Source organism: Elephas maximus, chromosome 2, assembly GCF_024166365.1.
Source record: "Elephas maximus indicus isolate mEleMax1 chromosome 2, mEleMax1 primary haplotype, whole genome shotgun sequence".
Lineage (NCBI taxonomy): Eukaryota > Metazoa > Chordata > Mammalia > Proboscidea > Elephantidae > Elephas > Elephas maximus.
The window spans coordinates 82,397,930-82,470,018 of NC_064820.1; the positions used below are offsets into that span (position 1 = coordinate 82,397,930).

The 72,089-nt window shown below is 42.2% G+C and overlaps 1 protein-coding gene across 1 annotated transcript; it reads right to left on the minus strand.

Moving 5' to 3' along the window:
- Positions 1–5,883: 5,883 nt before the first annotated feature.
- OTP (orthopedia homeobox) lies at positions 5,884–13,968 on the minus strand. Its single transcript, XM_049866437.1, has 3 exons — positions 13,932–13,968; positions 12,244–12,653; positions 5,884–6,414 (listed from the first exon to the last, which is right to left on the minus strand). Exons 1-3 carry the CDS (start codon positions 13,966–13,968, stop codon positions 5,884–5,886), a joined length of 978 nt encoding a protein of 325 aa, XP_049722394.1.
- Between the last annotated feature and the right edge of the window lie 58,121 nt (positions 13,969–72,089).

Sequence of the window (72,089 nt, forward strand, 5' to 3'; positions counted from 1 at the left end):
TATTCCTGAAATCAATGTTGGAATACCTAATAGGCAGACTAAGCACGTGGTATCAACAAAGCAAGGGCAGGAAAAAGAGAGACTAGTTCAACTACACTGACCTCATTCAGAATTTTGCAATTAGAATATCTAATTTCAGCTTATCTATGTTTTATATTCACAATTTAGTGTTGTTTTCATTTTTAATTTCATATGAATTATTTATCACAGTAGTTTCCGTGCTAAGGACTTCTACAGTTTTTAATCTGACCTTGTTTGAGTTTTTCTTAAATAGATTCAATAAGGACTGTGTGCAAAAGAATACAAAACCTTAAGACATTTCAATGAAAGATATAAAGGATATATACTAATATGTTATGTGAGTTATTATACATTTTCTGGTACCTGTGAATTACTTCAACCAAGAACTGAGAGGGATTGTGGCAGCATGAGAAACTGCAACAAGTGTATCGCAAATAAAATATGGCTTTAAAGATGGAAACTTGAATATACGGGATATTTGATCATGTGAATGAAAGATGCAGTTTAACTACACAGCTAATTATGCCTACTTTAAAGACTGATTATGACGTCATCAAAATCAAGAGGGGGCCCCTCTGTGTAGCTCATGCTTGAAGTTCCTTAATAACACTTTGAAGTAATTCTTACATATCCAAGCCTTATTTTGATAGCGTATGCAAAAGAAAAAGCCAAAGGCATTGTTCTATTTCTCTCTGTAATGGCCACATGCTAAATAGTCCATGGTTCCTGTACCAAAAGCTCTGCACTGATGAGTTAGCAGAAAACCAAGCAGGGGGTGCCCCCCTTTGTCACTGCTTTCATTTTTAAAATGAATCATAATTTCTGCATTGGATACGAAGATGGGTTTACAGCTATTAGCCATCATATTAATAATTTAGAAAATACATGCCCTATCACTTGTGTTCTTTCAATTCTCTATGAACACAGCTGCAACCCACATTAGAATCGAGGGTAAAGGGATATTTTTCAGATGAGATATTTGGGCTGAATTATTAAGGTAGCCTGTACTACAATATTACTAATAAACATTGCTTCTGGCTCAATTTAGCCTGAACTCAGTGAACCTAGCCAATGGTGACAAATCAAAAACTCTGAAATGCCCAATGAATGAATCTAACTAATCAAGGAACCCTGTAGGAAGTAGATGTCAGGGTTAACGAGCCAGTAGTTTCACCATGCCATGCTGTGATTTCTTCACATAAATGCCCTCAGAAGAGATTACCTTTATGTCATGAAAAGGAGAAAAGGAAGGTTATATTCCTTCAATTGACAGGTTAACCACCACCATTACTAGAAGACTTATCTTTGTGGGCTAAGTTTTTCTTTATCCTAAAATTAAAATTTAAAATCCACAATACAAATTAAAAACACATTTTCATTTTCTAGGGAAGCAGTCAGTTGAGGACATCAAATATAAATTGCCCCAAAGTCAGAATTTCTTCTGTACTGTCCATTCACATCTCCTTGATTTACCCAAATTGCTCTGCATCCTATTTTGTATTCGATACACAACATCATCCCTAGTCAGCTGCATTCCTACATCATATTTCTTCTGCTATCAGCAAAAGGTAAGCTAAATGTTACATCATTGTTATACCATATGCCACTTGTAATATCGTGTATGATATTTAGGACCAGTATTGAGGAGAAAATAAAGATACAAGGATGAATATATGTATTCAAATAAATAAGTCATGGAGTTAATTATAATGGACTTTGACTTTTTCAAGCTAGCATGTAGTGACAGTATCCAACGCCAAACAGGCTTCTCAGCAAAAAGTACAATTCCTAAAGGCAGGACATCTAGCGTGTGGTAGTGATCTACCTTCTGTTCTGATATTACTCATCATTATTGTCTTTATTCCCTTATGAAATTTAACTAGTTATTTTTAAAACTTTAATAGTTTTGAGTCAGAACAGTTGCTTATAATGAGTAAAAAATAATACGAAGGGTTATTCTGTTGTTATATTTTTTTGCTGTTGTTGCTCAAAATGCAGAAATCTTGCAGGCTTGTGGTTGAGATTTTCACTCTCTGCTTTTTATCTTTACTAAAGTGTCAACCATAACAGTGTAGGCCAGGTTGTCTTTCCTTATGCTAATGGCATAAAAAAAAAAATACATGACTTTAAAATGTTCCAGATTCTTAATACAAAAATCTATTGCCATAGAAATAAATATTATTCCAGAGGCAAGTCAATTGAAAAACTCTGTACACTTTCATTATAATACTGATAAATAACCACTATATTATGAAATATAAGTATCTTTGAAAGCATCTATCACTTTAGTTGATTTGCAACTTCTCATCAGTGTTCTGAGTTGGCCCGTTTTTTTCAAATCAAAGATCCCATTTCCCCTGCCTTTGAGAAATACAATTTTTAAAGATTCCATTTAGCATCCTTTATTGCACTCCTACATCATAAAGTTATGCTTTATAGCAGCATAAAAAAGCTGTAAAATTAGCATCCTTGTAAACAACCTTCCATGCTCACTGGTGAAGCAATCTGTGATTTGTACTGATCTCTTAAATGTGACTTGAGATTACAGTACCCACAATTTCAAATTAAAAAAAAGAGAGAGAACACTAATATAAGGGAGAATATGATGAAATGTAAAAATGAGGAAGAGTATTTTTCATATATTGGTATTTTTGAAATTTGGTATTATGCTGCTAAATTCTAGTGTAAGTTCCAAAATACGGAAATGTTCTATTTTTATATGAAACCCCAAATGAGCATGTTTTCCTCTTCTTTAATGTTTAAATGTTATACCAAAAACACTCTAGAAAATGTAGAATTGAAACAGACTGTGAACACATTTACCAATTTTACCTCTAATTAAAATTCCTAAGGTAACATGATTTAAAAAGAAAACACGCGCGCCGTTTTATCTTCACCTACCTAAGGAGATTCCATCCTGTACTCTTAGTTGAGCAACAATTACAACTGTTCCTAAAACTCACTTGTAGCCCAAACCCGCTGCCGTCGAGTCGATTCCGACTCAAAGCGACCCTACAGGACAGAGCAGAACTGCCCCATAGAGTTTCCAAAGAGCGCCTGGTGGATTTGAACTGCTGACCTTTTGGTTAGCAGCCACAGCACTTCACCACTACACCACCAGGGTTTCCCATGTGGCCCTGTGGTTAGGAAATTGTTTTCTAGTGCAAGAATGTTTGAGGGATTTATACTCTGTGGCAACCAAATGAGAAATCTTCTTACGGGAAAAGGGGTGCGCTCTCAATGCCTCTAATGACCATTAAATTTCAAACCGCAAGACTGGCTTTGGTTAGTCTTCCAAAAGAAGTCTGTGATATCGATTTGCCTCAAGTTCAAAACACATCCACAACCTTCCCTTTGGACTACCCAAGAAACAGCAATTTTCAGTATTTGTCTGGGTACGTCGCCTGGACACGTGGCTAAACTCGAGGGTAGCTCACACCCAGCACAGACCCTGAAAGAAAATCTGAGCAGCCTCTCAGGGGACACCCAGAGAGGGGCGGGCCCTCAACGGATCGCCCCGGCCACACCTCCTCTACCGAGGAGCCCTTTGCCCCATTAGGGAGGTCCCAGGTACCTGAAGCCTAGTCTAGTTCTGGAGACACAAAGGGGTGGGGTAACCGCTCTTGGAAAGCAAAGGTGAGGCCTAGGCCCTAGGAAAGTAAAGAGCCGGGGCCTCTCACGTCCACCGTATACCTGGGCGAGCTCCGGCCTCTGAAGGCCAAGGGCGCCAACAGCGGTCCTTCTCCGGTCCCCAGTCCTCCTTCCCGTCCACAGTCCACAGCCTCCCTCTCACACACACTCAGCCCGGCGAGGGTCGCCCTCCACTCCTTTCTCCGAGGGAAACCGTTCGCCCGAGAAGCTTATCAACTCCCGGACCCCGCCGTTGGCGCCGGCAGCTGCGTCCCGAGGCCCACCTCAGACTCGGAAGCCTCGTGTGGGCGCAAAGCCTCGCGAGGCCCCGAGCTCAAGTGAGCCGCTCGCCGCCCGGCCGCCGCATTTCCGGTCTGCAGGGCCTTGGACTCCAGGTCTCACCTACACCTCGGGGCAATGTGGCTGACCACGCTGCCTCTGCTGCTAGAAGCCTCACGGAGCAACCCCAAAACCGAACCCAAGCCTATTTAAGACACGTCCCAGGCTCCAGAATCCCGCCAGCGAGAAACCCACGCCTCAGTGGGAGGGCGAATTAAGAACCCCCATGACAAGCCCTCATGCCCTCTCCCATAAGGCTCCTCCTACCACTTAAAGTCACGCCAAAACCCAACATCTCCGTATCACATACTGAAAATGTTTTATTTTATCCATTTACATTTAACTTGATATAAACTTGTCCGGAAAAGTCAAATAATATGCTTTATATTACCTCAAACATTTATTAAGAAAACCAAATTCCATAAATAAGCACAGACAGTAAGTTAAAACATATCACAAATTGACCAGTATGTAACAAGAATGCTTTATCTACACAAAACATCCTATTTCACATGTTTGTTCATTCTTAGAAAGCGCTTCTGTTCTCTGGGTTTGGATTTGACCAGCACATGCAGAAAGAGCTGATTGTTTCTCTGTACAAAGTTGCAGGGTTGTAGATGTTCAAGTGCACCCACCGGTGGCCGGCAGGGGCCAGGGAGGTGGCCGAGGGTCACCAGGGACGACAAGACGACCACAAAACAACCAAGGGCACAGAGAAGTGAGAAGAAAGAAATGCAAAAGGAAGCAAACAAACCCCAGTCCTGAAGGGTACAGAAAAGAGATGTGGTTTATTTTACTTTTCCTTATAAGGACTTTTCCAAATGGGTAAGATCACCTCTTCTTCAACACATGACTGGTTTAGTCTACTCCAGCCACCCAATTCACTGGTTTGTTCCTCGTGAGAAGCCTTCCTTCCCTTCAATATTCTCATAGAGTTGTGCTTAAGAAAATAAAAATAAGATAAAATAAAAGCGTTCTTTTGCAAGCCAATAGAGGGCCACATGGATGTGACTGGGTGGATGGGGCAAGGGTAGGGTGGTGGGAGAGGAAAGAAAGAGTTCAAAGGAAGAATACAAGGATAAATCAAATTGTATCAGTTGGGCCCTCAGACGAGGCGGCTGGTAGCAGATGCTTGTCCTACTTGAAGATAAAAATCCTTAACGTTGTGCTGTCCCTTGAACACGTCCGTGTGACCTAGGTGCACTGTGTGTGTGTGTGTGCGCGCGCGCGCGTGTGTGCACATGTCAGAGAGTGAGCGAGAGTGCGAGTGTGTGTGTTTCTGCCCACAAACCAGTCCATTGGTGTCTGATTTCAGATCCTGAGTCGACTCCCTGGTAAGTAAAATGGCAGGAAGGATGCTTTTGGCAGGGCACGAGAGGAGGGGCGTCAGTTGTGGGGAAAGAAGGGACAAGAGGGGAGGCAGCGGGCGAGAGGCCCGTGGGCGTCGTGTCTAAGATGTAGGTGGGAATCCGCCAGACAGAGGGCCGGGAGGAGGGCGCGGCAAGCGTGCGAGCACGACAAGCGCGAGCGAGGAGGCCGAGGTCGCGGGTAGGGGTGGAGTGAGGCTCTGGCGATGCGGCCGTGGGAGGAGCTGCGTGGGAAAGGAAAAGGAGTTTTCGAGGGTCTGGGGGCCGCGGGCGAGCGAAATCAGGCGGAGGGAGGCCTCGCGGGCTGGGTCTTAGGGCGAGCCCGGGCAAGTGAAGGCGAAAGGTGCGGACTAAACGAGACCGGGCAGGGGCAGGGAAGGGACAGGGCAGGGGGCCCGGGCGGGGATTTGGGGGGAGGGAGGACTGGAGGCCTGGGCAGGGCGTAGGGGCCGGGGCGCGCACCGGAAGGGCCTGTGGGCGGCCCTGAGGGCGCTCCCCAGGCGGAGCGGGCCGTGGCGCGGCGGCATTAAGTGAAGCTCATGGAGACTGTGTGCTCTAGCGCCTTGCGGCGGAGGGAGGCGATACTCGTGCCCCGCCACACGTCGCTGCTGTCCGGGGAGCTGCACAGCTGGGGCGAGCCGGAGACGTTACTGGGACCGGGGAGGGAGGCGGGCACCATGCCGGGGAAGGCAGGCTGGTAGAGGTGCGACTGCAGCCCGGCGCCGTTGGAGCCTGCCAGGCTGTTAGACAAGCCCATGGAGTTGGGCGGCGGCCCGGCCGCCAGGCTGCACTGGGACAGCGACTGAGCCATGGCCTGCTGCCTGCCCAGCGCCGGCGGCAGCGGCAGCTGTGACACGCCCGGCATAGCGGCCGCCGCCCAGCGGGTGTCGTTGGCGTGGAAAGAGCACAGGCTGTCACCCATGGCGGCCGCGGCGGCGGCCGCGGCTGATGGGAACTGAGGCAGGCCTGGCGTGGGCAGCAGCGTGCCCGGCGCGCGGAACACGTTGGTCGTCTTCTTGCGCTTCTTCCACTTGGCTCGCCGGTTCTGGAACCAAACCTGGAGCGGGCGAGAGCGAGAGACAGACAAGGCGCCGTTAAGCCAGCCGGGCCACTGGGAGGCGCGGGGTCTTGAACCCGAGAAACCTCCGTCAGATACACCCATTTGGCCTCCACGGTCCCGGGATAGGTCCTCACACCCAGAAGGAGACCCTGGTTCGTGCAACTGGCGCCAGGTGCACGAACAAGAGCAGACTCCCGCCACACTTCGCTACCGCGGTTTGGAGCGCTTACATACAGGCGAACTACTACCCTGCGCTGGGGTTCACCACGCCCCTGCGCGTTGGCATGCTCTGTGCACTACACAGATGCACAGGTCTGCAGGCAGGCATGTGTCAAAGCTCGACCCACAGGTGTACAAATGAAGATAAACATGTGTACCCATGTGGCTTAATAGCATGCCTTATCACACTGATGGGGTATAGAATTTTCAGAAACGCTGGAAATTTGGAAATTGATGAAGGGCCAGAGATGACACAGCCAGTTTCAAAATCGAAAGACAAAGGAAAGCCCCTAACGACGCGGTTGACAGAGCAGAAAGGTTAATATAGTGATCCGTGTGGGAAAGTGAGCTCTATTGAGCCAGTGTTCTTTGGGTCACCACCGTGTCTTCTGATTCCTCCGAGAGCGCTTGGTTCCACTACCACCAGTCTCCGTGTTTCATTCTCAAACTACTCCAAGAACACCTTTGTCTGGGCTGCGCGGGTGTGCTGAGACCCGCTGCTGCAGCCCTGAGCCCCAGGGCCTTCAAGTCTATTCTGTGCAGGAACTTAGTATCCCAAGCTCAAGGCCTTCAATTCCCTCAAAGCGCCCCCATTTCACCTATAGACTAAAATCAAATTCTCTGCCCACTACAAATCAAAAGAAGTCAAGTTTAAAGCTCACACTAGGTATGGCTCAAATTTAATTTTGCTTCAACAAACTCAGGTGGCTTTTTCAGTATATTTGATAAATTATACTCCAAATGAAAACGAGCCTCTTACTCTTTCTTAATCATGACCCAGGAATATCAGACCCTACCAGGCAAATTTGCCTATGGATGTCAAATTCACTACCACAGGAGAAGAGTTCTGTCTGAAATAAATCAAGTAAACTGCCTGACTGAGATAACCTCCCTTTTCCACACATTTGAATGTGGTATCTCTTCCTCTGTGTGTGTCTCTGTGTATGTCTCTCTCTAAATAATTGCCAGCATGCCTATTTGGCAGGCTTGCAGTTTAACATCTAGTCAGCTGGAGGTTTACTGTGCATAAACATAAATGATGTGGGACACAGCACAAGCACTGATTGAGTTTCCTCTTAGAATTTGGCTAACGCAATTGGACCACCATATTCATGGCCCAAAGGTTATTCATCCCTTAATTCAATCTATTTAGTGTTTACTCTGCAAGCTAGAGTATCATGAGTATGGACGTACCTGGCCCCAATCTCGGTAAACCAGCCATGCACAGCGGTGTTTTCATATCCCTGCAAGTGAAGAACACTCTTCGCTTACCATTGTGAACGGCATTGCAATCTAGAATTCTCGCCTGGCTTTGGGCCGGCCCTGGCCTTTCTGCCATACCTGCGCCGTCCCCACCACTTAATCTTTCTCTGGTTTCTACCCCATTTCCCACGTTGTCTGCCTACCCTAGCGTCTGCTCAGTCCCCGAGTTGGCGGCGCGGTGGATTAATGAAGCAGCAGAGGCCTTGATGGTGGACAAGATCAATGCGGCCCGCGGCGGATTGAGCTGTTAGCAGGGTTTGGCTACAAGCAATCTCAGGTCGCTTCGCAGGACCCCCCCAACTCTGGATTGGGGGGAGGTAAAATGGGATGGAGCCCTAGACAGGGACGGTATGTGTGTCCAAACCGTCCTCACACTTCACACGCGGCACCCAGATATATTTTGAGAGGTATCTATAAATTCAAGACCGGTTCTGACACCCCGCACATTATGCTAAGGCTTTAACCAGTGAACTCAGAAATGTTTGGTTGTTTGGGGCAGGGAGGTATGGGTGGGGGTAAGAGAAGCAAAAGAAAAGAAGAGGGGGGGGACCGCCCGGCCGCATTCTGATAGAAAATCCTACGGGCAGAAAGGTTTCTGACTCTAGGATCTGCTCATGCACAGGCGTAAAAGAACAGCAGAAAATATTAAATATTACAGAAATAATAAAAAAAGCGTGCTCAATTATGTTTGAGGGTTAGCAGTCAAATGGTGGCGGCAAATTTTTTATGTGTCATGGCTTACTTGGGTTAGGGGAAAATCTGCATAGGATCCAAGCACGTCCGTTCCAACCTATGATGCATATGTTTTTAAAATGTGAATGTTTCCACTTGAAAACTAGAGCATGACGGATTAAAATGCGGGCAAAACCTAAGGGAGATTTTGAGAATGCACAGATGACAACTCCAGGAAATATATTAACCACAGCCACAGGCCAACTTTGTACTCAGTTTGAAATGCAGCTCTTCTCTGAAAATGCTTAATACAACAGTGAGAATCTAATGGAGGTTGGAATCTAAAAATCTACTTTCGTGATATCTGCTGTTACAGTAATATAGACATACTGTAAATGTATTTTAAAATATATAGCCCATTTAATTCCCCAGCTATAAATGGCCCAGAAATAGAGAAAGAGGAGGAGAGGGAGAGGATATTACTTTTTTTCCCTCTTGAAGCAAACCCTTTATGAAGATCTCATTGGAATCCAGCAAATGATTAATGTGAAGATTTGGGAGGAAATCTGGGGAGCTGTATTAAAGCCTAGATCTCAGGTTCATTTCGATCAGCCAGCCGTGAACTCTGGGCCGAATTCATTACACTTTAATAGTGCTGGGAGAGGAAGAAAATGCAATTTCTCATTCCATTAGAAAACTAGAAAATACTCTCAGCTTGTCCCCCTATTAAGATGTGGCAGGTGACAGGGCCATTCTGGGGGACATGGTCAATGGAATTACAGCCCATTATTTTTGTTCATATAAAATATTGAAAGGCAAGCCTGACTGTGCAGAAGTTATTTCACTGATTTGGTTTTTATGTAAATAAAATATCGAAAGTTAATTAATCCGTGCTAGAGACTAATGATTATGCTTATTATATTGCATTTGATCACGTAATTTGCATGATTCTCACATTGCTGCTTAATAAGCCATTCCAGGTTATAAATAATTCTGAAATTGGTTTCTAATAATGGCATGCTATAAAAGGAATGGTTTTATTACACTAGCCAGAAAAGGGGAGCAATATCAGACATGGAATTGGCCTCCATATGAGTAGAGTTGCTTTAGCAAATACCTGAAGGTGTGATATATGCCAGATATAAATAGTAAATAAGTATGTTGTATAAGTTAGTCTAGAATCAATAGACATTTTTTAAAAAATACAATTGCAATAAATTAAATGTTTGGATCATTTTTAATCAGTGCAATGGCCCACATACTGAAAAGAATGTGTGGCAATCTGTTAACTATAAAGAAAACTATAAAGTACTCATCATATAAGAACATAAACCAATTACTATTTAATTTGAATTTGGTCAAGGAGCAATGGTACAGTGAATTGTGAAGTAAATACATTTTCCATAAATTATTTTTGCATTATATTACATAATGTTAATCATTTTGAAATGTTAATTAAGAAGGTTATGTTGATCTGATTACTTTTTAAACTATGGAACATTATTTTTAAAAATATTGAAATTGCCATTCTATTAAATTGTTTCTATCATCAGCCTCAAGCTATTATCTTTGGTTGAACATTATGCTAGAACAATTAAAGTACTTTGTCTCTTTCTTCTTGCAAATTCTGCATACTTTCTGAAAATAACTGCTTCTATTACATAGTTTATATTTTATTTCACTTATAACTTTTTCTATTAAAAAAATCATTGTCGTTAACCTTTGGTGGACCTAATAAAGTTTAACAGACCTCATTTTCTTTTTTCATATTATCAGTTGTACAATTATATCTTATTTGTGATTATGAGTTCTATTTTAATATAAACTAATTACCAGTATGGCTAGGTTAAGCAATAGTATTTTAATTTTTAAGACAAAAATTAATAGATGATATTTCTGTAAAAGAAAATTTATAAATTTTGAACCTGCAATATTTTAACATACCAGTGTTATCATCTGCATTAATGGGAGTATTGAAATTGTATTTATTTGTAAAGGCTTGGGCTCAACTTCAGATTTAGAAAGACTTGCAAGGTAAACATTTTTGAAGAGTATTAATAATATATCTGCACAATTAATTTGCACTCTTTTGTTGTGTAATTGCAATGGCCAGTGTTCAGGTCTTCTAGAGTTCACTAAGAAAACCACCCAGACTTATATTGGGTAAATATATTAATTATTATGTTATACAAAAAAAATTTTTTTTCTTTTACCCTGAATATTACCTTATTAATTTGAGCACTTTAAGTCCCCTATGACATTCATTTTCTGACTCTTAGAGTAGAAACATATGCTTCTTTTCAAGTTTACACTTTCTTTAAAAAGCCAAATACAGAAATATTCGACACTGGGGTTATGGACATCCTTATTGCTTACTTCTTAGTTCAAATGTAAAGTAACTGAGAAATTTAAAATGAATTTTAAAAAACAGCCGGTTCTGACTTAACAAGTTAGGTTGGCACTCAGGATATGGGACAGAAAATACACGCATCCAAGAGAGCAAAGGAAGATTTTCAGCACCCTGGATAGCTCAAGACTAGTGCAAGTCTTGGAATTTGACGCCAGCATCTGTCCATAAAATATTTGAAATATTGTTTTCATTCATTTAAAAAGGCAAAAAAAAAATCTTAGCTTCCACTGGGCTTATACTTTTATTCCCTAATTTTCAAGAAAGTTATAGTGTGATTTTCTAGGCTATTTATAATTTCCACTTTGGAGGGTGGTTGGAGGGGAACACTGAGGTCAGTAATGATTTCATCTGCCTGTCGACCTTTCCCGTTCTAAATGTCCTTTCTTCGGGTTGGGTATCTACAGCAGAAAGTCTTCTTTTTTCTTCTTCCTCCCTCCACCCTCCAATTTTCTTAAAAACCAAAAACCTTTGCCGTCGAGTCCATTCGGACTCATAGCGACCCTATAGGACAGAGTAGAATTGCCCCATAGGGTTTCCAAGGAGCAGCTGATGGATTCGAACTGCTGACCCTTTGGTTAGCAATCGATCTCTTAACCACTTCGCCATAGGGGACTCTTAAAAATCTAGGTCTCACAGGCTTTGGGGGACCGCTCCAGTTGCCGCCAGTACACTCGTAGGCCACCAAAGCAAACCCGTTGCAAACGTCAAAGCTAGGGGTTTTGCCTGCGAGTGTTGGAGAGAGATATTCAGGAGTATAAAGCCACACTGTGAAACTGGGTGTGGTTTCTTATTTAAAAAAAAAAAAAAGGCACCTATTCCGCCCTATTTCCTCCCTTTTCATGTTGGGTATATAATTGTTGTATCCCAGATTTATCCAGGCGCTTAGCGCAAACTCATTAGGGGTAATGAAATACTTGTCAATTAGGCGGGCTCAGTTGAGATGCGCGCTCCGCTTAGCCGCACGGGAGACAGCGGTTTCCTTCTAAGGAAGAAGGAGCAAACTCGGCAGCAGAATAATGCAGGGCTTCGCTTTTGAGAACTCTCTGCGGGGGATGTGGATATACTAGCGGGAGATGGGGACCCTGAGTGTCCACTGGAGATGGCGATCGGGAACAATCTCTGGGCAAAGAAGGCTCTAACTCGACCCAGAAACGCAGAGGTAGCTGACGCGCAGCCCAAGATTCAGAGGCGAGGAGGAAATACCCTCTCCCTTTGCTAAATCTTCCCGCGCCTTTCTGCCCGGGCACCCAAGCCCAGCGTACCTGCACTCGGGACTCAGTGAGCCCAATACGCAGTGCCAGCTCCTCGCGCATGAAGATGTCGGGGTAGTGTGTCTTGGCGAAGCTCCTCTCCAACTCATTGAGCTGTGCTGGGGTGAAGCGCGTCCGGTGGCGCTTCTGTTTCTGTTGGCCCTGCTGCTGGCCGGCTTGGTTGGGGTTGGGGCCGCCCTGGGGCCCCGGTTGCTTGTCCGGGTCCTTCGCACTCACCGCCAGCGAGGCTGGGGTAGAGCCCACTGTGGTGATGTCCTCTCCTGGCAGCAGCGTGGCTCCCTCGACCGGGTCGGAGTTGGGAGCCAGGTCTCCCGGATGGCCCCCGGGGTCGGAGCCCCCTACTCCCAGCCTACACTTCACCGCCTCCCGATGGCCCAGAAGCTCGGCGGCATCTTTCATACCTGAGGAGGAAATGGGGTCGTGGTCAGTACTTTCCTGGCTAGAGCAGGAGGGACTATCCTTCCGGCGCGGTCCTTCTCCATTCCCATTCTCTGTTCCTTTCGCGACCACGCTAGCCCTTTGGTCGAAACTCCTGGCGTGCTAAGCTGAGTTCCCCAGGATTCGGACAGCCAAGCTGGAATAACATCTCACAGCCCTTTCCCTTCTCTCCGAAGCCGGTTAGCGTAGTAAACAGCACCTGCTTTCGTCTCTCCCGCAATAAAAAAAACTCCCAGACCTGGCAATAAAACATGCTTCTGAGTTCCTTTAATAAACCGTACCCCCAGTGTCCCGGGAAACCAAGAGCAAATCCTTGGGCATGGAGGAGAAGGAGAAGAAGAAATAAAGGATTCTTTGGCGGCTGCCCACCTGCACTTTGGTAACCGGACGAACTCTACCTTTCTTGCCCTCTCTTGCCCTCAGCCTATCCCCTCTCACCTGCGGAAGATAAGTCTCCAAACCTTCTACCCTCCTGAAATCAACACAAATCAGCTCCGCCTCTCCCTCAAATCAGAGAAAATGTTTGGAAAATGGAGTCACATCCATCACCAAAGATTCCCAAACCGGAAACCCAGAGCCCAGCAACCCAGGCAGCATCAACTAAACTCTATAGACATAACAGTGAATCAAACTTTAGAAAATTCAACTTTTCTTTCCGGAGAAATAAAAGGCGCGTTCCTCTGAGCCATCGACTACGCAGAGTCCCTTGCAGAAGGCGGGATGCCTGTGAGGATGAATTTGGCTTTTTTCTTTTCTCAACAGCACACTTAGCAAATCCACCTCTATTGCAGTGGCTTCTTTTCGTGCCAGATTTTCCACAAACTTGACCATATTTAGACGAGGAGGAGGGAAAGAGATGCTGGGGGGTGGGGGGAGAAGGAAGAAAAAAAAGGACAGAGAAAGAGGAAGAAATACCAAATCAAAGCAAACAAGAGGGAGAGAGGAGAAACACCTCCAAACAAATTATCTTGGGGTAGATCGCCTTCCAAAAATATAAAGGGGTGGGGGAAAGAGAAAATAAGAAAAACGAAAACTAACAACATTCTCCAACTCCTTTTTAGGATCTACATATTCCATAGATTTTTTTAAAGACGATGTTAAATCAAATTAAACTTTAATGCAACACAATTACTTTTAAAGAAATTAGTCCATTTAGGGCGCATTAAGGTAAAATAAGGAACAAATTGACAATTTCCTGCCCCGGCTTCTCCTGGCTGCCAGGGCGAGAGGCGCGCACTCACCTAGCCTAGCGTCCAGGAGGTCGGCGTGAGACAGCATCGCGCACCGCTCCAGGGCGAAAGCTGTTCCCCCCCAAATTTTAGCGGCTTTAAGTTATTTAAAATAGATATAAGCTATAAGCTATACGATATAGATATATATAGATCACCTAAATGAAAGAAAATTCGGTTTGTGGTTAAAAAGGGGGCTTCTTGCATTATAATGTCCTTTAGAGAGACGGGGAGGTGCTTAACAGTTGAATGAACCCGTGAGCAGCTCGGCGAGGGGACCAATCAGGAGGGCAGCCTGCAAATGTCAGCGCCCGGAGGGTCCCCCACTCCGCCCGCCCGCGCCCGCCCGCCCGGAGGAGGCAGCAGTAGCCCTGGCGGCTCCAGCCTTCCAGCAGCAGCTAAAGCAGCGGCGGCCGCCGCGGCCTCACCCGGGGCCTCTGGGCCGGGCCTCCGCTAATTCTTCCTCCCAATTTTCTCCGGACATACCTTTCCTTCCCCTTGCCCCGCCCTGCACCCTTCAAAGGCGCCGCTCAGTCTTCTGGAGCTAGAATCTTCAGTCGGCAAAGGCAGGGCAGCCGCTACAGGATGGCATGACATCCGCGTGACCCGGGAGACGCCCCCACCCGCATGCTCTAGGCTACACCGGCCTGTGGCTGCTTTAGGCGAGCCTCCGGGACGCGGCGAGAGCACACAGCGGCTCTGGCACCGCGCCTCAACCTCGCTGCTAACCAGCTTGCCTGCGCCTGGGGCCTGGGGTCCAGGCGTCGTGGCTGGGCCAAGGGCCTACCAGGGCCGAGCCCAGCCGCAGACCTACAGCGGGTGCGCTGAGTTGGCCTCCCCGGCGCCGCCCCAGCCCGCGCTCAGGGTCGGTTTGTGCTCTATGCACGCTTTCCGCTGGCTCCCTCCGGAATCCTGTTCCTCCGTGCGGTCCACGCGCGCATCCCGGTCCCTAACCCGCTCTTTTGGTCAAAGTTTCTAAGTTCAGCCTGGCTCCCAACTCCATTTAAGGCTGTAAATAAAGTTTAATGCTCTTTATTTTCCTCTTGAATATGTTAAACTACTCGAACAATTTAAAGTGCTTTGCACAAGTGAAGCGAACCATTTCTAATGTTCTGATTTTTCAGAGCCAGCCAACAACAAAGTTTAGATTAGTAATATATTTCTAACCAGAGTAATTTTCAAGATCATTAGGCATTTATGTAATTAGTGCCAAATCTATAAGCTTTTATTACGATTATTAGAGTAAAATCAGTATAAATTTGTACTAATTTACTACTGTTTAGACTTGGCTGTCAAGCCCAGAGGTTCTTATTGTAAATGATAACTGAGGAAATTAAGTGCAAAATTCTGTACCATTTCTGATCTGCTCCTAAACAATCCGTTTCAATTGTATTTGTAACAGAACATAATGCCCTTTTAAAGTTATTTGACTTGTATTTTTAGTTGCAACACAAGAAAAATGCCCTCTGCCCAGGCGCAATGAAAACTGATATGTACTACTCCCAACTTGATTAACATTGATTTTTAATTCGAGAGTGATGCAATTAAGATTATTCATTTAGTGCAAATAAAGCTTCCACAAAAGGGTGGCCCTATGAAGTCTGTTTTAAATAATACCGAGCAAATGGCTTTTTTTTGTTCGCCGTCCAATTGACTTACACAAAACATTGCAAATGCTGCCTGAGAGCAGATGCGAGAGGAATTGTGCGCGCGTGTGTGTGTGTGTGTGTGTGTGTGTGTGTGGGTGTCCTTAGCTCTGTGTGTGTGTGACAGGGACCGAGCAAGGAGACAAAGGAGGCGGCAAAGCGGACTCTGGGGCAGTTTTGTTTCCTCCTCAACCTCGAGCAGCCGGTTCCCCTCCTCCCGGTACACGCGCGCGCGCACATACATACGCACACATGTGTGATTTCATGGCATCGGCCATACCGGTTCCTTCGGAGCTGTGGGGACCGCTTGCTTCCCCGGAAGCCTCGGGCCTGGCCGAGCTTCGGTGGCGGCTGCAGCGGCTGCCAACTCCGCCTATGTAGCGCTAAGGCGCCAGGGCCGCGCGCTCCGGTTTGGTGGAGCCCAGGAGGCGGTGGCGTGTCTGGGAGCCGCAAGGGCGTTCGGCTAGCTCCTGAAGTTCTTTCTAGAAAGGTTCTCCTTGGAAGAATACTAAGACCTAAAGCACACACTGTCCCTACAATGAATGTCCCTTCTCCCCAAACAAAACCGCAAATCTAGAAGTCAGAGCGCTGGGCGCGCGCAGCAGAGGGAGACAGTTCAGCCGCCCCGCGCGAGGCTGCATGCGCCCTGGAGGTGGCTCGAATGCGCACCTACCAGGAGCTCACTGAGGGGTTTCTGTCTGTCTGGATAGGACTTGTGGGGTATCCAAGACCAGAGTGCAGCGGGAGAGGTGGGAAAAAGGGGCTGAGGAACAGACATGGGGCCGGGCAGCGGCGCCCGGCTTCCTCAAATAGGCAGATTCGCCGAGGCTCACAATGCTGTGGCTCCGTACCCGGTCTGGAGGGGGGGAAGACAGGCTGCGGCCTGGGGAGAGAAGAAGGGCGCGGGGCCCCGAGTCTACTCGTTTGTGCACACAAGCGTTTATGTCCTCATCCCACAGCTGCCCAGAGCAGCCCAGGGCTGCTCCGCGTCCTCCCACATGCACTCGCTCGTATATTCTGTTTTGTTGTATCTTTCAGGTCGATAAATAAATGTGTAATAGTTAATGTGAAGACACATCAGAGTAATAACAATGGGACGAAATCAAAGGATTATCCATCTCTGTTAGTAACTGCTGAATAACAATGTTGCGGCGTGATTGATAGCCCGCTTCATTTTATGACTTTTCTATTGGTCTTGATTTTTATAGCAGTATAAACAAACTAAATCATTTCTTCCTAGACTTCAGAGCATAAGCATCTCAGAGAAGGGTTGGGGGGTAAAGGGAGAAAGGAAAGGAAAGGGGGGGGGAGGAAATCTGCAAAGTGGGAGGGGGCGAGGGCGTGGAGGGGGGGCGTTGTGGTGGGGAGGGCGCAAGCTGGAGCCCGGTGTCAGGAACCTGCTGCCAGCCGAATTCGCGAGGAAAACAATAGTCTGGATGTAAAATGCTCGCCCCGAACCCGGTTTCCTCCTGGCAACTCGTTTCGGCCAATGCCTGAATCCACCTGGGCAGCGCCTGAGATGTATTTACCAGAATTTTTATTCCCAGTCATCTTCCCACGTTCCAGGGGCAGCCGGGAAAGTGCCGGTCAGGCCCATTGCTGTTGATAATTTAAGGCATTTCCCATATGATCATGGGAGCTGAAGTCCCTAACAAGGCGAGGCTTTAGCGCAATGGCCCCCAAATCTTAGGAATGACAAGAATGTCTTCAGAAATCACTTCAAAGCAAAGTAAAAGGATTTTCTATGACGGATCCAGTGATTTTTCCTCAATAAATAGGTTTTAGATTGTTACACACACGTAGAGGTGAAACAAAGGGAACTACCAGAAAATATATTGGTTGCCCCTAATAAAATTTATTTAGACAGTTTACTTCTCATAAAAAATAGACATTGAATTTTGTATCAGAGCCTGCCAAGGGGCTATGCACAGGGAAATCATTTTTTCTTTCTCCCCCCCTCCGCCCCCCACTTTTTAACGACGCACAAGGAGCATTTAAAGGCCGGAGAAACCGTTTCTGCTTCCGCCGGGCCACGAGCCCAGATGGAACCAGGGAACTTTAAGAGAAACCGGATTTACAGGAGATACATATATTTTTAAAACAAAATCTTGATGACCAGTTATGTAAATTACAAGAACAGCGACTGCAAAATCTCTGTCTTCCCTGCTGCTCTGCTGTCCCATTCCAGAGTAACACTTAGAAATATGTGAGTGGGTTGGGAGATAGGATGGCCTGGGAGATCCGGGCACCGAATACCTTAAATACAGATTTATGCCGATTAGGTTTCTAATTTTGACGTCCTCTCTAATTGTATTAATGCGTTCATTGTGAATCCTTGTAAAGAGAGAAACAGAGAATAAAAAATATATACTGGGTGCTCTGGGAAGAATTGGGTAGTGTGCCCAGCGCCCTAATTGCTTTTTCCACTTACAGAAGCCTCGGGTGTTTATTAAATGTAACTTTCGGCTCCTTGACTTGTTTGTAAACTGCTCTCTTTGCAAACAGTGGGCTGAAATATGGCGCGTTATTATTCACATTCCTGCTATTAAATGCTGAATTGTAACATTGTTCCCTTTAATGAGGAGCGCCTCCCTCAATAATTAACGATCTCACATTTTCCTGTTTTCTTGCCTGATGAAAAGAATCAATTTTAATTCGTGGTAAATTACAGCCATGCTTTTGGGTATTATTTGCTTACAGAAAACAAATCAAGTGACTTGAACACTCCTGTTGACTTTTCCAGATATGCAATAACCCGAACTCAATGATAAATCAGATCGTGTTCCAGACCTACTTCAGAACCGGAAAAAGAATAAAGGATGGGGGGACAAGTACACAAGGAAAATAAAAGAAGCTCTTAAGTCCACTGCGTCTGTATTTTTATTTGGAACAATGGAGACTACTTCTCTCCCACGTCCTACCCCAGGTGCCAGACTGAAGCACCCCCCCCCCGCCCCAGCTTCCCCTCAACCCTCACCCTACCCGGTCACAGCAATGGGTGGCTGGTCCACATCTGGCCACATTGAAATTTGGGACTGCTCGGTATATGGCTTATTTGTGGGGAGTTCAATTTGAAGGCGGAGTGAGTGGAAGGGAGGAAATCTAGGACCGGGCAGCCAAAGTACTGGGAAGGGGTAACAAAAGGGCTGGAGGGCGCTCCCACACTTATCTGCATAAAAGAACTCTCTCGAGGTTCTGGACAGAGGCCACAGCCAAAAAGGCTTCGACTGAGAGCTGGGGCCAGGTCCCTGCGAGAGCGTCCACTGCTCTTCTTCTGCCTGGGGCTCTCGAAGGCAGAGAAAAGAGCCTTTAACCCCATTCAAACAGTCCTGGGCCCGGCCCAAACCGGCGTTCTCCAGGCCTCCCCCGGCCCGCCGGGAGAGCAGGAGATTCCGGGCGGCTTTCTGCAAGAGCTGTCAGGATAATGTTGCGCCAGGAGCCTGTGGCCACAAAAACTCCCTGCCTACAGGTCTCTTGCTCCCTAAACGCCTTGGAGCCAAAAGCCAAGGACCTGCACTCCGGCTTTTTTTTTTTTTTTTTTTTTTTTTAAGCGCAGGGAGCGGGGCGGCATATGCGTGACGCGTGTACTTGTGTGTGCACTTGTGTGAGCAGTGCGTGTTCACTTCTGCTCACTCGTGGCGCGGGAGCGCGCTGGGGGCAGCGGAGGAGCAGAAAATTCGCTAAAAAAGAGTCTGATTTCCTAGTGCTCCAGGAAAGCCTGTGACGATACATGAACTCGACATAATTTTTTTCTGCTGCAATACAGTTTCCCACACATTCAAATTTGCCAACTACTCTCAGCCGGCCCACCTGTGTGACTCTTACCGAGAGCTGGGTCTCTTGCCCCACTTACATCCTACCCCTATTTTTCCCTTCTAACAACGGGCACCTTGGCCCTCAACGCGAGTGCCCGCCACAAAACAAAGACGGATTAGTACCAGAATCTTGACTCCGTATCTCACTTCTCTTTTTTGCCTTTTGACGGGTCATTTTAACAGTCCCAATTAGCTATACGGAATATAATAAGTGACATAGAGATTTTGTTTGCATGTGTTAAGTTCGTTGCTTTTCTGATTTCTATTTACTCGGGATAAATAATCATATATCAGTTATTCAGTTAGGTGACAAGGCTAGTAATTGGAATAAAAAGAAAAACATCTCATCCTTATCTCTTCCTATAACTAGATATAGCGCTAATAAGACTGCATCAATCTTATCTAGCAAATAAATAAAATAGACAAACAAACAAATTCGCCTCCAACAAGTTAATGCGGTGTATCTGAGTGGAAAGTAGATATTTTCACGCATTCTGGAGATGAGGAGTGACTTTTAATAAAATCACAAGAAAAACAAATGTAATTCTGTAAGCCATTTCTTCAAGCCGCCGGCGCTCGCCGCCTCCCCTCGCCGCCTCCCCCTCTCTCCCCGCCCGGCTGCACCGTCCCAACCTTTTTCTTTTCAAAAGCAGTAAGTCCCAGGTTTACGATTGACACCGGGGCTCAGCTTCTGCAGCTATTTTATACTTGTTTGTCGTTTGGAAGGGGAAGGTAATGAGTCTTTCTCAAATAGTATTCCCTCCTTTATTTTCCTGAGCTTGCTCTTCCTTTTGCTGCCTTTCCTCTTTCCTTTTGCTCCCCTTTTCTGCTTTCTTTATTATTTTTTCCTTATTTTCTCCTTTTTCTTCCGTTCGACCCTCACTCTTTCCTCTCCTTGTCTTTCCGTTCCTCCTTTCTCTTCGTCTTCCGTCACCTTTCTTTCTGTCTCTCCTTTCTCTTTCCTTTCCTCTCCTCTTCCCCCCCCCCTTTTCTCTCTACCCCCCTTCCCTGTCTATTGCCCCCTCCCGGCAGCCCGAGTGCGGCTAATTCCGGGCGTCTATATTCACTCAATTAGAGAAATCTACAGAGAAGATCGATCTTCCATCTGCAGACATGCCAGCTTAACAAATTAGATTCTTGTTTCGTGCAGGTGATTTGGTGACAGTTGGGGAATTAGAAGTAATAAGTTGTTGTGTTTGAGTCCGGGCCCCCGCCCCCGCTCGCGCCCCTCCCCGCCCGCGGGCCCCTCGGCCGCGCCCGCAGCCCGGGCACCCCCTGCGGCCCCCCCACCACGGCCGACCCGCGCCTGCCGCCGCCGCATCCCCCGCCGTAATTAGTGCTGCTGCCCTCCATGTGGGCTCGATTAAACCGTGATTTAGCCGAAAGAAATATAATTATGGCTGCAAATAAAATAATCAGCATTGAAGAGCGATTTCCTTAATGAGATGGAGCGGTTGCACGTCACGGAGTAAAGGGGTCTCATTAAGAGGTGGTAATGAGGCTTGGGTGGATGGTGCAGTTACAAAATAGCCCAACTCCTCTGCAGGCCCGGCCTGCGGCTCCAAGAGGCACCGCCTTGCCTGCCGGTTGTCCCGCGGTCCCACCGCTCCCCAAGGGGCACTCGGACCTGTCCCGTCCGGCCCCCAGGGGGCGCAGCGCCAACCGCGACCTCCTCCCTCGGGCGGGCAGCACCGTCGGGCCGGGTGGAACACAGAAGAGGCGACACAAGGCGAGGCCACCAGCCGGCTGCTCTGGGGCCGGGCGAGCTAGGCCTGCTCCGCGTCGGGAGCCAGATTTAAACAAACAACGCTGAGGGCACTGGGCGCTGAAGAAGCCGATTTGAGTGGGGAGCCCCTGGCTGGGGCGGGTAGTAGGGCAGCCCAGGGAACCTCTGGGCGCAGGTGGAAGCCTTCTCAGGTGAGTGTGAGTTCAACAGGCAAAGAGATGTCACAACAAACAGGTGCTCAGAGGCAGGTGTACACCACTCCAGGAGGCGTCAGCATGCTGCGTCTTCACAGCGCTTTGGGGGTTCTCATTCTCCCCACTTCATTCTCCAAATTTTATTAAAGTACTGAAAAACCCAACAACTCTGCGTTTTTAGTCGCCTCATTTAAAAAAGTTTCAAATATTTCCTAAAGTGGTAGCTCGGACCTTTACGGCTTATTAGACTTAAGGTAGCCTTCTTTACACCAAGGTACGTACATATGCAGGTTCCCAATGACCAGATGTAATAACTCAGCAGTTATTTCTAATTAGATTATAAACCCCCTCATTGATTCAGTTTTATCATTTGGAAAATTCTACCATTCTCACTTAGAAAAGGAAATTCACATTATCCACACAAAGTGACTATCATCTGGCCAATATTTCCTGAGCCCGTTGGTCTATATCGGAGGCCCGTTTCTGTTTGGAGTGCTGGGGAGTGAGAGATGAACAAAAGGGGCAGATCCCTGACCTAGTGGAGCTTACAGTCCAGCATGCCCTGAGCTGGATTTTTCCACCATGGTGGACTGTAGCCATCAGGCATTTATTTGCACACTGGTGGAAGAAGAGGTAAATCTGCAAAGTATCTCAGCTTTAGTGTGCTCCTGACCTTCCCACCTTCTCAATCAGTATTTTCCTGAGATTCTGAGGAAGAAAGTTATTTGATACATTAGTTTTATTAGGTGTTAGAAGTTAATGTAATACCCTTCCTGGGATGTTTCCATTTTAATAGTGATCTGCAAGGAGAGGTGATTTGCTTAGACAAATGGTTTTTCCCTATCTGTGTGTCTAGTTGTAGTGGGAGGGTTGACAGAGGAGGGTTTGAGGGGTAAATCACTACTCTCCAAATTATCACTTCTCTATTTGTCCTCACTAGCTCTGGTGGAAAAATTTGCATTAAAAAAATTTGGAGGGGAGGGGGAGATTGTTGGTTCCTTTGAGAATTTGACAAAAGCTGTGGATGTCCTCTGATTAAAGTGCATGTATCTGCAAACAGCTGCAGAGGTTTCAGGCCCCTCACAAACTCCCCTATGGGCCTCAGGCTATGAAACAGTAATACCCAAGTGAAGCTTCACTATTTATGATTAAGACCTTCAAAGACAAAATAAGGCAAATCTCCAGATTTTTCTATCAATAAATCTGAATCTAGGGAAGAGCTAGGTAAAGATTCAGAAGAAAATTGTCAAACCTGTAAGTTCCAACAAAATAACTGATTAGATGTAGTCTAAAAAATTTATAACAAATTCACATCTTCTACCTGACTCAAATATTAATTGATATTAATCCAAATTTATATACAATTTTTCCATCTTGCAAAGAATTGTCAGGAAACCAGCTTTGTTGGAGGCAGCTCCTGCCCCTATGGAACATAGACAGTGGGCAGCTGGCACCCTACCTGGGAAGTGCAGCCTCACGTGATAAAAAAAAACCGAACTCGTTGCTGTTGACTAATAGTGACCCTAAAGGATTGAGTAGAGCTGCCTCAGAGAGTTTCCAGGCAGGGAGTGGTGGATTCGAACTGCTGACCTTTTGGTTAGCAGCTGAGCTTTTAACCACTGTGCCACCAGGGCTCCTCTGCCTCACACAATGGCGGGTCATAAATACGTCCTGGACAGAGGTGGAAGTGAATGTGATTAAAATTCACACACTGGGACTACAGAGAGTGAAGGGTGATTAAAAGCCTGTCTTAAGCCCACTAAAGCCCCAAAATCCAGAGCTTAAGCTAATTTTCTCATTCATTCCCCAAAGGCATTTTACACATTAAGGCAGCAGAGCTGCCTTCTCCACCCCACATGCTTTCCCAAGTTGCTAACATATGGAACAGAGAGGCTTTTCTGCACGGGAGATAGTTCTTTCCCGGCTGCTTTAGCACAAGGATTTACTCTTCCCCCTCCCTTAATTTTTGAGAGATCCCCAAGCCACCCATTAGAAGGGATATTGACTTTTCAATATACATGTACATGGAAAAGTACCATCTTTGTTCACTGTCCTTGAAGCAACTGAGGTAGAGAAGGGAGTATATATTAGTTAGGGTACGTATTAGGCTGCTGTAACAGAGACCCCAAAATAAAGTGGCTTAGAAAAAAAAAATTTTATTCTGTCACACAGAACAGTCCATGCAAAAGCATTCTAAGACTGATAGGGCAGCTCCAAAAGGTTGGGAACCCAGAGATCTTTATTGTTGCTCTATCTTCCTCAACATTTGGTTTCCATCTTGTGGAAGATGCCTGCTCCTGATCCTGCCGTCACCTCTGCATTTTAGGAAGCTGGGAAGGGAGGTAAAGAGGAAGGATTACCCCCTTTCTCTTAAGGGCATGGCTCAAAAATACAACTATCACTTCCTCTCACAATCCATTTACCAGAATGGAGTCAGGTGGCCATACCTAACTCAAGGGAAATTGGGAACTGTAGTCTTTACCTGGACTAGTATACCACTTACCTGCTTTGGGAAGGGCAAAACTGTTATCTGCAACTCATTTATGACTTGGCCTCTATCCTCACTTGTCTCCAGTATTTGTACTGCCAGATTGGTGAGTGTGTTTTGGGGAGTGGGTGTCGGGGGAGTGGAGCAGAAGTAGGAAGGCCATTAGGAGCCTATTACAATGCAATAATCCAAGGAAGAATTGATGGCCGCTTGGACCAGACTGAGAGCAGTGGAGGATGGGATAAGTGGTTGTGCGGGCCCTTTGAAGAGAAAATGCCTTTTGAGGTTCAAGTTAATTCAGTGCAATAAACATTTATAGGTTCTGGGCCAGGTTCTCAGCCAAAAGAAAATAGACCATGGCACCATTCGACCAAATACAAAGAATAAAAGTTGAAGTTTTTGAATGTTAGGGAATTGGGAGACTTTATGAGGTCAGACTAAAACTCAAAGGCTTTCCATCCGGAAAGATGTAAGCAGAGGGGTGATGTGATCAAAATGTATACAATTCAGGAAGGTCACAAGAGAGCAAACATGGATTAGGAAACAACCTACAATCTTCATTTAAGACAAATAAAAGAAAGGCCCTTATACAGGGGGAATTAAATTTATAGAATTCATTCCTTCCAAGAGATGATACTGTATTTGTTGGGTTAAGTGTTCGGTGTCTATAAAAGAGACAAATAACAATAACAAAACCAATAGTGGCTTAAACAAGACAGAAGTTTATTTTGCTCTCATGTAATTGTTCAGGTGTAAGAAACCTAGGACTGTTGCAGTATGTCCATGGTGTCAGAGACCCAGCCCTTTCTGATAGTTCTGCCCACTCAGGTGTCACCCTTTTCCATGAAGTCTGGGATGGCTCACCATCATGTCCATATCCAGCTAGTCAGAGAAAAGGGGAAGAGGAGAGAATCCCCCCTCCCCTTAAAAGCACAACCTGGAAGTTTCACACATCAATTCTACTCAATCCCATTGGCTAGAACTTTGTCAAATGATCGCATTAAGCTGCAAGGAAGGTTCAGAAATAGTGTCTTTATACTGGACAGTCATGTGCCCAGGTAAAAATAGGGTTTCTATTACTTAGAAAAGGGGGGAGATGGGATATTGGGGTCCTGTAGCAGTCTTGATGCACTAAGAGTTTCCTTTTCTTAACTCACAACTTCCAATGTTAGTGCTGGAAAGAAAATTAGTGCTAGAGAGTGTGCGGATGGGCAGGCCTTGGTAGACACCTCTGAATCTCAAACTTGACCTTCCTCTTTGTATTCTTTCACTTTAGTTCCTGCTGGCCCTCAAGCGGTGCTTTCCCCTTAAATATTCTGTCTCAAAAAAAGATCAAGACCTTTCCCTGGGTCCCCTTCAGCCAAGCCGAGGCTGATGGAGCTTTCAAGAAGTTCACTATAGATATAAAGAGAACAAAGAAGAAATAAACAAAAAATACAAGAAACTTGTAAACTTCCAGATTACAAAGTCCGAGATATTGATCAACTCTTCTTCGTTCTTGTCTGGCAAGTTTAACTTCTCAGGCGTTTTGACCACAGCCCTCATTCTAGTTCCCAGCTTGCCTCTGCACAAAGGATGCTTGTTTTAATATTCATCATCCAGGAACTACATGTAGTACTGCCCTTATACCTGGACAAGAAGAAGCCCCCTGCCCTGGGTCTTCATGAGCCCCATTTGGACCTTCTCCAGACACAGCCTACCCAGAGGCTGCTCCTCCCCCGATAGACCACCTGGGCCCCAGAATTCTGTGCCCAACAGTGCAGCACCTCCCTCCAGGGACTGTCCATCCAAGGTCAGAGTGTGCAATATGCACATCCCTAGGCCAAGGGGCAACAATTTGTGATGGGATGTGGACACAGCATGAACAAGTAGGCTAGGCTGATGGCTTGTGGGTGTGTGAGGCCCCTTGCAGTTCAGGATAGAGCTGATGGGTAATGAAGAGAAGGAGCAAGCCTGGAGCTGGGGCTGGAACTCCCAACATTTTAAATTTGAGCCTGAACTTTTACATTGTTATGAAGGTATATTTGTCAAAGTAAGAAGATAGAACATATTTTATTTTACAATTTGTTAACTTGACTTCTAATTTTTTAAATCTTTAGACATATGGTTTATGGGCTTCTATTTGTACTCTTGCCCCAAGCCCTGCCTATGTTAGGGGTAGGCCTGGCTGTCTTGTCACATATTTCGTCACCTTTACAGTCATGCTGTCACATTCACAGTTACCAGAGGTTAGGACTTCAACATAAATTTTGGAGGAACACAATTCAATACATAACACAATCGTTTTTCATCCTTGACATTACTATATTTTTTCAGCAGAGCACTTACTGCTACCTGAAAGTGTGCTATATACTTATTACCTCTTCCCCTGAGTAGGAAGCAGGCTCCATGAGAGCTGAAACCTTGTCTTCTTACCTTGGTATCCCTAGAGTCTTGTACAATGCCTGATACACAATACATGTTCAAAAAAGTTTTTGTTGAAGGAATGAATAAATGGTCTAGCTCTGCAATAGCAGTTGGGACTCGGATTTCCCAAATCTAAGCTTATTAAGCAATTTGGATTGTGAACAAGAGTTTGTTTTTACTGGAATTTATGCCATCCGTTCAAGATGGCATCAACTTGGCCAGCCCTTTGTGTGCAGAACAGCCTTGGATGAGAGTGGACAATTGCTTGATAACGAGGTGTCACGGTGGCTCTGTTGTTAAAAAGGCAAGTGTAGCCTTTGCAAGTTAAATCGGGCCTTCCCTCTCCAGCTCTGTGTTCAAGTTTAAGTCCTGGAAAGTGAGCCCAGTACAGAGACTGCCATGCTATTTACTGGTGGTGAGGAACTCAACTCAGCGTTTGGACAGGGACTGGGCTGAACTTTGATGTGCACCAAACAGGATACTAAAGCGAAGAGTCCTAGCTGTCAGAACCAGGTACTTAGGGGTCGTTGCCTAACATCACCGTTTATAAAAATGAGAAAACTGAGACCCAGAGGGGCCAGAGTCCCATAGAGCCTGGTGGAGATTTAGGGCTGGGGCACAGTTCTCTCAACTTCCAGCTCTGTTCCTACTCTGCTAGACTAACCCCAACTAGTTTCATAGAAATTTCCAGGATCAGAATGAAATTTCCATGAACCATAAAGTGTTGTAACACTTTAAAAAAGAATCCCTACTCACAGAGCTTCTGTAAATAATGTAAATGTAAAATGTAAAACGGGGATAATGATAGTACCCCCTCAATGGGATTACTTAAGGTTGAGCACCTATATAGTAAGCGCACTGCACTGGGCAGATTCGCTGCAAAAGACCTCTTTAAAGTATTAAAAAGCAAAGATGTCACCTTGAAAACTAAGGTGTGCTTGACTCAAGCCATGGTGTTTTCAGTTGCCTCACATACATTCGAAAGCTGGACAATGAATAAGGAAGACTAAAGAAGAATTGATGCCTTTGAATTATGCTGTTGGCGAGGAATATTGAATACACCATGGACTGCCAGAAGAAGGAACAAATCTGTCTTGGGAGAAATACAGTCAGGATGCTCATTAGAAGCAAGGATAGTGAGACTTTGTCTCACATACCTTGGACATGTTATGAGGAGGAACCAGTCCCTTGAGAGGGACATTACGCTTTGTAGGGTAGAGGGTCAATGTAAAAGAGGAAGACCCTTAAAGAGATGGATTGACACAGTGGCTGCAACAATGGACTCATGCATAACAATTGTGAGAATCGTGCAGGACCAGGCAGTGTTTTGTTCTCTTGCACATACGGTCGCTATGAGAGGGTCACTATGAGTTGGAAACTAGTCGATGGTACCTAACATTTTGTTGTTGTTAGAGGCCACGGAGTCAACTGCAACTTATGGAGACCTTATGTACAAAGGAAGGAAACATTGCCTGGTCCTGCGTCACCTCACTATCGCCAGTATGTTCAAGTCCATAATTTCAGCTGTTTTGCTAATCCATCTCACTGAGGTTCTCCTGTGCCTTTGTTAGCCTTTTACGTCACAGAACATGATGTCCTTCTCTAGCACTTGATCCCTCTTGATGGTGGGTCCAAGGCAAGCGATTCAGACAATGTTCTGTTGTGGTCCATAATGTTGACTAATTTTTGGAAGTGTATCGCGAGGCCTTTCTTCCTCGCCTGTCTTATTCTGGAAGCTACACTGAAATGTGTCCACCATGGGTGACCCTGCTGGTATTTGAAATACTGGTAGCATAGCTTCCAGTGTCACAGCAACACACAAGCCACCGCAGTATGACAAACTGGCAGATGAAAGTGCTATGTAAGTGCTAGCTATTGCTACATACGTTATTTACTGTTTAAATTCGTATCCATTCATATACAAAACTCCCATGTGCTTGCTGAGAAGTTCTATTGCTGACTACAAAGATTCTGGAAACAACAGGATTGACACCTAGAGTCTGCTCCTAATCCAGGCTGGAGGTTTGGTGATATCTGTGAGGGTGAAGTTCTAACTAGGCCTAATGTCTATGGCCCCCAAAACAGCTCCTGCAGGTCTGTAAGTGGCAGACAGCGGGAACACCCTGCTCTCCCAGATGAGTACCTGGCAACCTCTGAGGTGCTATTTGGCACGAAGTGGCTGCTCCTCAGCGGGCGGGGATGTGCCATGGCTGCAGCCCTTTGAGATTCTCACAGTCCTGTTTTCAATTTGGGCCCTGCAGCTAAAGAGGTAAATTGAGAATATTGATCAGCTCATCAGTTCACAATTAAATTGTTCTTTTTCCCCTTCTGAAATTTGGTATAGTGCTCATGATGGGTGGAGGAACGGCCGGTCCACATAGCAGCTGCGTGGGGGTGCTCAAGCCATCTCCACCCTACCATGATGTAGTCACTTTAAGGTCGGGATTTATTTATTTATTTTGTTACTATTCATTCTGACATGTCCATGGCCATCGGATTTTGTTCCTTCACGAGAGGGGATGGTGCAAGTGGGCAGACCTGCAACCGGGAACAGTGCATGTGTAGAAGTTGGGAAAAGGTGTGCCACCAGTATTAGCTGATCTGGGCTGTCAAAGAACTCCAAGTTCTCTGCCTTCCCGGGGAGCTGAAGGACCTGGAGGAAGGAAAAGTCGTTCATCTCAAGAAAAGATTGGGGACCCATCTTAGAAGAAAAAGAAGGGGATGGTAGTGGAATAATGAATTAACCAATGCCAAACTCGATTTGGCCAAGTCTTGGCAGAATAACGCTTGGCCCTTTTGTTTCCAGAATTCTAAGGCCAGGTGAATAAAATCACAGAATTTTAAATCTTATTGCTCTTAAAAAATAAACACACACACCACACACAGAATTAAAACTCAGTCTGGCCTCTAAGCAGTGGTGTGGCTAGGGGTGTGTGGAGAGGGGGTGGTATATACTGCACTGGGTGACACTAAAATGACTGTCTATAAAAATATCCCTGTAGTTAGAACAACAAAAACATTTTTTGTAAGCCCAGCTCACGTGTATCATTATGCTGAAAAACAAAGAAACCGTTGCAGTCAGAGCTGATTCCGGCTTATAGCGATCTTATAGGACAGAGTAGAACTGCCCCACAGAATTTCCAAGGAGTGGCTGGTATATTCAAACTGCGGATCTTTTGGTTAGTGGCCGAGCTCTTAACCACTGTACCACCAGGGCTCCATCAATATTCATACAAGGCTAAAACCCTATGCTAATTTATTTTTTCAACCTTCTAATGTGCTGGGGTCAGAGCTGTCGTTATTACCCAACCACAATGACTCTTGGAATCATGTGGTTTCGTCTGCCCCTACAAGCAGGATCTGTTTTCATTGCTGCGGTGTTTTCATTGTCCCTGATTTTGTCAAATTTTCTGGTATTTTAGCTACAATGTTTTGGTAAGTAGTGTGTGAATCTCTATCGATAACTTTTTTGAGAATGAAGTAGTAATTAAAGGAAAAAAGGGTATATTGGAATCATGATTTATGTGTAATGTTACTACAAAAAACATTCCTAAGGATTCTGTAGGGCCTGGTACTGGAGGAGGTCTGGGGGGAGGTGACACCAACCCTAGTGACGCCACTGCCTCTGAGGCTAGCATTACCTGAACACTGCCTATCCCCCTACTTCCCACTGGTTCATTATACTCCAGTCACCTTGGCCTCTTAAAAATTTATAGAAAGATTTTTTTTTCTTAATTCAAGGTCTTTACACATTCTATTCCTTTCTCTCCAAATGTTCTTTCCCCATTTTTCATAAAGCCGGCTTCTTTTCACCTTTCAGATCTCAGCTGAAATCTCATTAGAAGTGAGGTGAGGTCTTCCTTACCCCTCTGCAAAAAAACAAAAACCAAACCTGTCGCCATGGAGTCAGTTCTGACATATAGCAACCCTATAGGACAGAGTATAACTGCAGGTGGTAGATTTGAACTCCTGGCCTTTTGGTTAGCAGCCAAGCTCTTAACCACTGCACCACCAGGGCTCCCTTCACTCTTCCAGGCTGGTCCTTTCCTCCCATGGCTATCCTCCATTCCAGCATCCTGTTATTTCCCCCATAGCACTTCTCCTAGTGTTATTACTGAGTTTACTAACTGAGTGCTTATTTATTGTCTGTGTCTCCCAGTACACTGAGAGCCCCTGAGGGCACAGTCGATGTTGGTTTTGTGCCCAGAATACAATAGGCACCCACGAGTATTCTCCTGGTTGCTCAGGCCAAATGAGTTGAAGTCCTCCTCAAATCCTCCCTTGTTATGACCCCCGCATCCACTCCAAAGGCAAATTTCTTGGTTCTACTTTCAAGACATATCCCAAATCTGACCACTTCCCACCACTCTCACTGCCACAACACAGGTCCAATCACTACCATCTTGTACCTGGATTATTGCAATGGCTTGAAATGCCTCCTTGCTCCTCTCCCTGCCTCTGCCCTTGAGCTCCTTCAGTCTGCTCTCAGCACAGGAGCCAGACTAGAAGGCCCATGAAATCACTCCCCTGCCTGAAACCTCCACTGTCTTACCATCGCATGTAATCAAAATTAAACTCCTCACCATGGCTTAGGAGGCCCATGTGATCAGGCCCCTGGCCCCTGGCCACATCTCCAAACACTCTCCCCCTCTTACTTGGCTCCAGCCACATCACCCTCACCTCTCCCTTCCGGTGCTGCAACTGCCTAGTCATTCTCCTGACGGCCTTTAAAATGCTTTATTTTTCCCAAACATTCCCACAGCTCACCCCCTCACTTCATGCAGCTCTTCGTCTGATGTCACTCCTACAGAAAGTCCTTCCCAGTGGACCTATCTAATATAGAATCTACCTGCTTGGCCACAATCTACCCTCTCCTGTTTATTATTTTTTTTAATTAGAAATGTGTTTAGTAATAAACACATTTATAAGTTATTTTTGCTGGTTTTAAAAACTTAATTTTATGAAAAAGTAATACATTTCTGTGCTTCAGAATTCAAAAATTAGAGAAAGGCATACACTGGAAAGCCCCTTTCAACCCTGTGCTAAAGCCACCCAGTTTTACTCACATGCAACAAAAATTATTGGTCTTTTGTGCATGCTCCCTGATATAGTTTAAATATAAACAAGCAGATATGTATATGCATGTATCTATATTCTTTTAAAAATTTTTATAAACACACACACATATACTACACATGATATATATACTAGTATATTTATATATAATATACACACACACATATATATGTATATATACACAGGTGTTGTTGTTAGGTGCTGTCGAGTTGGCTCTGACTCATAGCGACCTTATGCACAATAGAACGAAACACTGCCTGGTCCTGAGCCATCCTTACAATCGTTGTTTTGCTTGAGCTCATTGTTGCAGCCACTGTGTCAATCCACCTCATTGAGGGTCTTCCTCTTTTCCACTGACCCTGTACTCTGCCAAGCATGATGTCCTCCTCCAGGGACTGATCCCCCCTGACAACATGTCCAAAGTATGTAAGATGCAGTTTCGCCATCCTTGCTTCTAAGGAGTATTCTGGTTGTACTTCTTCTAAGAGATTTACTCATTCTTCTGGCAGTCCATGATATATTCAGTATTCTTCGCCAACACCACAATTCAAAGGCGTCAATTCTTCTTCAGTCTTCCTTATTCGTTGTCCAGCTTTCACATGCATATGATGCAATTGCAAATACCATGGCTTGGGTCAGGCACACCTTAGTCTTCAAGGTGACATCTTTTCTCTTCAACGCTTTGAAGAGGTCCTTTGCAGCAGATTTACCCAATGCAGTGTGTCTTTTGATTTCTTCACTGCTGCTTCCATGGCCTTTGATTGTGGATCCAAGTAAAATGAAATCCTTGACAAAGTCAATCTTTTCTCCTTTTATCGTGACGTTGCTCATTGGTCCAGTTGTGAGGATTTTTGTTTTCTTTATGTTGAGGTGTAATCCATACTGAAGGCTGTGGTCTTTGATCTTCATTGATAAGTGCTTCAAGTCCTCTTCAATTCCAGCAAGCAAGGTTGTGTCATCTGCATAATGCAGGTTGTTAATGAGTCTTCCTCCAATCCTGATGCCCCGTTCTTCTTCATATAGCCCGGCTTCTCAGATTATTTGCTCAGCATACAGATTGAATAGGTGAAAGAATACAACCCTGGCGCACACCTTTCCTGACTTTAAACCAATCAGTATCCCCTTGTTCTGTCCGAACAACTCCCTCTTGATCTATGTAAAGGTTCCTCAAGAGCACAATTAAGTGTTCTGGAATTCCCATTCTTTGCAGAGTTATCCATAGTTTGTTATGATCCACACAGTTGAATGCCTTTGCATAATCAATAAAACACAGGTAAACATCCTTCTGGTATCCTCTGCTTTCAGCCAGGATCCATCTGACATCAGCAATGATATCCCTGGTTCCACATGCTCTTCTGAAACTGGCCTGAATTTCTGGCAGTTCCCTGTCGATATACTGCTGCAGCCGTTTTTCAATGATCTTCAGCAGAATTTTGCTTGCGTGTGATATTAATGATATTGTTCTGTAATTTCCACATTCGGTTGGATCACCTTTCTTGGGAATAGGCATAAATATGGATCTCTTCCAGTCAGTTGGCCAGGAAGCTGTCTTCCACATTTCTTGGCATAGACGAGTGAGCACCTCCAGCACTGCATCTGTTTGCTGAAACATCTCAATTGATATTTCATCAAATCCTGGAGCCTTGTTTTTTGCCAATGCCTTCAGAGCAGCTTGGGCTTCTTTCTTCAGTACCATTGGTTCCTGATCATATGCCACCTCTTGAAATGGTTGAATGTCAACTAATTCTTTTTAGTATAATGTCCATCTTCTTTTGATGCTTCATGCGTCATTTAATATTTTTCCCATAGAATTCCTCACTATTGCAACTCAAGGCTTGAATTTTTTTCTTCAGTTCTTTCAGCTTGAGAAACGCTGACATGTTCTTCCCTTTTGATTTTTCATCTCAGCTCTTTGCACATGTCATTATAATACTTTACTTTGTCTTCTTGAGAGGCCCTTTGAAATCTTCCATTCAGTTAGTTCTTTTACTTCATCAATTCTTCTTTTTGCTTTAGCTGCTCGACGTTCGAGAGCAAGTTTCAGAGTCTTCTCTGACATCCATCTTGGTCTTTTCTTTCTTTCTTTTCTTTTCAATGACCTCTTGCTTTCTTCATGGATGATGTCCTTGATGTCATTCCACAATTCGTCTGGTTTTCGGTCACCAGTGTTCAATGTGTCAAATCTGTTCTTGAGATGGTCTCTAAATTCAGGTGGGATATACTCAAGGTCATATTTTGGCTCTTGTGGACTTGCTCTGATTTTCTTCAGTTTCAGCTTGAACTTGCATATGAGCAATTGATGGTCTGTTCCACAGTCGGCCCCTAGCCTTGTTCTGACTGATGATATTGAGCTTTTCCATCGTCTCTTTCCACAGATGTAGTCAGTTTGATTTCTGTGTGTTCCATTTGGCGAGGTATAGTCGCCGTTTATGTTGGTGAAAGAAGGTATTTGCAATGAAGAAGTCTTTGGTCTTACAAAATTCTATCATTCGATCTCTGGGATTGTTTGTATCACCAAGGCCATATTTTCCAACTATTGATCCTTCTTCTTTGTTTCCAACTTTTTTTCGCATTCCAATTGCCAGTAATTATCAATGCATCTTGATTGCATGTTCGATCAATTTCATACTGGAGCAGCTGATAAAAATCTTCTATTTCTTCATTTTTGGCCCTAGTAGTTGGTACGTAAATTTGAATAATAGTCATATTAACCTGTCTTCCTTGTAGGCGTATGGATATTATCCTATCACTGACAGCATTGTGCTTCAGGATAGATCTTGAAATGTTCTTTTTGATGATGAATGCAACACCATTCCTCTTCAAGTTTTCATTCCCAGCATAGTAGACTATATGATTGTCTGATTCAAAAAGGCCAGTACCAGTCCATTTCCGTTCACTAATGCCTAGGATATCGATGTTTATGCGTTCCATTTCACTTTTGACGATTCCTAATTTTCCTGGATTCATACTTCGTACATTCCAGGTTCCAATTATTAATGGATGTTTGCAGCTGTTTCTTCTAATTTAGAGTCGTGCCACATCAGCAGATGAAGGTCCCGAAAGCTTTACTCCCTCCATGTCATTAAGGTCAACTCTACTTTGAGGGGGCAGCTCTTCCCCAGTCATCTTTTCAGTGTCTTCCAACCTAGGGGACTCATCTTCCAGCACTATATCAGACAATGTTCCACTGCTATTCATATACCCAGATACATAGTATATATATATATATATATAAAACAGTCTTTTACCAAAATGGTAGAATCCTCATATATACTATCTCATGCCTTGTTTTTTCACTTAACGGCATCATTTAGATGTTGTCATGGATTGAATTGTGTTCCCCCAGTGTTATGTGGTTTTCCTCCATTTTGTGATTGTAACTTTATGTTAAAGAGGATTAGGGAGGGATATAAAGCCCTTACTAAGGTCACATCCCTGATCCAATGTAAACGGAGTTTCCCTGGGGTGTGGTGATAAAAGGAAAGGGAAGCAAGCAGAGAGTGGAGGACCCCACACCACCAAGAAAGCAGCACTGGGAGCAGAGCATGTCCTTTGGGCCCGAGGTTTCTGTGTAGAGAAGCTCCTAGGCCATGGGACGATTGATGACAAAGACCTCCCACAGTTGATAGAGAGAAGAAAGCCTTCCCCTGGAGCTGGTGCCCTGACTTTGGACTTCTAGCCTATTGGACTGTGAGAGAATAAACTTCTCTTTGTTGAAGCCATCCACTTGTGTTATTTCTGTTATAGCAGCACTAGATAACTAAGGCACATGTATTTCCATATCAGTATATAAAGAACTTTCTCGTTCTTTTTTGCAGCTGCAAAGTAATCCCTCGAATGGATGTGCCACAATTTATTTAACCTGTCCCTTATTGATGAACATTTAGCATGTTTCCATTCTTTTGTCATTAAAAACAATGCTTCATCACTTCACACATATGCAAATATATTTGTAGACTAAATTTCCAGAAGTGGAAGCACAGGAACAAACATGTTTGTGGCAGATTATAATCCATAGAAGTTGTGCCAATTTACACTCCCACCAGCAGTATATGAGAATGCCTGTTTGCCACACCCTGGCTATTTTCATACTTTTTTGATGTGTATCTCTACCACAAGATCATAAGCTCCATAAGGGCAAGTACCTTGGCCATGCTTGTTTCTTACTGTATCCCCAATGCTTAGCAAGCCCTGATACAGTAGGTGCTCAATCAGTATTCAGTGAAGAAAGGAATGAATGAGTACATGTATTAGATAGCTACAATCACAACAATGCTGCATAACAAACTGCACCCAAACTCAGAGGCATATGACAGTAAGCATTTATTACTCAGTTGCAAAAGAAATAATACTGATACCTGGGTCTCCCTCCCAGAGATTCTGATTTAACTGGTCTGAGGTGCAGCCTCAGCATCTGAATCTTTTTTTTCAACTCCCCAGTAGAGTCTAGTGTGTAGCAAAGCTTGAAAGCCTCTATTAAAGATAATATTTGCTATTATTCTAACCATTCATATCTAAATTTTGAGTTGCTTAATTGACCTTATGATGCTATTACCTTAAGTGTATTTTTGAGGAAACAGAGGTATATGGAAAGTGAAACAGAACTCAGATCATGTTTACATAGAACAAAAAGGTGAAATTTTAGGAGCTACTCAGGGATTTAATAAATGTAAGCAGTCAAGCTATAGAATTCAGATTCCAAAATATAGTAGTGTTCAGTCTACAAATAATACAACAGTTTATCTCACAGAGAGGGGAGAATTTATTGTCAAATGATTTCAAGCTCTTAAATGTTAAGGATTTATATAAGGTTCGTATCATAACTATATAAGTTGTTGAATCAGTATTTAAGTCCATTGAAGAGAACAGTGGCATTTGCTTTTGTTAGGAAATACTTTTAGGGCAGTCCTGTAGGGTTAGCACAAGATCATCTGATGCTGTGATGATTTTTTCTTCTTAGGAGAAGCAGATAAAATGATAGAGGGTGATGGCTTATCCATTGTGCTTTGGCAAGATACTGCCAAGTTCCTTGGGCTTCTCACCCAAACCTAAAAAACCCAAAGACAGTTTTATTAATAAATTCCTTGCCTGAAGTCTCTTTGGTCAGAAGTCCTGCTTCACTGGTCTTCTGATAAATGGCTTCCACAAATAAACTGGGGAGAAACTTCTCCATTTGTAACTCAGGTAAGATGAAAGAAATTTATGTTGGAGATAACCATAGGGCCACAGTTTCTGTACTAGGAAAAGTAAGAAGTCAAAACTCCTCTCCCTTACCATTGGAACAACCATTTTATTGTCCACTTAGAAGCTTTGGCCAAGCCCTGGAGCCTAATACTGTTTACACTGAAGGCAGGGGTAGTTAATATTGAACACTGTTTGGCATTATATTATGAGTAAAGGAAGAGAGAAATCCTTTAGCCAGTATCTTTCCTTTGGGTCCTGCAACTATTGCACTGTATTCAGAAGAATCAATGTGCAGTCTAGCTGAGAGACAGGAGTCACCTCTAACCATGACAAGCTCTAAAATAAACCTGTTTTGAGTGGCATCTAATACTCAATAGGTACTTAATAAATATTCAGTAATAACATTAGGCCACTCAGCACCAAGCAGGAAGAAGGGACCATTTTTTGTTTTATACTTGGTGTTAGGGGTTGAATTGCGTCCCTCAAAAATGTGTTGTAAATCCTAACCTCTATCCCATTTGGAAATGGGTTGTCTCTGTTATGTTAATGAGGCAGGATTAGTGTAGGGTGTATCTTGAGTCAATCTCTTTTGAGATATAAAAAACACTAGGACAAGCAAGCTAGCAGAGATGGGGGAAGAGAGATAGCAAGCTACGTGAAGATCGCCCAGAAGGAGAAGCTCAAAGAGACAAGGACTTTCCTCCAAAGCTGACAGAGAGAGAAACCCTCCCCTAGAGCCAGTGCCTTGAATTTGAACTTCTAGCCTCCTAAACTGTGAGAAAATAAATTTGTTTGTTAAAGCCACCAGCTTGTGGTATTTGTGTTATAGCAGCACTAGGTAACTAGGACACTTGGGTAATTGATAAAAAATAATTGCAAAGCTTTAAATGTTTAGCAGTGATTAGATAAAATCATCACCTCCAAGCCCTTCCCACTTTGATAAACTCATTCCCATGAAAATACTCAGAACCCTAGGAACAGCAGGGAAAGAAGCCAATAAAAGCAGCTCAAAGAGTTTTACATTATCTCCATAAGCTATTTAATCTAGCCATTTTGAATGATCTATGTAAATTAATTACACTTTTTAATTAGGTGGTCTTTTAGCTTGCATATTGAAGTTTACCACTAATTACGACGAGGCAGGAGGTCACTTGATTGGTATGGGAAACAAGAGGCCTTTATTTCATTGAACTGAAACACTGAACAGTTAATGCTTAGGGGGAAAAATGTAAAATTTATGCTGGTTCTCAAAATTCAAACTGCGTTGCTCTTGTTCATTTTCTTTCTGACTCAAAATCCCCTTCTATGGCTCACTGGGGGTTTTTCTTTTTAAATATCAGAATGACTTCTAAACACCCACTGACTCAAAACTATTACAGTAGAGCAGCTCAGAAGCCTGAGTTTTGCATTCCTAATGCTAGGGGGAGAAAAATCCACCCTTTTGATATTAGTCACATTAAATGCCATTTAATTGCTAGTGCAGCTGTTTCCAGATGTGGCTTTATTTTGTTTCTGCCAGCCAGACAGTCTTTGATTTCCACTAAATTCATCATTTACCAAAAAAAAAAAAAAGCTTGTGCTACACTTTATGCCAAGCAGAATAATATGTTCTTTAATTAAAAAAGTATAATGGCCATTGTAGTGAACAGGCTGAATTTATTATCTTTAAAATATTTCTGAATGGCATTTTATGGCTCTTTTACTTCATCTAATCTTGTGTTATGCACCAGGATCCCAAATTTCCATTCCTTTTCCACATGTTAGTGACCCATGCTGTCCAATCGTCGATGAGTGTGTGGGGAGTTATGCAAGAAGCATTTGCTGATTTAATGCAATCTTTAGAAAAATCAGGATTGCTAATTAAAAACTACAGAGTGAAGAAAAGTCCTGACCCAGAGGAGTCCTCCCACCTGCCATTGGAGGGGCTCTCTTTTCACATCCTGGGAGCTCAGTTAGTCTACTGATTAGATTAGTAATGCTTCTGTGAGAAGGCCTGCCCACCTCCACAAAGGGCTGTTGTAGCTGCTGTTGTGTGCCCTGAAGTCGATTTTGACTTACAGTGTCCCTATATGACAGAGCAGAACTGCCCCACAGGGTTTCCTAGGCTGTAATCTTTAAGAGAGCAGATCACCAGGTTTTTTCTTCCATGGAACTGCTAGTGGGTTCAAACCACTGACCTTTCAGTTAGCCACCCAGAGCTTAACCATTGCACTACCAGGGCTCCTTCCCAAAGGGTAAAAAAAAAAAAAAACAAAAAAAAAAACCCACTGCTGTCGAGTCAATTCCGGCTCATAGCGACCCTATACAATAGAGTAGAGCTGCCCCACAGAGTTTCCAAGGGGTGCCTGGTGGATTTAAACTGCTGACCTTTTGGTTAGCAGCCATAGCTCTTAACCACTATGCCACCAGGGTTTATCCCCAAAGAGTAAACCAAAAAAAACCAAACCCGCAGCCTTCGAGTGGGTTCCGACTCATAGCAACTCTATAGGACAGAGTAGAACTGCCCCACAGAGTTTCCAAGGAGAACTTGGTGGATTTGAACTGCCCATCCTTTGGTTAGCAGCCATAGTACTTAACCACTATGCCACCAGGGTTTACCCCCAAAGGGTAAGGGCATATTATTTTGGTCTCTTCTTCCAGCTTCAAAAGCAACATTTTCAAATCACATCAAACAGGGCAGTGTAGTTGGAAGGGCACTGGCTTGGGTATCAGGGGGTTTGGGTTTCAAACCTGGCTCTCCCCACATAGAGCCGGGTGACTGTGGCTGGTCACAGAGAGGCTGGGTGACTTCCCTTCCATGGTGGTTTATCTGTGACATGACAGATTCATTTGTACCCTGCTCTACAATGTTCTTTCCACTTCTAAGAACTTCTAAGACTGCTTCTACTGAAGCTATTATCACTTTCAATTCATTGAAGGCAGTAAGCTCTTTGAAGGCAGGAATCAGATTTTATTCACTTTCTTGATCCCCCACACCTAAAACCTGGACACCGTAAAACTGAACGTTGTAAAAGGCAATAAATATTTTTTGAATTAATGGACCTGTGAAAATCAAGAATATGAAGTAGTACATTTTATTAACACCAGCAGTAGTAGTAGCAGTAGCCAATATTTTTTCTATAGTTCTTTTATTTTTTGTTTATTTATTTTTAAATTGTGCCTTAAAATTATAGAGCAAATTAGTTTTTCATTAAGTAATTCATACACATATTGATTTGTGACACTGGTTGCCAACCCTCTGATGGGTCAATACTCTCCACTTCTCCATCTTGGGTCCCCACTTTCATTCGTCCAGCTTTCCTGTCGAGTATCTTAGATGGCCACTCACAAGCTTTTAAGACCCCACATGCTACTCACCAAAGCAGGATGTAGAACATTTTCTTTTTAAACTATGTTATGCCAACTGAGCTAGATGTCCCCTGAGACCAAGGCAAAGTCATACAAGCTTCAAAGACACATCCAAACTCCCTGAGAGGCTGAATTACTGGCTGAGGGCTGGGGGTCAGTTAATACGACTATTATTCAAATTATTCAAATTTACGCATCAACCACTAGGGTCAAAGATGAAGAAATAGAAGATTTTTATCCGCTGCTCCAGTATGAAATTGATCAAACATGCAATCAAGATGCATTGATAATTACTGGCAATTGGAATGGGAAAAAAAGTTGGAAACAAAGAAGAAGGATCAATAGTTGGAAAATATGGCCTTGGTGATACAAACAATCCCAGAGATCGAATGATAGAATTTTGCAAGACCAACGGACTTCTTCATTGCAAATACCTTCCTTCACCAACATAAACGGCGAGTATACACATGGACCTCGCCAGATGGAACACACAGAAATCAAATTGACTACATCCATGGAAAGAGATGATGGAAAAGCTCAATACCATCAGCCAGGGGTCGACTGTGGAACAGACCATCAATTGCTCATATGCAAGTTCAAGCTGAAACTGAAGAAAATCAGAGCAAGTCCACGAGAGCCAAAATATGACCTTGAGTATATACGACCTGAGTTTAGAGGCCATCTCAAGAATAGATTTGATGCATTGAACACTAGTGACCAAAGACCAGACAAGTTGTGGAATGACATCAAGGACATCATCCATGAAGAAAGGAAGAGGTCATTGAAAAGAAAAGAAAGAAAGAAAAGACCAAGATGGATGTCAGAGAAGACTCTGAAACTTGCTCTCAAACGTCGAGCAGCTAAAGCAAAAAGAAGAATCGATGAAGTAAAAGAACTGAACAGAAGATTTCGAAGGGCCTCTCAAGAAGACAAAGTAAAATATTATAATGACATGTGCAAACAGCTGAGATGGAAAACCAAAAGAGAAGAACACTCTCAGTGTTTCTCAAGCTGAAAGAACTGAAGAAAAAGTTCAAGCCTTGAGTTGCAATAGTGAAGGATTCCATGGGGAAAATATTAAATGACGCAGGAAGCATCAAAAGAAGATGGAAGAATACACAGAGTCATTATACCAAAAGAATTAGTTGACATTCAACCATTTCAAGAGGTGACATATGATCAGGAACAGATGGCACTGAAAGAAGAAGTCCAAGCTGCTCTGAAGGCATTGGCAAAAAACAAGGCTCCAGGAATTCATGGAATATCAATTGAGATGTTTCAGCAAACAGATGCAGCGCTGGAGGTGCTCACTCCTCTATGCCAAGAAATATGGAAGACAGCTTCTTGGCCAACTGACTGGAAGAGATGCATAGTTATGCCTATTCCCAAGAAAGGTGATCCAACCGAATGTGGAAATTACAGAACAATATCATTAATATCACACGCAAGCAAATTCTGCTGAAGATCATTGAAAAACGGCTGCAGCAGTATATCGACAGGGAACTGCCAGAAATTCAGGCCAGTTTCAGAAGAGGACGTGGAACCAGGGATATCATTGCTGATGTCAGAAGGATCCTTGCTGAAAGCAAAGGATACCAGAAGGATGTTTACCTGTGTTTTATTGACTATGCAAAAGCATTCGACTGTGTGGGTCATAACAAATTATGGGTAATATTTGGAAGAATGGGAATTCCATAACATTTAATTGTGCTCATGAGGAACCTTTACATAGATCAAGAGGGAGTTGTTCGGACAGAACAAGGGGATACTGATTGGTTTAAAGTCAGGAAAGGTGTGCGTCAGGGTTGTATTCTTTCACCATACCTATTTAATCTGTATGCTGAACAAATAATCCGAGAAGCTGGACTATATGAAGAAGAACGGGGCATCAGGATTGGAGGAAGACTCATTAACAACCTGCGTTATGCAGATGACACAATCTTGCTTGCTGAAAGTGAAGAGGACTTGAAGCACTTATCAATGAAGATCAAAGGCCACAGCCTTCAGTATGGATTACACCTCAACATAAAGAAAACAAAAATCCTCACAACTAGACCAATGAGCAACATTATGATAAACAGAGAAAACACAGAAGTTGTCAAGGATTTCATTTTACTTGGATCCACAATTAAAAGCCATGGAAGCAGCAGTGAAAAAATCAAAAGACACATTGCATTGGGCAAATCTGCTGCAAAGGACCTCTTTAAGTGTTGAAGAGCAAAGATGTCACCTTGAAGACTAAAGTGCGCCTGACCCAAGCCATGGTATTTTCAATCGCATCATATGCATGTGAAAGTTGGACAATGAATAAGGAAGACCGAAGAAGAATTGACACCTTCGAATTGTAGTGTTTGCGAAGAATATTGAATATACCATGGACTGTCACAAGAACGAACAAATCTGTTTTGGAAGAAGTGCGGCCAGAATGGTCCTTAGAGGCGAGGATGGCGAAACTGCATCTCACATACTTTGGTGGACATGTTGTCAGGAGGGATCAGTCCCTGGAGAAGGACATCATGGTTGGCAGAGTACAGGGTCAGCAGAAAAGAGGAAGACCCTCAATGAGGTGGATTGACACAGTGGCTGCAACAATGGGCTCAAGCATAGCAATGATTGTAAGGATGGCGCAGGACCAGGCAGCGTTTCGTTCTGTTGTGCATAGGGTCGCTATGAGTCGGAACTGACTCGACGACACCTAACAACTACAAGAACAGAGGGGAAAATAAAAATCAGTAACTACTAGAGCTCAGGATAGAAATATGACTTCTAGGTAAATGTGAGGAAATTGACTGCATGTGTTGATCTCCTCTCTTTATTAAAACCCCACTAAGAAAATACTATGTAATTAAAGAGAAATTAACCCACAAGGTCATCAAGAACAGGAGAGGAGATAATAGTAGACGGAAGATTTAAACATGGTTTTAAGAAATAGAAAGCAGAAAGAGCAGTAGTAACTGTTACAACCTAAGTGTTACAGAGAACACTAAAAAGGAAAAGTGAGGCCCTTTGCCCTACAGACCTCTACAGAATTTTGGGTTCAGAAGAGTTACATTCCCTCTCCCACCCCAAACGCCAGTCAGGTGACTACTTCTACCTCACCAAGAAACAGGTTTATTCTCTAGAGAACTTAAATCTGAGACTATCGATTTGGAAATGTATCAGAGATGCCAGGAATGAGTAGTTGCTGAAAATACTGGAATTAAGTGGCTCCCAACATCTCTCTCCCATTCCCAAGAATGTCTGTCCCTCCCCGAGAACTCCTTACAGCAACCTGGAGGATTGTTCTCAGGAGAAGGAGAAAAGTCCCAGAAAAAAAAAAAAACCTCCATAAAGTAACACTTGGTGCCGGTGGTGGTAGGGGATGTCTCTCAAAGAAAAGTTGAGCTTTCCACCTGATCAACTCACAGTAAATCCCACCAGTCAACAAGCCTTGCCCATGCACACGATTTCCAGGCAGCTTTTGGTTCCTCCTAGATACAACTGGATAGCCAAGGAGCATTAAACACTTGAGAAAAGCCTCCAGAGTGAAAGATGGAGACAAAACAAAGGAAGAAAGAAGCATGTAGGAAACAGGAACAGTATAGATAGCATGATTTCAAGATAACTTTTTTTTTAGAATTACTAAATCAGAGAGATAAGAAAACACAACATTCCTAAAACAAGTATAAGGTACTACGTAAAAGGAACACTAAGAGATCAACAAAGGGCTCTAGGAAATTAAAAAAGATGATAGCAGAAATAAAAAAGATCAGTAGAAGGTGGATTTGATGAATTCTCCCAGAGAACAGAACAAATAGATAAAGAGATGGAAAATAGAAAAGAAGATAATACATATTACAGCAGTACTGCCCAATGAAAATATATTACAAGTCATGTTTGTACTTTTTAATTTTCTAGTAACAACATTTAAAAAGTAAAAGTAAAGAGGCAAAATTAATTTTAGTAATTGTTCTGTTTAACCCAATAAATCCAAGATGTTATCATTTCAACATGTAACAATATAAAGATTATTAATGAGATATTTTACAAACCTTTTTTCCTAGTAAAGCTTACAAAACACCTCAATTCAGACTATCAACAATTCAAGTGCTCAATAGCCACTCCTGGTTAGTGGCTACCATATTGGACAGCACAGATATAGAATATCAATCCAGGAGGTTCAATATATGAATAACAGGAGTTCCAGAAAGAACAAAAAGGAGGAAGGCATAGAATTCTGGAAACAGAAGGCCCAACACAAGAGCAAGGTGGAAGGACATCATCAGGAGGGGAGTTATGTGGCAGAGAACTACCAGTTCTGAGTGGTGCTGGAGGATGGAGGCTCCAGGAGGGCTTCATGTAAAAAATAAATGTGGTATGTTTCATTTGCCAGTTATTTGACAGATTTGTTGCAGCATCTAAAAAAACCAGTGATTGATTAATAGAAAACTAAACAAATAAATAATATTGAAATTGTTATTAACTACATCCAGTCCTCACTTATAGACACAGTTATATTCCAAAGACGAGGTCATTATGTGAAAATCAGCATTATGTAAAAATGGAAAGTGACTACATCATACATAACTGCTAAATTACATTATTACATAACTGCCAAATCACTAAGAATTATGGCCCAGCAAAACTGACAAATAACCTTAACCATCACAGCCAGCTGTAACTCTCATTACTGCCGGATTTATGTTGTTAATGAGCAAAATAGTCAAATAGTAGATTTATTACTATTGTCATAAATGCAAAAGGTCAGAGAATGACATGGTCAATAAATAAGGAGTAGGTATACAAAGAAAAATTAAGAGTTTTTGGAAAAAGAAAACATAATAATTACAGTACGTTAATTTGCTTAACCACCATGTGTCTGTCAGTTTGTCTTATTGTAGTGGCTTGTGTGTGGCTGTGATACTGGAAGCTTTGCCATCAGTATTTTAAATACCAGCAGGGTCACCATGGTGGACAGGTTTCAGCTGAGCTTCCAGACTAAGACAGACTAGGAAGAAGGACCTGGCAGTCTACTTCTGAAAAAATTGGCCAGTGAAAGCTGGCCAATTTTTTCAGAATACACAGAGTCACTGTATCAAAAAGAATTGGTCGACATTCAACCATTTCAGGAGGTAGCATATGATCAAGAACGAATGGCACCGAAGGAAGAGAACCAAGCTGTACTGAAGGCTTTGGCGAAACACAAGGCTTCAGCAATTCATTTAGTACCAATTGAGATATTTCAACACATGAATGCAGCATTGGAAGTGCTCATGCATCTATGTCAAGAAATTTGGAAGACAGCTACCTGGTCAACTAACTGGAAGAGATCCATATTTATGCCCATTCCCAGGAAAGGTGAGCCAACAGAATGTGGAAATTATCGAATGACAGCATTAATATCACTCAAAAGTAAAATTTTACTGAAGATCATTCAAAAGAGGTTGCAGCAGTACACCCACAGGGAACTGACAGAAATTCAGGCTGAATTCAGAAGAGGATGTGGAAAAGAGATATCATTACTGATATCAGATAGATCATGGCTGAAACAGAGAATACCAGAAAGATGTTTACCTGTGTTTTATTGACTATGCAAAGGCATTCAACTGTGTGGATCGTAAAAAATTATGGATAACATTTTGAAGGATGGGAATTCCAGAACACTTAATTGTGCTCATGCAGAACCTGTACATAAATCAAGAGGCAGTGATTCAAACAGAACAAGGGGTTACTACGTGGTTTAAAGTAAAAGAATGTGTGTGTCAGTGTTGTATCCTTTCACCTTACTTACTCAATCTGTATGCTTAGCAAATAATCTGAGAAGCTGGGCTATATGAAGAAGAACAGGGCATCAGAATTGGAGGAAGACTCATTAACAACCTGTGTTATGCAGATGACACAACCTTGCTGTATGAAAGTGAAAAGGACTTGAAGCACTTACTAATGAAGATCAAAGACCACAGCCTTCAGTATGGGTTACACCTCAACATAAAGAAAACAAAAATCCTCACAACTGGGCCAATAAGCAACATTATGATAAACGGAGAAAAGATTGAAATTGTTAAGGATTTCACTTTACGTGGATCTACAGTCAACACCTATGGAAGCAGCAGTCAAGAAATCATATGATGCATTGCGTTGGGCAAATCTGCTGCAAAAGATTCCATTAAAGTGTTAAAAAGCAAAGACGTCACTTTAAGAACTAAGGGCACCTGACCCAAGCCATGGTGTTTTCAATCTCCTCATATGCATGTGAAAGCTGGACAACGACTAAGAAAGACCAAAGAAAAATTTCAATTATGGCATTGGTGAAGAGTATTGAATATACCGCGGACTGCCAGAAGAATGAACAAATCTGTCTTGGAAGAAGCACAGCCAGAATGCTCCTTAGAAGCAAGGACGGTGATACTAGTCTCAAATACTTTGGTCATGTTATCAGGAGGGATCAGTCCCTGAAGAAGAACATTGTGGTTGGTAGAGGAGAGAGTCAGTGAAAAAGAGGAAGACCCTTAACAAGATGGATTGACACAATTGCTGCAACGATGGGCTCATGTATAACAAGGATTGCGAGGATGGTGCAGGACTGGGCAGTGTTCTCTTCTGTTGTATGTAGGGTTGCTATGCACTGGAACAGACTCAGTGGCACCTAGCAACAACAACAATTTGCTTAAGAGAACTAAATCCTATGGGAACTCAATAAATGCTATTTTAAATTCAGAAATCAAGCATCAAGCAATATAAGCTGATTATTTAGAAATATGGAGTCAGACGAAGAGGATGAAAGAGACAAAACAACTCTCTGGGAATGCGACTGAGAATAGGGAGGAGCCTGCTGCTTTTTGTAACTTTTTTTTTTTTTGGTAACATTTTAATATTTGACTTGTAAAAACTCATGTATTACATTCATAAAAATAAATAATTAAAAGTTTAATAGTACAGTAGTGAACAACTGATTTAAGGACTTCCCCTTGCCCTTTAACATTATGTAAGTTTGCCATCACTTTGAAACAATTCAACCAGTCCCTACTGGCAACAAATTCTTCATCCAATCACCTTCACTTGCTGCACGCGTAACTTTTAGTTCATTGAAAAAGCTTCAATCCTTTCTTGCAGCAACCAAACCAAAAACCAAACCTATTGCTGTCAAGTCGATTCCAACTCATGGTGACCCTACAGGACAGAGTGGAACTGCCCCATAAGGTTTCCAAGGCTGTAATCTTTATGGGAGCTGAGTGCGACATCTTTTTCCTGCTCTTGCATTAAAGTAAGGCTAAACCAGAACTGTATATACCTATTCTGACTTACCTACAAATTTGATTTAAAGACAGACTCAGGAACAGCTCTTGTTTGTGACCCAGGGACTGCCTGTGTATACATCAAAAAGTACTTATTTTAATATAGATAAATTCTGAGAGCTAAGAGTGGAGAGGGTGATGGAAACAGTTTGCATTTGTCTACTAACCTAAAGGGTGGCAATTAGAGCACAGCAGTTCCACAGAACAAAGCCCTGGCAATATGTTTCCATAAAGATAACAACCAAGAAAATTTCATGCTGCTCAGTTCTACTCTGTAACACGTGGGGCAGTCTTGAGTTGAAATCAGCTTGATGGATTTGGGTTGTTCTGGTTTCAGAAGGAGGAGAGTAGAGAATGCCTTTTAGAAGAGGGGATTTTCACTGCTTCTTGTACAATTGCTATAGTATGTAGTATGGTAATTTCCAGCTTCTTTTTTCCCCGGGGGTAGGCTAAGTGCTTAAAAAAAACTCACAAATATCTATGCATTTCAAGGGAAAGTTAGTAAAAATGCTACATTCGGAGGTGGGGCCAAGCTGGTGGAGTATTCAGACTTCCGGTGATCCCTCTTACAACAAAGACCCAAAAAAACAAGTGAAATGATTATATATATGACAAGCTAGGAGCCCTGAACATCAAAGGCAAATTTAGAAAACCAACTGAGTGGCAGGGGGAGGGACAGACGGCTCAGAAGTAGCGAGGAGTTGCCAGACCTGAAACGCCAGGAATCCTCAGGCACCATTCCCTGGAGCAACCACAGCAGGGTTGCAATCTGGATGCAGCTTCCTCAGGTAGAGACAGCGAGCTGCACAGCCTACTCACACCTCCAGAACCACAGAAGAACAGTGCTCTTGGCAAAAGCTCAGTACTTGTGTTTATTTTACTGCGCTCCCAGCTCCCAAGCTGGGTTCAGTGGCTGTCAATATCCCTGGGCCTGAGAGAGCTCCTGCTGCATGCTCTGAGCCATTCTCCTGGCCTTGGAGAAGGAATAAATTCACAACTAGGGGAAAGATAATCTGCCAGCTCTACTAAGCTGGGGAGCTCAAGACAAAAGAAGCTCCTGTCCAGGCACAAACGGTACGTGGACTTTGAGTATGTTTCACCCCTGCGTGGACATGTGTGGGCTCATTTCAGGAGAATAGACCCTTGTTAGCAGACTGCAACTGTTTCAGCTGTGCAGTGGAGAGGTGTGTTTTTGATGTTTGACACTGCTTTGCCTATTAAACAAGGTCCTCACCTGCCACGTCGGGGGCCTAAGGACTGGTGGCTCCACTCATGTCACCTAGCCACCCACGACAGGGGAACAAAGATAAATGGTACCTCCCAGTCCTTACAACCAAAAGCATGGAGTGCCCTTAATCTGGCTGTAGAACTCACCCACCTGTGTGCTGTAGGGAACAGGGACATGCTTTTTCACAGACACTTGGGATAGTTGTCAGCCCCCTGCCTTGTTCAGAGTGTGACCCCCTGCTGCAACCAGATACCTGTACCTACACCAATCACTCCTGCCCATCTAAGACTATAGGGCAGAGCCTGTACCACACACTTCATGACCAACTACCTCGACACCTGAGCTGAATCCATACAAGAAAAATGAATGGACTCCTAGTCTCATATACCTGGTAAAACCACTAGCCATCTGGTGACAGGACATTAGAGCTTCAAAGGTGAAAATAATCAAGCTAGCTCACTTAAGCAGCCTATTTGGGTATATCAAAACAAAACAAAGCAAGAAGCTAGGATACGGTAAGCAAACATAAAATAAATTACAATACAATAAACTAAAATATGATAACTTATAGATGGCTTGGAGACAACAGTCAATACCAAATCACATAAAGAAGAGGACCATGGGGGCTTCAACAAGCTCTCAAAACAAAGAATCAAGGAACCTTCCAGATGAAGGTGTATTCCTGGAATTACCAGAAGCAGAATACAAAAGATTTATATACTGAACTGTTCAAGACATCAGGAACGAGATCAGGCAAAATGCAGAACAAGCCAAGTAATGCACAGATTAAGCAGCTGAAGAAATTAAAAAGGCTATTCAAGAACGTAATGAAAAATTTAATAAGCTGCAAGAATGCATAGAGAGATAGCAGTCAGAAGTTCAGGAGATTAACAATGAAATTACAGAAGTAGACAACTCAATAGAAAGTCAGAGGAGCAGAACTGTGGAAATGGACGCCACAATTAGTGATATTGAGGATAAAACACTTGGCACCAATATATGTGAAGAAAAATCAGATAAAATAATTAAAAAAAATAAAGAAACCCTAAGAATCATGTGGGACTCTATCAAGAGAAGTAACCTAAGAGTGATTGGAGTACCAGAACCGAAAGGTATAACAGAAAATACAGGGAGAATTGTTGAAGATTTGTTGTCAGAAAACTTCTCTGATATCATGAAAGATGAGGAGATATCTATCCAAGATGCTCATCAAACTCCACATAAGGTAGATCTCAAAAGAAAGTCAGCAAGTTATATTATAATCAAACTTGCCAAAATCAAAGATAGAGAATTTTAAGAGTGGCTAGGGATATACAAAAAGTCACCTACAAAGGAGACTCAATAAGAATATAAGCTCAGACTACCTGGCAGAAACCATGCAGGCAAGAAGGCAATGGGATGACTTATACAAAAACTTTAAGGAAAGAAATTGCCAGCCAAGAATCATATATCCAGCAAAACTGTCTCTCAACAGAAAGGGCCACATGAACCAGAGACTTACATCATCCTGAGACCAGAAGAACTAGTTGGTGCCCGGCCACAATTGATGACTGCCCTGACAGGGAGCACAACAGAGAACCCCTGAGGGAGCAGGAGATCAGTGGGATGCAGACCCCAAATTCTCACAAAAAGACCATACTTAATGGTCTGACGGAGACTAGCGGAATCCTGGCGGTCATGGTCCCCAAACCTTCTGTTGGCCCAGGACAGGAACCATTCCCGAAGACAACTCATCAGACATGAAAGGGACTGGACAGTGGGTAGGAGAGAGATGCTGATGAAGAGTGAGCTATTTGTATCAGGTGGACACTTGAGACTGTGTTGGCATCTCCTGTCTGGAGGGGGGATGGGAGGATAGAGAGAGTTGGAAGCTAGCAAAATTGTCACGAGAGACTGGAAAGGCTGACTCATTAGGGGGAGAGCAAGTGGGAGTACGGAGTAAGGTATATATAAACTTATATGTGACAGTTTGACTTGATTTGTAAACGTTCACTTGAAGCTCAATAAAAGTTAATAAAAAAAACTGTCTCTCAAATATGAATGTGAAATTAGGGCATTTCCAGATAAACAGAAGTTTAGGTAATTTGTAAAAACAAAACCAAAGCTATAAGAAATACTAAAGGGAGTTTTCTGGTTAGAAAATCAATAATATCAGGTATCAACCCAAGACTAGAACACAGGACAGAGCAACCAGATGTCAACCCAGATAGGGAAATCTCAAAAATAAATCAAGATTTAAAAAAATGCTCAAAACAGGGAAACACCTATGTCATTATGTAAAAGAAGACAATACTAAAACAATAAAGAGGGACTAAGAAATGTAGTCATAGATCTTTCATATGGAGAGGAAGTCAAGACAATATAAAGAAATAAAAGTTAGGTTTAAACTTAGAAAAATAGAGGTAAATATTAAGGTAACCACAAAGGAGAATAACAATTCTACTCATCAAAATAAAATACAAGAAAAAAACAGAGACCCAGCAAAAACAAAATCAACAACAAATAAAAGGAAAAGATCTTATATAAAAATAAACTACTCAGCATAAAAAAATTAAGTGGGAAAAAGAAACTGTCAACAACACACAAAAAAGACATCAAAATGACAGCACTACACTCATACCTGTCCATAATTATGCTGAATGTAAGTTGACTAAATGCACCAATAAATAGACAGAGAGTCACAGAATGGATAAAAAAACACAATCCATCTATATTCTGCCTACGAAAGACACACCTTAGACTTAGAGACACAAACAAACTAAAATTCAAAGGATGGAAAAAAATATATCAAGCAAACAACAACCAAAAAAGAGCAGGAGTGACAATACTAATTTCTCACAAAATAGATTTTAAAGTTAAATACACAACAAAGGATAAGGATGGACTATATAAGGATTAAAGGGACAATATACCAGGAGGATATAACCATATTAAATATGTACACACCCAATGACAGGGCTGCAAGATACATAAAACAAACTCTAACTGCATTGAAAAGTGAGATAGATGGCTCCACAGTAATAGCAGGAGACTTCAACACACCACTTTTGGTGAAGGACAGAACATCCAGAAAGAAGCTCAATAAAGACATGCAGATCTAAATGCCACAATCAAGCAACTTGACCTCATAGACATATACAGAACACTCCACCCAACAGCAGCCAAGTATATATTTTTTTCCAACGCACATGGAACACTCTCCAGAAGAGACCACATATTAGGTCATAAAGCAAGCCTTAGCAGAGTCCAGAACATCGAGATATTACAAAACATCTTCTCTGACCATAAGGCCATAAAGGAAGAAATCAATAACAGAAAAAGCAGGGAAAAGAAATCAAACACTTGGAAACTGAACAATACCCTGCTCAAAAAAGACTGGATTATGGAAGACATTAAGGATGGAATAAAGACATTCATAGAATCCAATGAGAATGAAAACTCTTCCTATCAGCTTTGGGACACAGTGAAAGCAGTGCTCAGAGGAAAATTTATATCCATAAATGCAGACAATAAATGCAATAAGAAGAAAGGACCAAAATCAAAGGTCTATCCCTACAACTTGAATAAATAGAAAGAGAGCAACAAAAGAAGCCCTCAGGGACCAGAAGAAAGCAAGTAATAAAAATTAGAGCGGGATTAAATGAAATAGAGAACAGAAAATCAATTGAAAGAGTTAACAAGATCAAAACTGGTTCTCTGAAAAAATTAATAAAATTGATAAACCACTGGCCAAACTGACAAAACAAAAACAGGAGAGGAAGCAAATAACCTGAAAAAGAAATGACATGGGCGATATCACAACAGACCCAACTGAAATTAAAAGAATCATATCAGATTACTATGAAAAATTGTACTCTAACAAATTTGAAAACCTAGAAGAAATGGATGAATGTCTAGAAACACACTACCTACCTAAACTAACACAAACAGAGGTAGAACAACTAAATAAACCCATAACAAAAGAAGAGATTGAAAAGGTAATTTAAAAAGTCCCAACAAAAAAAAAGTCCTGGCCAGGACAGCTTCACCACAGGGTTCAACAAACTTTCAGAGAAGAGTTACCACCACTACTACTAAAGGTATTTCAGAGCATAGAAAAGGATTAAATACTCCCAAATTCATTCTATGAAGCCAGCATATCCCTAATACCAAAACCAGGTGAAGACACCACAGAAATGGAAAATTACAGACCTATATCCCTCATCAACTTAGATGCAAAATTCCTCAAAAAAATTCTAGCCAATAGAATTCAAAAACATATCAAAAAATAATTCACCATGGCTAAGTGGGATTCATACCAGGTATGCAGGGATGGTTCAATATTAGAAAATCAATTAATGTAATCCATCATATAAATAAAACAAAAGACAAGAACCACATGATTTTATCAACTGATGCAGAAAAGGCATTTGACAAAGTTCAATACACATTCATAATAAAAAGTCCCAGCAAAATAGGAATAGAAGGAAAATTCCTCCATATAATAAAGGGCATTTATACAAAGCCAACAGCCAGCATCATCCTAGATGGAGTGAGTCTGAAAGCATTCCTGTGGAGAACACGAAACAGACAAGGATGCCCTTTATCACCACTCTTATTCAACATTGTGCTGGAGGTTCTGGCCAGAGCAATTAGGCTAGATAAAGAAAATAAAGGGCATCCAAACTGGTAAGGAAGAAGTAAAAGTATCTCTATTGGCAGATGACATGATCTTATACAGAGAAAACCCTAATGAATCCTAAAAAAAACTACTGAAACTAATAGAAGAGTTCAGCAGAGTATCAGGATACAAGATAAGCATACAAAAATCAGTTGGATTCCTCTACAACAACAAAAAGAACATCAAAGAGGAAATCACCAAATCAATACCATTTACAATAGCCCCCAAGAAGATAAAATACTTAGGAATAAATCTTGCCAGAGACTTTAAAGACCTATACAAGGAAAATTACAAGACACTACTGCAAGAAACCAAAAAAGACCTACATAAGTGGAAAAAGGCACCTTGCTCACGGACAGGAAGACTCAACATTGTGAAAACGTGTATTTTACCAAAAGCAATCTATAGACACAACGCAATTCCAATCCAAATTTTTTAATGAGATGGAGAAACAAATCACCAACTTCATATGGAAGGGAAAGAGGCCCCAAATAAGTAAAGCATTACTGAAAAAGAAGAACAAAGTGGGAGGCCTCACACTACCTGATTTTAGAACCTATTATACCGCCACAGTAGTCAAAATAGCCTGGTACTGGTATAACAACAGATACACAGGACAATGGAACAGAATTGAGAATCCAGACATAAATCCATCCACATATGAGCAGCTGATATTTGACAAAAGCTCAAAGTCAGTTAAATGGGAAAAAGACAGTCTCTTTAACAAATGGTGCTGGCATAACTGGATATGCATCCACAAAAAAATGAAACAAGACCAATACCTCATACCACACAAAAACGAACTCAAAAAGGATCAAATACGTAAGTATAAAATCTAAAATGATAAAGATCATGGAAGAACAAATAGGGACAATGGTAGGAGCCCTAATACATGGCATAAAGAGTATACGAAACATTACTAACAATGCACAAACATTAGAAGAGAAACTAGATAACTGTTGTTGTTAGGTACCGTTGAGTCGGTTCCGACTCATAGCGACCCTATGCACAACAGAACAAAACACTGCCAGGTCCTGCACCATCCTTACAATCGTTGTTATGCTTGAGTCCATTGTTGCAACCACTGTGTCAATCCACCTCATTGAGGGTCTTCCTCTTTTCTGCTGATCCTGTACCGTGCCAAGCACGATGTCCTTCTCCGGGGACTGATCCCTCCTGACAGCACGTCCAAAGTGTGTAAGATGCAGTCCCACCATCCTTGCCTCTAAGGAGCATTCTGGCTGTACTTCTTCCAAGACAGATTTGTTCGTTCTTTTGACAGTCCATGGTATATTCAATGTTCTTCGCCAACACCACAATTCAAAGGTGTCGACTCTTCTTCGGTCTTCCTTATTCATTGTCCAGCTTTCACATGCATACGATGCGATTGAAAATACCATGGCCTTGGTCAGGCACACCTTAGTCTTCAGGGTGACATCTTTGCTCTTCAACACTTTGAAGAGGTCTTTTGCAGCAGATTTACCCAATGCAATGCGTCTTTTGATTTCTTCACTGCTGCTTCCATGGCTTTTGATTGTGGATCCAAGTAAAATGACATCCTTGACAAAGTCAATTTTTTCTCCATTTGTCATGATGTTGCTCATTGGTCTAGTTGTGACAATTTCTGTTTTCTTTATGTTGAGGGGCAGTCCATACTGAAGGCTGTGGCCTTTGATCTTCATTAACAAGTGCTTCAAGTCCTCTTCACTTTCACCAAGCAAGGTTGTGTCATCTGCATAACGCAGGTTGTTAATGAGTCTTCCTCCAATCCTGATGCCCCGTTCTTCTTCATATAGTCCAGCTTCTCGGATTATTTGTTCAGCATACAGATTAAATAGGTATGGTGAAAGAATACAACCCTGATGCACACCTTTCCTGGCTTTAAACCTATCAGTATCCCCTTGTTCTGTCCGAACAACTGCCTCTTGATCTATGTAAAGGTTCCTCACGAACACGATTAAGTGTTCTGGAATTCCCATTCTTCCCAATGTTATCCATAGTTTGTTATGATCCATACAGTCGAATGCCTTTGCATGGTCAGTAAAACACAGGTAAACATCCTTCTGGTATTCTCTGCTTTCAGCCAGGATCCATCTGACATCAGCAAATGATATCCCTGGTTCCACATCCTCTTCTGAAACTGGCCTGAATTTCTGGCAGTTCCCTGTCGATATACTGCTGCAGCCGTTTTTCAATGATCTTCAGCAAAATTTTGCTTGCGTGTGATATTAATGGTATTGTTCCATAATTTCCACATTCGGTTGGATCACCTTTCTTGGGAATAGGCATAAATATGGATCTCTTCCAGTCAGTTGGCCAGGAAGCTGTCTTCCATATTTCTTGGCATAGACGAATGAGCATCTCCAGCGCTGCATCTGTTTGCTGAAACATCTCAGTTGATATTCCATCAATTCCTGGAGCCTTGTTTTTCACCAATGCCTTCAGAGCGGCTTGGACTTCTTTCTTCAGTACCATCGGTTCCTGATCATATGCCACCTCTTGAAATGGTTGACCGTTGACTAATTCTTTTTGGTATAATGACTCTGTGTATTCCTTCCATTTTCTTTTGATGCTTCCTGCATCATTTAATATTTTCCCCATGGAATCCTTCAGTATTGCAACTCGAGGTTTTCACTGATAATGCTTTTCAGAAGTAGGCTGCTGGGTCCTTCTTCCTAGTTCGTCTTAGTTTGGAAGCTCAGCTGAAACCTGTCCTCCATAGGTGACCCTGCTGGTATCTGAATACCGGTGGCATAGCTTCCAGCTTCTAAAAATCAAACACCTATGGTCATCCAAAGACGTCACTAAAAGAGTAAAAAGATTACCTATAGACTGGTGAAAAAGTTTTTAGCTATGACATTTCCGATCAGCATCTGATCTCTAAAATCTACATGATACTGCAAAAACTCAACTACAAAAATACAAATAACCCAATTGAAAAACGGGCAAAGATATGAATAGGCACTTCACTAAAGAAGACATTCAGGCAGCAAACAATAGGCTCACGATCATTAGCCATTAGAGAAAAGCAAATCAAAACTACAATGAGATTTCATCTCACTCCAACACAAAACCAACAAGGCTGGCATTAATCCAAAAAACACAAAGTAATAAATGTTGGAGAGGTTGTGGAGAGATTGGAACACTTCTACACTGCTGGTGGGAATGTAAAATGGTACAACCACTTTGGAAATTGATTTGGTGCTTCCTTAAAAAGCTAGAAATAGTACTGCCATAGGATCCAGCAATCTCACTCCTTGTATATCCTAGAGAAATAACAGCCGTTACACGAACAGATATATGCACACCCATGTTCATTGCAGCAGTGTTTACAATAACAAAAAGGTGGAAGCAACCTAGATACTCATCAACGGATGAATGGGTAAATAAATTATGGTATATTCACACAATGGAATACTACGCATCGATAAAGAACAATGATGAATCTGTTGTTTCATAACATGGACAAATCTGGAAGGCATATGCTGAGTGAAATTAGTCAGTCGCAAAAGGACAAATATTGTATGAGACCACTATTATAAGAACTCAGGAAATAGTTTAAACAGAGAAGAAAACATTCTTCAATGGTTACAAGTGTGGGGAGGGAGGGAGACCGAGGGGTATTCACTAATTAGATAGTAGACAAGAACTATTTTAGGTGAAGGGAAAGAACACACAATACAGGAGAGGTCAGCACAACTGGACTAAACCAAAAGCTAAGAAGTTTCCAGAATAAACTAAATGCTTCAAAGGCCAGTGTAGCAGGGGCAGGGGTTTGGGGGCCATGGTTTCAGTGGACATCTAGGTCAATTGGCATAATAAAATCTATTATGAAAATGTTCTGCATCCCATTTTGAAGAGTGGCATCTGGGGTCTTAAACACTAGGAAGCAGCCATCTAAGATGCATCAATTGGTCTGAAGCCATCTGGAGCGAAGGAGAATGAAGAACACCAAAGATACAGGGTAATTATTAGCCCAGGAGAAAGAAAGTGTCAGATAAATCAGAGACTACATCAGCCAGAGACTACAAGAGCTAGGTGGTGTCCCGCTACAACCAATTACTGCCCTGACAGGGAACACAACAGAGAATCCCTGAAGGAGCAGGAGAGCAGTGGGACGCAGACTTCAAATTCTAGTAAAATGACCAGACTTAATGGTCTGACTGAGACTAGAAGGACTCTGGAGGTCATAGTCCCCAGACCTTCTGTTAGCCCAAGAAAGGAACCATTCCCAAAGCTAACTCATCAGACAGGGATTGGACTGGACTGTAAGATAGAAAATGATACTGGTGAGGAGTGAGCTTCTTGGATCTAGTTGACTCATGAGACTATGTGGGCAGCTCCTGTCCGGAGGGATGATGAGAAGGCAGAGAGGGTCAGGAGCTGGCCGAATGGACACGGAAATACACGGTGGAGAGAAAGAGAGTGCTGCCATTTCATTAGGGGGAGAGGAGCTAGGAGTGTATAGCAAGGTGTATGTAAATTTTTGTATGAGAGACTGACTTGATTTGTAAACTTTCACTTAAAGCACAATAAATATAAAAAAATGCTACATCCTTTGTATGGTTGTTTTTTTTCTTTTTGACTGCTCAAACTACTGTAACTAGTGATCTTGCTTTTAGAATTTGGAGCTAGAAGAATCTTAACAATTATCTAGGTCTCCAGCTCCCAAGTTTGGCAAATGATCATTTCACCCCAGGGATTGTCCTTCAGGTGAGTCTAATGCATGTTCAAATTTGAGAATTATTGGGTTAAACTATCTTTCCAGGGTAGCAGTTAGTATAATAAACCCACTGCCATAGAGCCGATTCCAACTCATAGTGACCCTATAGGATGAGGTAGAACTGCCCCATAGGGTTTCCAAGGAGTGCGTGGGGGATTCGAACTGCCAAACTTTTGGTTAGCAGCCATAGCTCTTAATTACTATGCTACCAGGATTTCCAGTTAATATAATAGAAAGATCCAAAAGGGACTTTATGCATCGTCTAATCAAATGCCTCATTTTATAGAAGAGAACTGGGAAACCAGAAAATTTAAATGACTTGCCACCAGGGTGACAGAACCATCTTGGTACCAGAGGAGAAATATTGTTGACCAGCTGAAAATGGTGAAGCCAAAAGGCCAAGAGAGCCTGAGCCCTTAGTCACATCTTAGTCCTATGGCATGGGGCTCAGAATGGTCTACTCCCAGACTTCTGATTGTGTGAGGCACTTGATAAACTTTATTGTTTAAGTCTCCATTAGCCACGTGTTCTGTTACTTACAACTGAACACATTGTACACGATCCAGAACCTGAATCTGTTCTATGTGATCTGAAAACCCTCTGAACTTTTTTTGTTTTATCTCCTACTTCAGAGTACTTGACTTGAGTAGCTGTGGCTATATTATACAAATTCAAACTTGGTTGATGCCTTTCTCTGGTCTTCCACAGAACTTGTAAAACGTCTCTCATGGCACTTGGTCTGCTGCACTGCAAATGTTAGTTACTGGATCATAAGATTCTCAACTGGCTATCTCCAGAGCCCAGCACAAGGCCTGGCACACAATACGTACTGAATTGTTGCATCCTGGATGGATGAATGATGACATCTTACTCTGTTGATGTAACAAACCAGCGTGTGGCTACTGCTACTCTTTGACTGCCTACAGGCTTGCTATTTCCTCACCCAAGGCTTTGCTAACTTCCCAGCCTATTTGTAAACAACAATTTCATTTTCAACTTAGCCTCTTTCTTAACAAAAACATGCAGGTTTTGCTCTGAATCATAATTTTCCCACCATCCCTGGGAGACCCATATTTCCATCTTTGGTGGAAGTGGATGTGAAGGGTGGATATTCAGAAAAGAATAACCTCTACCTGGAATTAACCTGCAAAGTAAACTATGTTCTGTTGGCGGCCTTGAGGGAGGCCAGACTTCTTCAGGTAGGGTTTCAGAGGAAAGTGAGAAGGAAGGTCAATCAGGACAGTGGTGCCAGCTGCCCTGTGAGGCTAAGAAGATGCTGGTAAGTGTGCTGTAAGACACCCCAGGGCCAACCCAAAGCTAAGTTACAATGCCTAGGATCCTTACACCATGAATCTTTAAAAAGGAGGCCACCCCATCGGAGTCCTTAGAGAGTGCTCCACTTTGCATTTCCTCGTAGTTTTCTGATCAGGAAGGGGAGCTGTGGGGCTGACAGCTGTATTCCTCAGGGAAGAGGGGAAGAGTGCCAGTGCAAACTGTGCTTTCCTCCCTGGGGACCCTGCCCAGCTGTGGCTGCTGTCAGCAAACTTCTCAGGGATCTAACACACTTGGAAAATCAAGTGAGCAGATGCTGGCTCGGGGTAGGGTTGGGGAGGAGTCCCTGCTCTGGGTTTGGAGTAGGCCAAGACTCAATTTTCTTTACCTTGGGGACTCAGGATAACTCATTAAAAAATCATTTGCCTTTAAAAGGAGCAAAGAAGATGTCAAGTGCTGCCTTTCTCTCTAAGGTAACCTAACAAATGTCAATGTTCTGTAGTGTCAAATCACTTTCACAACAGACCCCCATGCCTTTTCCCAGCCCAGCTGGAAACAGGCCCCTGAAGCAGAAGACCGGCTCCAGTCCTTGCAGACACAGCCCGCATGGTTCTAGCTTCTGCAGTTAACCCTGGCCCCTGGCCCCCAGTAACTCCTCTTCTTCCTTTTTTTCCTCCAGCCTGGGGTGGTAGTGGCTGCCTGCAGTTGCTAACCTCTGGTTGCTTCACCATCTCGTATTTGACTTTCAGCTCTTCCATCATGTATGTAACCAAATCCCTGTATTAAATTCCATCTCTTTGAAATAGTTGAAGTGGTTTTTGTGTTCCTTAAGGGACCCTCAACTGATAAAAGCACTTCCTGTGTGTGAGGGTATATGCTAAGGACCATAGGTGTATCATCATATGAGGCCCGAACACTTATTGCCCTGATTTTATATCTGCAGAAATTATGGTTTAGAGAAATTAAGTAAGTTGTCCAAGGTTGCATAACTCATAAATGACAGAATGGGGCACAGAATCTAGGCAGATTGCTCTGTAGTCTATTTCCTTAAACCCAATACTAATCCATACCCCAGTTATCCATACCCCAGTTATCCATACCCCAGTTATCCATACCCCAGTTATCCATACCCCAGTTATCCATACCCCAGTTATCCATACCCCAGTTATCCATACCCCAGTTATGGAACCTTGAGTGTAGAGATTCAGGTGGTTTGTTGTTTCCTCTGGCTAGAATATTTCAGGTCTCAATTTAAATGTCATTTCTTTGAGGAGACCTTCCCTATGCACCCTAGTTGTGACTGGATTTCTGTGCTCCCTGTTGGGGTTAACTGCTGCCGAATCAGTCTGACTCCTGGCAACTTCATAAAATGCTGCCCAGCCCTGCACCATCCTTAGGGCTTCACTGATTTTCCAAAATGGATGGCTAGGCCTTCCTTCCTAGTCCATCTTAGTCTATACCTCCACTGAAACCTGTTCAACATCATAGTTCCACTGACAGATAGGTAGTGGCTGTGTATGACATGGATTGGCTTGGAATTGAACCCGGCTCTCCCATATAGAGGGTGAGAATTCTACCAGTGAACGACCACTTCCTATAGCCCCTGACCAGTTGCATCGTTGAGTCACAACCCTGACTCATGGCAACTCTATGTGTTGCAGGGTAGAACTGTGCTCTATAGGATTTTTGAGGCTGTGACCTTTCAGAAGCAGATCACCAGGTCCTTTTTCCAAGGTGCTTCTGGGTGGGTTTGAACTGCCAACATTTTGATTAGTCAAGTGCTTAACTGTTTGCACCACCCAAGGACTCCAGCCTATAGCCCCCAGGACTTCTTTATTCTGTTTCCCATGCTATCTTGTATTTGCTTGTTTGATATTTGTCTTTCCTGCTAAACTGGAAGTCACCTAAGGGAAGGGACTGTACCTCTCTTATTCATCATTCTGTTCCCACCACCTTGCACAATAAAGATTTGATGAATAAATAAATGAATCACCCTTTGACACTAGGAACATGGTATCTCTCTACTACTCAAGAATTTCTAGATCTCCATATTGCCTGCATCATAAAGCCCAAGCTCCCTGCTTGGCTTCTAAAAACCAAATCCAACCCATTGCCGTTGAGTTGATTCCAATTCACAGAGACCCTATAGGACAGAGTAGAACTGCCCCATAGGGTTTCCAAGAAGCGGCTGCTGGATTCAAACTGCCAACCCTTTGGTTAGCAACTGATCTCTTAACCACTGAGCCGCCAAAAACATAAAAAACTGGCCTGACCCCATCTGTCCAATTTAGCTTCCCACTATGCCTCAGTCCAGCAAGCCTTCCATTCCACATAGGCAGGTAACTTTGCTACCTCTCTTGACCTGGATGTACAACACTGCTCAGGCACTGTCAGAAAGGCTCCACTTCCCTGTTTACATCCCACCATCCATCAAGGCTCAAACTCTACCTCCTCCCTAAAGCTGTCCCAGGTGACTCTATTCCTGTCTTAAAACTCTTATTATCCATCTCTTTTTAAAATTATTTCGAGCATCTGAACACCACCACCCCCCCCCATCTATTCACAAGTGTTAATAGAGGCAAAGCCTATCTAGTATGATGTTATAGTTGTTGTTAGGTGATGTCCAGTTGGTTCTGACTCATGGTGACCCTATATACAGTAGAACGAAACACTGCCTTGTCCTGCACCATCCTCGCAATCATTCTTATGTTTGAGCCCATTGTTGCAGCCTCTGTGTCAATCCATCTTATTGACGGTCTCCCTCTTTTTTGATGACCCTCTACTTCATCAGGCATGATAAAGTCCTTCTCCAGGGACTGATCTCTCCAGATAACACGTCCAAAGTGTGTGAGAGTTAGCATTACCATCCTTGCTTCTAAGAGGCTTCCTTGTTCTACTTTTTCCAAGACAGATTTGTTCATTCTTTTGGCAGCCCATGCATGGTATATTCAATATTCTTTGCCACCACCACAGTTCAAAGGCGTCAATTCTTCTTTGGTCTTCCTTATTTGTTGTCTAGCTTTTCCAAGCATCTGAGGCGATTGAAAACACCATGGCTTGGGCCAGGCGCACCTTAGTCCTTAAAGTGACTTCCTTACTTTTTAACACTTTAAAGAGATCTTTTGCAGCAGGTGTGCCCAATGCAACTCATTGTTTGATGTCTTGACTGCTGTTTCCATGGCTGTTGATTGTGGATCCAAGTAAAATGAAATCCTTGACAACTTCAGTCTTTTCTCTGTTTATCATGATGCTGCTTATTGGTCTAGTTGTGAAGATTTTTGTTTCCTTTTTGTTAAGGTGTAATCCATACTGAAGGCTGTGGTCTTTGATCTTCATCAGTAAGTGTTTCCAATCCTCTTCACCTTCAGCAACCAAGGTTGTGTCATCTGCATAACGCAGGTTGTTAATGAGTCTTCCTCCAATCCTGATGCCCTGTTCTTCACATAGTCCAGCTTCTCCGATTATTTTCTTGGCATACAGATTGAATAGGTATGATGAAAGGCTACAACCCCGACGCACACCTTTCTTGACTTTAAACCGTGCAGTATCCCCTTGCTCTGTTCAAACAACTGTCTCTTAATCTATGTACAGGTTCCTCATAAGCACAATTAAGTGTTCTAGAATTCTCATTTTTCGCAATGATATCCATAATTTGTCATGATTCTTACAGTCAAATGCCTTTGCATATTCAATAAAACACAGGTAAACATATTTCTTTTCATCTCTGCTTTCAGCCAGGATCCACCTGACATCAGCAATGATATCCCTGGTTTCACATCCTCTTCTAAATCCAGCTTGAATTTCTGTCAGTTTCCTGTCAATATACTGCTGTAGTAGCTTTTGAATGATCTTCAGCAAAATTTTACTTGCCTGTGATATTAATGATATTGTTTGATAATTACCGCATTCGACTGGATCACCTTTCTTGGCAATAAGCATAAATATGGATCTCTTCCAGTCAGTTGGCCAGGTGGCTGTCTTCCAAATTTCTTGGTGTAGATGAGTGAGTACTTCCAGCACTGCATGCATTTGTTGAAACATCTTAATTGGTACTCTGTCAATTCCTGCAGCCTTGTTTTTCACCAATGCCTTCAGTGCAGCTTGGACTTCTTCCTTCAGCACCATCAGTTCTTGCTCATATTCTACCTATGAAATGGTTGAATATTGACTAATTTCTTTTGGTATAATGACTCTGTGTCTTCCTTCCATCTTCTTTTGATGCTTCCTGCACTGTTTTTAATATTTTCCCTGTACAATCCTCCAATATTGCAACTCGAGGCTTGAATTTCTTCTTCAATTCTTTTAGCTTGAGAAATGCCAAGTGTGTTCTTCCCTTTTGGTCTTCTATCTCCTGGTCTTTGCACATCTAGTATGATAGAAGCTGAAAAATGTCAAATGCTTCCTTTCCCAACCTCGCTTGCCAAAACCAGGACATGAGCCCACACCCTCAGCTCTGTCAATCAGAAACACTCAACCTAGACTCTGAAATGGGAGCTGGTATTGTAAAGAGTGGGGGATGACACAGTACTTTCTCTGGTGGTAATGGTGACAATGATAGATTGAGGTCCCAGGACAGCCCTGGCAGAGAGGCGGCTGGTACGTCCAGCATTCAGAAGTAGCCGTGTAGACAGAACTAACGGCTTCAGTGTCCTTTCAGGACCTGATTTTCAGTTTAATTTGGGGATTGCTCTTAGCTACATAAACCTAAGCCTGGACTTACAGCCCTCCCAGTGACTTGGTGAGCTGCCCAGTATCTTTTTTTTTTAAATAAATAAAACCAGTTTTATTAAAGTATAATTAACATAGAATAAGTTGCATGTATTTAAAGTGTGCAACTTGATAAGTTTTGCCACGTGCATAAACCTGTGAAACCATCATCACTGTCAAGATAGTGAGTATATACATCATCTCCAGAAGTTCCATCCTGCTCCTATGTAATCATGCCCCCAGGCAACTACTGACCTTTCTGTAACTGCAGTTGTTTCTAGAATTTTATATAATTGGAATCATACAGTATGTACTCTTTTTCATCTGACTTCTTTCTCTCAGCACAATTCTTTTGATATGTATCCATTTTTTTGTATAGATCAGTAGTTCATTTTTTAATTCCTGAGTACATATCCATTATATTCACTTTATGAATAAATCACAAATCTTTTATACACTCACCTGATTAAAGACATTTGAGCTCTTTCTAGTTCAAGGCTATTACAAGTAAATCTACTGTGAACATTTTTGTGCAAGTATTTTTTTTTAATATTTTACTGTGTTTCAGGTGAAAGTTTACACAGCAAATCGGGTTCCCATTTAACAATTTTTATACAAATTATTCTGTGACATTGGTTACAATTTTCACAATGTGTCAGCATGCTCATTATTTCCATTCTGTTTGCTCTGTTTCCATTGATCTAGCTTCCCTTCCCTCCTTGCCTTTGAATCTTTGCTTTTGGGTGAATGTTGACTGTTTGGTCTCATATAGTTCATTGTTTAAGGAAGCACATTACTCATGAGTAATATCTTTTGTTTTACAACCAATCTATTATTTGACTGAAAGGTGATCTCCAGGAGTATCTTCAGTTCCAAGTTCAAAGAGTATTTTAGGGCAATAGTCTCGGGGGTTCCTCTAGTCTCTATCAGTCCAGTAAGTCTGGACTTTTTTTTAGGTATTTGAGTTTTGTTCTACATTTTTATCCCATTCTATCTGAGGACTTCTATTGTGTCCCTGATCAAAATGGTCAGTAGCAGTAGCTGGGCACCATCTAGTTCTTCAGGTCTCAGGTTAGAAGAGGCTGTGGTTCACGGGGCTATTAGTCCTGTGGACTAGTTTCTTCTTTGAGTCTTTGGTTTCCTTCATTCTTTTTTGTTCCAGATGAGTAGAGATCAATGGTTGTATCTTAGATGGCCACTTCAAGCTTTTAAGATCACAGACACTACTCACCAAACTAGGATGTAGAACATTATCCTTATAAACTATGTTCCGCCAATTGACTGAGTTGTTCCACAAAACTGCTCCCAAGCCTGTGTGCAAGTATTTTTGTGGACATACTCTTTTTTTCTTTTTTATTGTTTCTCGGGTAAATATCTAGGAGTGGAAAGGCTGGGTTGTATGATAGGTGCATGTTTAATTTTCTAAGAAACTGTCAGCCCGCTTGCCAAAGAAATTGTAACATTTTTCATTTCCACTGATGTATGACGGTTACAGCTCCTCCACAGCCTTGTCAACACTTTCTGTGATCAGTCTTTTTCATTTTAAACATCCTTAAGTCTCCCTGGGTGGCATAAACGGCTTGTGCATGATTACTGACATAAAGGTTGGTGGTTTGAACCCACCCAGTACCGTGGAAGAAAAGCCTGGCGATCTGCTTCTGTAAAGATCACAGCCAGGAAAACCTTATGGAGCAGTTCTACTCTGTAACACATGTGGTTCCCATGAGTTGGAATAGACTCTACGGCAACTGGGTTTAATAGGTATATAGTAGTATCTCGTTATGGTTTAATTTGCGTTTCCCTGATAACTAATGATGTTGAGCATCTTTTCATGTATTTATTTGCCACCCATACATCTCTTTGGTGAAGTATCTGTTCAACTTTTTGCATGTTTAAACTTTTTTTCTTGAGTTTTCAGAGCTTAAAAAATATATTCTAAATACAAGTTGTTTATTGAATATGTGCTCTGCAATATTTTTTTCAGTCTGTCACCCTATTTTTATTCTCTTAACACTGTCTTTTGAGGAGCAGAGCTTCTTAATTCTGGTGAAGTCCAACTCATAATTTCATTCCAGTTATGAATCATGCTTTTGGTGTCATATCTGAAAGTCACAAAGATTTTCTCCTCCTTTTTTTTCTAGAAGTTGTATAGGTGTAGGTTTTACATTGAAATCTATGATCCATATTGAGTTAATTTTTAATATGGTTCAGGGTGTGAATAGAAGTTCATTTTTTTTGCATATGGATATACAATTGTTCCAGCAGCAGTTATTAAAACATTATTCTTTCTTCACTGCATGGAGCACCTCTTCTGATGATCAGTCGGCTAGATATGTGTAGGTCTATTTCTGTCTGAACTCTGTTCTGTTTCATAAATCAGTTTGTCTATCTTGATGCCAATACCTCACTATCTTGATTACTATAAGCTTTATAAGTCTTGAAGTCAAGTAGTTAAGTTCTCCAACTTTGTTCTTTTTCAAAGTTGTTTTGATTATTCTAGGTTCTTTACATTTCCATATGAATTGTAGAACTTCTATTAAAAAGGGATGCTTGGATTTTGATTGGGATTGCATTGATTCTACAGGTCAATTTGTAGAGAATTGACTTCTTAACAATATTGTGTCCTCTGACTTATGAACACCATACATCTCTCCATTTATTTAGGTCTTTAATTTCTCTCAGCAATGTTTTATGGTTTCTAGTGCACAAGTCTTGCGCATTATGTACCAAATTTATCTCTATTTCATGGTTGCGATGTTATTGGAAATGCCATTGTCTTAATTTCAATTTCTGATTGTTCCTTACTTGTTTACAGAAATACAATTGACTTTCATATATTGATCTTGTGTCCTGCAACTTTGATAGTCTCATGTATTAGTTATAGATCATGAAGATTCACCTTATGTTTCCTTCTAAGAGTTTTACAGTTTTAGCTATTAATTTAAGTCTTGGATCCATCTGAGTTAATTTTGATATCTGGTGTGAGGTGTATCCAAATTCATTCTTTTGCATGCGGATATCCAGTTGTCTCAGAACCATTTAGTGAAGAGACTGTTTTTTCCCCGTTCAATGATCTTGGCACCTTTGCTGAAAATCAGTTGACCATAGATGTATGGGTTTATTTCTGGGCTTTCAATTCTATTGCATTGATCTACATGTCTCTTCTTGTGCCAGTACCACATTGTCTTGATTATTGTTGCTTTGTAGTAAGTTTAGAAGTCTGAGTCCCGCTAGTGGTTTGCAATCAGCTGCTAAACTAAAGGTTGATGGTTTGAACCTACCTGGTGGCTCCGCATAAGGAAGACCTGACGAACTGCTTCCATAAATATTATAGGCAAGAAAATCCTGTGGAGCAGTTCTACCCTGTAGCACATGAGGTAGCCATGAGTCGGAATTGACTCGACGGCAACAAGCTTTGGTAGTAAGTTTTTGGTTCCGGTATTAAGTTTTGAAATCGAGAAGTGTGATTCCTCCTACTTTGTTTTTCTTTTTGAAGATTATTTTGGCTATGCAGGGTCACTTAAAATTTTATACAATCAGCTTGTCAAGTTCTGCAAAAAAAAAAAAAAGGCAGTTGGAATTTTTATAGAGATTGCATTGAATCCGTCAGTCAAATTGGGTTGTGTTGCCATCTTAACAATATTAAGTCATTCAATCCATGAACGCAGTATGTCTTTCCAATAATCACTAAAAAAAAAAAAAACCCAAACCCACTGCAGTCGAGTCTGACTCATAGCGACTGTCCCATAGAGTTTCCAAGGAGCACCTGGCAGATTCGAACTGCCGACCTTTTGGTTAGCAGCCCTAGCACTTAACCACTACGCCACCAGGCTTTCCTTCTATTTGTTAGGTCTTTTAAAATTTGTTTCAATAGTGGTTTGTAGTTTTCAGTGTACAAGTCTTGTACTTTCTTGGTTAAACTTATTCCTAAGATTTTTCTTTTTGATGCTAGCTAGTGTAAGTGAAATTATTTCCTTAATTTTACTTTCAATTTGTGCATTGTTAATGTATAGAAATACAACTGATTTTTGTATATTAATCTTGTATCCTTTAACTTTGCTGAACTAATTTATTAGCTCTAATACTTTTTTTTTAAATTTATTGTGCTTTAGGTGAAAGTTTACCAATCAAGTCAGTCTCTATACAAAAAGCCATACACACTCTGCTGTGCACTCCCAGCTGCTCTCCCCTGAATGAGACAGCACATTCCTCCTCTCCACCCTCTATTCGCTGTGTACCTTCAGCCAGCTCCTGTCCTCCTCTTCCTTCTCATCTCGCCACCAGTCAAGAGTCGCTCACATAGTCTCATGTGTCTACTTGAGTCATGAAGTTCACCCCTTACCAGCATCATTGTCTATCTTATAGTCCAAACCAATCCCTGTCTGTAGAGTTGGTTTCAGGAGTGGTTCCAATCTTGGGCTATCAAAGGATCTGGGGACCATGATGTCAGGGCTCCTCCAGTCTCAGTCAGACCATTAAGCCTGGTCTTCTAATAGTTTTTTGTAGATTCTTTATGGCTTTCAACATATCAGGCTATGTCATCTGCAGATATAGTTTTGGTTCTTCCTTTCCTATCTACATGCTTTGAATTTCTATATCTTGCTTAATTGCCTTGGCTTGGATTTTCAGCAAAATGTTAAACAGAAGCAAGAGCAGATCTGCTTGTCTTGTTCCTGATTTTAGGGAGTTTTCAGTCTTTAATCATTAAGTATGATGTTTGCTGTGCGTTTTTCATAAATGCCCTTTATCAGGTTGGAGACATGCTTGTCTATTCCTAGTTTATTGAGTGTTTTTAATCATGAATAGATGTTGGATTTGTCGAATGCTTTTTCTGCATATTGATATGAGCGTGTTTTTCTTTTTCCTCCATTCTGTTAATATGGTGTATTACATTGATGGATTTTCATATATAAAAACCACCCTTGCATTTCGGGGATGAATTCCACTTGGTCATGGTGTATAATCCTTTTAATATGTTGCCGCATTCAGGTTTTTAAAATTTTGTTGAGCATTTTGCATCTATATTCATAAGGAATGTTGGCCTGTAGTTTTCTTTTCTTGTGGGGTCTTTTTCTGGCTTTCGTATCAAAGTAATACTGGTCTCATAGAATGAGTCAGTAAGTGTTCCCTCCTCTTTTCTGGAAGAGTTTGAGAGGGATTGGTGTTAATTCTTCTTTAACTGTTTTGTAGAATTCACCCGTGAAATCACCTGGTCCTGGGCTTTTCTTTGTTGGAAGTTTTTTTTTTTTTTTAATTCCTGATTCAATCTTTTTACTTGTTATAGGTCTATTCAGATTTTCTATTTCTTGAGTTACTTTTGGTAATTTGTGTGTTTCTAGGAATTTGCCCATTTTATCTAAGTTATTTAATTTGTTGGCATTTGATTGTTCATAATATTCTTTTACAACGTTTTTTTTTGGTAAGGTCAGTAGTAATGTCCTCGCTTGTAGTGGGTTTAATAGCATTCCCCCCTCCAGAAAAAAAAAAGTCTAAAGTGTAACACCTAGGCTCTGCAAATGTGATCTTATTCAGAAAAAAGTCTTTGCAGGTGTAATTAAGGATCTCTAGATTAGATGTTCCTGGATTAGGGTGGGCCTAAATCCAATGATAAGTGTCTTTATAAGAGCAAAGGTAGTCGGAGTTTAGAGAATAGACACACAGACTCAAAAGGGAAGAACATGGGAAGACCCAGGCAAGATTGGAGCAATGCATCTACAAACCAAGGAACGGGTAGGATTGTTTACAGCCACCAGAAGCTAGAAGAGAAGGATGGAATGGGGTCTCTCTTATATCTTCCGGAAGGAACCAACACTGCCTATGCCTTGATTTTGGACTTCTAACCTCTGGAACCATAAGACAATAAACTTCTCTTGTTTTTAAGCCACCAAGCTTGTGGCAATTTGCTATAGCAGCCCTATGAAACTAATAACTGATTTCATTTCTAATTTTAGTAATTTGAGTCTTCTCTTTGTTTCTTGGCCAGCCTCGTTAAAGGTTTGTTAATTTTGTTGGTCTTTTCAGAGAATCAATTTTTGGTTTCATTGATTTCCTTTTTCTGTTCTCTATTTATTTCTGTTCTAATCTTTATTATTTCCTTCCTTCTGCTTGCTTTGGATTTAGTTTGCCCTTTTTCTAGTTTCTTAGGGTGGAAGTTTAGCTTGTTAATTTCAGGCCTCTTCTTTTTGAATGTAAGCATATAGCTATAAATTTTCCTCTGAGCACTGCTTTCACTGCATCCCATAAATTTGGTAAGTTCTGTTTTGTTTTCATTCATCTTAAAGTATTTTCTAATTTCCCTTGTTATGCAGAACTGTGCTAATGCAGAAAACTTCTTTGACCCATTGGTTATTTAGGAGTTTGTTGTTTAATTTCCATTATTTGTGAATTTTCCATATTTCTTCGTTACTGATTTCTAATTTCCTTATAGTTGGAGGACATACTTTGGATGATTTCAATCTAATTTGAGATATGTTTTGTGGTCTAACATATGGTCTTCCTGGATGAAGTTTTATGTGCACTTCAGAATGCCTGTCCTGCTGTCGTTGGGTAGACTGTTATATATGGCTGTTAGGTGTAGTTGGTTTATAATGTTCTTCAAGGGTTCTATTTACTTGTAATCTTCTGTCTGTTGTTCTGGCTGTTGTTCAAATTTGAGTATTGAAGTCTCCAACTATTATTGTTGAACTATTTCTCCCTTTATTTCTGTCAGTTTTTGCTGTATGTAAATTTGGGGGTCCATTGTTTATAATTGCTATATTTTCTTGATGGACTGATCTTTTTATTATCATATGACGTCCCACTTTGTCTCTAGTAACAATTTCGTCTTAAAGTCCATTTTGTCTGATACTCACTCTTTTTTGACTTTATTTATCGTGTCTTTTTGATGATCCGAAGTTCTTTTGGTAGGGTCAAAATTTTTCTTTGCATATTTTACTTCTTGTGTCTTAAAAAATTCTTCCCTACTTGAAAGTCATAATTAAAAAAAAATTTTTTTTACAGATACACTTTTTGTCTTTATTTGAAACTGTTAGTTGGCAATGTCAGAAATCAAGAACTTCCCTCATAACACATAAACAGAGACAGCTTGACATAACAGAATTTTTTTTTCATTTATTATACTTTAGATGAAGGTATACTGAGCGAATTAGTTTCTCATTAAATAATACACATATTGTTTTGTGACAGTGGTTGCCAACCCCACAACATGTCAACACTTTCCTCTTCTTGACCTTGGATTCCCTGTTACCAGCTTTTCTATCCCCTCTTGCCTTCTTGTCCTTGTCCCTAGGCTGATGTGCCCATTTAGTCTCTTTTAATTTTATGGGTCTGTCTATTCTTTGGCTGAAGGGTGAATCTCAGGAGTGACTTCAGTACTGAGTTAAAAGGGTGTCTGGGGGCCATACTCACAGGGTTTCTCCAGTTTCTGTTAGGCCAGTAAGTCTGGATTTTTTTTGTGAGTTAGAATTTTGCTCTACATTTATCTCCAGTTCTGTCTGGGACCCTATGTTGTGATCTCTGTCAGAGCAGTCAGTGGTGGTAGCTGGGCACCAACTAGTTGTATTAGACTCAGTCTGGAGGAGGCTGTGTTAGTTGTGGTCTATTAACCCTTTGGACTAATGTTTCCCTTGTGTCTTTGGTTTTCTTCATTCTCCCTTGCTACAGATGGAGTAGGGCCAGTGGAGTATCTTAGATGGCTGCTTACAAGCTTTTAAGACCCCAGACTGCTACTTGCCAAAGTAGAATGTAGAACATTTTTTTAATAAACTGTGTTATGTCAATTGAGTTAGATGTCCCCTGAGACCATGATCCCCAGGCCTCAGCCCAGTAATTTAGTCCCTCAGGGAGTTTGGATGTGTCTATGAAGCTTCCATGACCTTGCCTTGGTCAAGTTGTGCTGAGTTCCTCAGTACTGTGTATTGTCTTATCCTTCACCGAAGTTACCACTTATCTATTGTTTAGTTAGTGTTTTTCCCTCCCTACTCCTCCTCTCCCTAGTAACCATGAAAGATTGTTTCCTTCTGTATGTAAACCTTTTCATGAGTTTTTATAATAGTGGTCTCATACAGTATATGTCCTTTTGTGATTGGCTTATTTCCCTCAGCATAATGCCCTCCAGATTCATCCATGTTGTGAGATATTCTGCAGATTCGTCATTTTTCTTTATTGTTTCATAGTATTCCATTGTGTGTATGTACCAGAGTTTGTTTATCCATTCATCTGTTGATGGCACTTAGGTTATTTCCATCTTTTTTGCTATTGTGAATTATGCTGCAGTGAACATGGGTGTACATATGTCTATTCGTGTGATGGCTCTTATTTCTCTAGGGTATATTCCTAGGAGTGAGATTGCTGGGTCATATGGCATTTCTATGTATAGCTTTTTAAGGAAACACCCTGTCATTTCCCAATATGGCTATAACATT

Bases quoted from the DNA above. Each gene is read 5' to 3' on its own strand.
- OTP (XM_049866437.1), bottom strand. From the start codon at position 13,968: ATGCTGTCTCACGCCGACCTCCTGGACGCTAGGCTAG. The intron at 12,654-13,931 runs GTGAGTGCGCGC...TTTCCTCCTCAG, and splicing joins CCTCCTGGACGCTAGGCTAG to GTATGAAAGATGCCGCCGAG. The intron at 6,415-12,243 runs GTACGCTGGGCT...CGCCCGCTCCAG, and splicing joins TCACTGAGTCCCGAGTGCAG to GTTTGGTTCCAGAACCGGCG.